This window comes from Peromyscus maniculatus, chromosome 15 (genome assembly GCF_049852395.1).
Source record: "Peromyscus maniculatus bairdii isolate BWxNUB_F1_BW_parent chromosome 15, HU_Pman_BW_mat_3.1, whole genome shotgun sequence".
NCBI classification, from domain to species: domain Eukaryota; kingdom Metazoa; phylum Chordata; class Mammalia; order Rodentia; family Cricetidae; genus Peromyscus; species Peromyscus maniculatus.
In genome coordinates this window covers 74,046,979-74,108,581 of record NC_134866.1, presented here as the reverse complement: position 1 = coordinate 74,108,581, position 61,603 = coordinate 74,046,979, and the positions used below count along the sequence as shown (strand labels likewise).

The 61,603-nt window shown below is 43.9% G+C and overlaps 2 protein-coding genes and 1 long non-coding RNA gene across 4 annotated transcripts; 1 reads left to right on the top strand and 2 right to left on the bottom strand.

Moving 5' to 3' along the window:
• Positions 1-15,084: 15,084 nt before the first annotated feature.
• Positions 15,085-22,385, bottom strand: LOC143268708 (uncharacterized). Its single transcript, XR_013044818.1, has 2 exons — positions 22,286-22,385; positions 15,085-21,048 (listed from the first exon to the last, which is right to left on the bottom strand). It is a non-coding gene; the product is annotated as an uncharacterized LOC143268708 (long non-coding RNA).
• A 6,805-nt stretch (positions 22,386-29,190) lies between these two features.
• Positions 29,191-35,262, bottom strand: LOC121822802 (uncharacterized). Its single transcript, XM_076552205.1, has 4 exons — positions 35,232-35,262; positions 34,352-34,931; positions 32,391-32,508; positions 29,191-29,304 (listed from the first exon to the last, which is right to left on the bottom strand). Exons 1-2 carry the CDS (start codon positions 35,260-35,262, stop codon positions 34,384-34,386), a joined length of 579 nt encoding a protein of 192 aa, XP_076408320.1. The 3' UTR covers positions 29,191-29,304; positions 32,391-32,508; positions 34,352-34,383.
• On the top strand, positions 34,687-61,334 carry Aggf1 (angiogenic factor with G-patch and FHA domains 1). 2 transcript variants are annotated; one of them, XM_006981757.4, is made up of 14 exons: positions 34,687-34,890; positions 38,116-38,218; positions 38,826-39,019; positions 39,760-39,924; positions 40,769-40,957; positions 44,712-45,033; positions 45,868-45,979; positions 46,311-46,362; positions 52,015-52,116; positions 53,424-53,589; positions 54,368-54,450; positions 57,344-57,471; positions 58,619-58,718; positions 60,266-61,334. In XM_006981757.4, exons 1-14 carry the CDS (start codon positions 34,687-34,689, stop codon positions 60,464-60,466), a joined length of 2,121 nt encoding a protein of 706 aa, XP_006981819.2. In that variant the 3' UTR covers positions 60,467-61,334. The 2 variants fall into 2 exon arrangements, with proteins under 2 accessions (XP_006981819.2, XP_076408198.1); XM_076552083.1 differs by lacking the exon at positions 34,687-34,890 and adding an exon at positions 35,044-35,263.
• Positions 61,335-61,603: the final 269 nt, after the last annotated feature.

Sequence of the window (61,603 nt, the reverse complement as noted above, 5' to 3'; positions counted from 1 at the left end):
AGAAGTGAAGTTGTTGTTTTGTTTGTTTGCTTTGTTTACTTTGGTTTAGTTTTAAGTCTTTTAAAAAAATTTCTTTTTAGGGGGAGGGATGCTGCAAGGGTAAGGGGAAGACATGGGGGACTGGGAGATGAGTGGAATTGGGGTGCATAATGCGAAATTCCCAAAGAATCAATAAATTATGTTTTTTGTTTGTTTGTTTGTTTTTTTAAAGCAAGAGAAAAGACATTCCACTCATCCTGCTTGGTGTTTCCTGGTTTCTTTCATTTATGAAGTTCTTCAGGATGTTTACAGTTCATTCTTTGCCTAGGTGCTGTGGCAGGTGTCTATGTGTCCCTGTTACTTGGGAGGCTGAAGCAGGAGGATCTTGAGCCAGAGACTTGGGCCCCACTGGGACAGCATAGCTAGACTCTGGTACTTTAAAAATAAAATAACATAATAGAGTAAAACATCCTGTAATAAAATTCATCCCCTGAACAAGTTCTCACAATCTCAATAGTTTGTTTCTTTTCAGTTTTTCTTTTCTCTTTCATCAAAGAACCATGGACAATGGAAAGCCAGGTTTCCATCATGCACTGTGGTTTCAGGAGGGTTGGTGGTAAGGTGCCAGCAGCTTCGAGTTATAAAGCACTGATAAGCCACAAGCCCTGTGGCAACCTATAAATTAATAGAAATGGGTTAATTTAAGATATAAGAACTAGATAGCAAGAAGCCTGCCATGGCCATACATGTTATAAGTAATATAAGTCTCTGTGTGTTTACTTGGGTCTGAGTGGCTGCGGGCTCTGGTGGGACTGGAGAAATCTCCAGCTACAAATGATGCCCAATGAAAGTGGGGCAAGAGTTTCTCCCTAAAACCTGAGAAAGAAGATTCCAAAACGGAGCTAAAAACAGCTTCCTAGTTGTCTCTCTCAAGTTAGCGGCAGCCTGTGTGCTTGAGCTATTATTCTATGTCGGGTTCATGGTTTGCAGGCTTGACCTACAGCATGGCAGGAATGAGGCATCTGCAAGCCGCACATTGCACTGCATGGTGGATTTAGCCTTTGCTAGTACAGACAAAAAGAAAATAAAGAAAGAAAGAAAAAGGTTTCTGGGCTATACGCTGCTTTGATAGAAGCATAGACCCACTACTTCTGAGAGTTGATGGTACACATGGCTTCCAGATCCACAGCTGGTAGTAAACTTACCACTGCCATGTTGGGAAGCTGAGGTGGGCAGAGAATGCTGCATTTTAAAGCAATAGATTCACAATAAGACAGATTCAGATGGGATAAATCTTTAAATGATTTACAATATGTGTAAAAATGTATGTATGCTGTGGGATGGTCTGTATGTCAAATTACTCTGATTGGACAATAAATAAAACACTGATTGGTCAGTGGCTAGGCAGGAAGTATAGGCGGGACTAACAGAGAGGAGAAAAGAAAGAACAGGAAGGCAGAAGGAGTCACTGCCAGTGACCGCCAAGACAAGCAGCATGTGAAGACACTGGTAAGCCACGAGTCATGTGGCAAGGTATAGATTTATGGAAATTGATTAATTTAAGCTATAAGAACAGTTAGCAAGAAGCCTGCCACGGCCATACAGTTTGTATGCAATATAAGTCTCTGTGTTTACTTGGTTGGGTCTGAACGGCTGTGGGACTGGCGGGTGACAAAGATTTGTCCTGACTGTGGGCAAGACAGGAAAACTCTAGCTACATATGTAGGCTTGAAAGAGAGAAAAAATAATATATGCAGTTATATAAAGAAATAGATAGTTTTAAAAAATGAAGTCTTTCAAGAGAAAGTAAAAGTAATATAAAAAATGAGCCACATAAAGATGGATATCACACAGAGAATCTGGATTGTGTTGTCTTTGGGATTTTTAACTACAGAAAGACATTTAATTGTAAAGATTACTCAGTTAAACCAATATGTATATTTTAAAGGTACCTTGACTTCAAAATTTGGACAAAGGAGGCTCTGCTTTTGTTTCCACAGAAAACAAGAGGCTATGGGTTTGTTCCAGATTAAGATACATCAGGTTTGACTAGACAAGACCCCCTGAAAGGTCTCCGATGACACCATAGCCCAAATGATCCAACATCCAGAACAGTTTCAAGGCAACTGACTCAGACACCCTCATGGACTACTCCATAATCCTAAAATTTTCTTTGTGTCCCCATAAGAATACAGTGCCCTTGCCGGACAGTGGTGGCGTACACCTTTAATTCCAACACTCGGGAGGCAGAGGCAGGTGGATCTCTGTGAGTTCAAGGCCAGCCTGGGCTACCAAGTGAGTTCCAGGAAAGGTGGAAAGCTACACAGAGAAACCCTGTCTCGAAAAACCGAAAAAAAAAAAAAAAAAAAAAAAAGAATACAGTGCCCTCATTCAGCAGGAAGTAGTAAGAGAAGCTACGCCCAAATTCCCAAATATACCAAGCTGGCTTTGGAGATGGAATTGGCTCATTCCTTCTCTAAACCCAAGCATATTTGCTAATTTTTCTGTCCCATATTAGAAGAGCCCTCTGATGTGAGACAGAAAAAAACCAATATTTTTATTTAAAGCAAGTTGATTATGAATGCAATCTCTTTCTAAAGAAGAAAAGAGGATAGTGTAGATATGGTGGGATGAAAGGGTAGATTAATAAACCTACTTTTAGAGAACAACTTGTTTAGAAATGTTTTACATTGATATGGATTTTAGTTTATTGATAGAAATTTAAAGTTAATTTTGTTATACTGTATGTACATTTCTACCCTTGTTTGAGGTATGTTTATGTAACTCATTTAGATTGTAATGGATAATTAAGAAATATGGATTAATAATTAGTCTTCTATGATAGTCAAACTTATAGTCATGTTAAGTTTTCTAGGAATACATAGATATAATTTAAGTAGGTAGGTAATCTTCAAACACTTCAAAGACCTACAAAATATAGCATTTAAAATGTTTTTAAAATTTAGACTTTCTGGACAGTGAGACATGTCTGCTCCTGGCAGCACCAATTTACTTCAGAGAGGAGGATGAACATAGAAGACACTCTATATGGAGTTTATCTTCTTCTTGGCAAAAATAGCCATTTGGGCAAGAAACTGTTCTTGCCTGGACTGCTTGACAAAATGTATCAACTGGACATGCAGGACCCATACATAGGAAGGTGACCACTGAACTTTGCTTGACAAAATGGTCTTTCAGGTTCCTCCTTTGCATAGGAAACTTCCAGATATTCTACAGGACACAGAGAGAAGTGACTGAGAGACTCTAGGCCTGTGGGCTGAAGACAGATGCCCCAACTTTACAGAGAAACTTTGGATGACTATCCAGGCTGCCAGCTGTCTCTGTCTACTCTTGCAAGACTCCCGAAAGTTGCTTGCATCCTTCTCCCATTTCTCAGGTAATATTATATCCTTCTGAAGGCTTTGATGTAGTTCAAAACTGGATAGTTATAATTTCCTTAGTTATGATCAAAGATAAATTAGATATGAAACCTTAGACTCACAAATATAGGATATATAGGATATCTTCTTTAATTTTGCCAAATAAAAATAGACTAGATATTATAAATAGACTAGATCTTATAACTGTAATTCTTGCTTAATTACTGTTTTATGTAATTTTACTATGTTAAACCCTTTCTTTTGAATAGACAGAAAAGGGGAGGTTGCAGTGGGATGTTCTATATGCTGTGAATGTGTTGCTCTGATTGATTGATAAATAAATGCTGATTGGCCAGTAGCCAGGCAGGAAGTATAGTAAAGGCAGGACAAGCAAAAAGGAGAATTCTGGGAACAGGAAGGCTGAGACAGGAGATGCTGCCAGCCCCCACTGCCATGAGAAGTTAGATATAAAGTACCAGTAAGCCACAAGCCACGTGGTAACTTATAGATTAATATAAATGGGTTAATTTAAGATATAAGAACTAAATAGCAAGAAGCCTGCCACAGCCATACAGTTAATAAGTTATATAAGTCTCTGTGTGTTTACTTGGGTCTGAGCGGCTGCAGGAGCAGGGTGGACATAGAAAAAACTCAGCAACATCAAGTAGCCCCAGGATGAGCTCCAGGCCCTGTCCATTCTGATATTGATCTTTATAAGACTACTGATGACATCATTCATGCCTCCTCCTGATGGACTCTCCAAACTGGGGCAGGCTCTCCCATCTTTCTAAAACAAACAAACAAACAAAACAAACACAAAAAAAAACCAAAACAAACTCTCTCAATTAGTTTGATAATCCCTGAAGTAGCTAGAACTACTGTAACATGAGTTAAAACAGAGGCAGGACCTCAGCCTTCCTGACAAATCCCTTCACTGCTCACTTTAATAGAGAACAAAGCATACCCCAATAGGTACATCATTAACTTAGATACTGAGGAGATGGTTCTGTTTGTGAAAATGAGCCTTTTTCTAGCCTCAAATTTGTCATTCTAGTCATGTGATGCTTCCAAAGGAGACACTGCAGAATAAAGCCAGGGATCCAGCTGTCTCTGCCCTCTTCCATATACCTTCTCTCTCCACTCACTCTCTCAAAACGCAAAAGCCATGGAAATCAAGAGTGGCAGGAGACGTAGTCATCTAGACCCTCAAACATCAATAACAATAAAGAATCTAGGAAGACACCAGGCAGTGGTGGTGCACGCCTTTAATCTCAGCACTCAGAAGGCAGAGCCAGGCAGATCTCTGAGTTCCAGGCCAGCCTGGTCTACAGAGCGAGATCCAGGATAGGCTCTAAAACTACACAAAGAAACCCTGTCTCAAAACCACACACACACACACACACACACACACACACACACACACACACACACACACACGTCTAAGAAGACAAGAACTCTGTTCCAAGCCCTGTCCTCTTAGCACTCACCTTTGTTTGGTGAGATAAGATACTGCCTGGGTCTTGGGGCTGGGCCCACAAAAATCATATCTTACTGTTTGCTTTACGATTTGTCAGAAGGCTGAAAGCAGGCTTGTTTACCCTCTTCCATGAAAGAAGAAAGTAAAAAATGAGATCAAACAGACAAGCTAACAACTGCATCTGTTTGAATGTGTTTTCAGATGCTACAGGAGAAGACCAAAAAAGAAGGCTTTGAAAAGAGATATGAAGGGCTAGTGAGATGTCGCAGCTGGTAAGGGTGCCTGCAGCTGGGTCTAATCCCTGGAGCCAATATAGTGGAAAGAATGATCCACTTCTGAAAGTGGTCCTGTGATCGCCATGCACACCATTCCCCAACACACAGACATGCAAGCATGCAAAAATATTAATGTACTTTGAGTTCATCATTCTGCATTCATAAATATGTACAAATAATTTGAGTAAAATTTTTTAAATCAAAAAAACATGTTGAAGGCAGATATGATACTCAACAGCAACCCAGTCATGACTAACAAATGAGGTTGTGAAATTGGCTTAGGGGTAGGGCACTTGGCTGGTGTACCTGAGGCATTAGGTTCCATACCCAGCCCCATGCTGAGGTGGGGGGGGGCGGGAAGGGGGGCAGGGGAAAAAACCAAAAGTATCATATGATGTAATTATTACAGAGGGTTTCTTTTCTCTCTGATCATCTAGAAGTGTCCCCACAGCAAAGGGGCTGCTCTTAGTTGTCCCCTGGAGCAGCTACGCTCCGTGTTTCTTGTGTTCCTACTCACATTTGAGTGTGTGACATTCCCCCAGGTATGCTCAGGCTGTAATAAATGAAAAGTCATTTCCGTGTGCGCAGAAATGAAACACTACAGTGATTTTCCACAGCCAAGCTATTAAACACAGATCACCACAGATGGGCAAGGTGAGCAGTTGTGTGTAACTCTGGATACAGCAGTGAGAATTCCGTGTCTTCCCCCCCTCCCACTCAAGGAAACATTAGATATTTATGTGATTGAGAGTTATTTTATTTGGGGAGTTGCCTTAAATATACTCAAATGCATTTTTGTAGCATTTCCAAGGTTAAGTTCTCTAGACCCCATGATGTGTATGTTGCTGTGACAAGTCCTATCGGCAGCTGATAGTCACATCCTGATCTAGACATAGGTCACTGGATACGAGGGGTCGGGGAGAGGCCATTTTTATTGGAAACAGAGATGGAGAAGAAATGGGTGATAAGGGAAGGAGGGGGCTGGAAGAAGGTGTAGAGTATGGAGTGCCAGGGCCTTCCTCCGTGTCAGCCGTGGTTTGGAAACAAGGGGGGCAGCTTGACCTTGTCCTCTACGTGGAGGAATCACAAGTCTCAGGTGTGGGGTGGAGAAGATGGCCGGCTCAGGAGTCAGCTTGTGAACACGAGAAGTCAGGATGGAGGCATTCATTCGACAGCCAGTCTGTGTCACTGAAACGTCTTTCCAAACCCCCTGGGAATAAGACAGGACTCACAATTTTAGTACCAAAGACCTTCACTCATTTTCGACTTCTACACTCAAAAAAAAAAATCTTTCAAAGCTGTCTATCTAGTAGTGAAAGCCAATGTCATAACTTTTAGCCATAGCATAACCAAATCATGCAGGTATGTCATCATACCTACAGTGCCAAGTGCCAAGGCACCAGTAGGGAGCAGGGGACACTCAAAAGGGGCTTTACTGGATGTTGAGTAAGGAACTGCACTGGCTGGTTTTGTGTGTCAACTTGACACAGCTAGAGTCATCAGAGGAAGGCGTCTCAGCTGAGGAAAAGCTTCCATGAGATCCAGCTGTAGGGCATTTTCTCAATTAGTGATCAATAGGGAAGGGCCAGCCCATGGTGGGTGGTGCCAACCCTGGGCTGCTGGTCCTGGGTTCTATAAGAAAGTGGGCTGAGCAAGTCACGGGAAGCAAGCCAGGAAGCAGCTCCCCTCCATGTCCTCTGCATCAGCTCCTGCCTCGAGGATCCTGCCCTGTCTGAGTTCCTGTCCTGACTTCAGTGATGAATAGCAATGCTGAAGTGTAAGCCAAATAAACCCTTTCCTCCCCAACTTGCCTTTGGTCATGGTGTTTTGCCCTCAGTAAGACAGCGAGCACTTATGGAATTGAGAGCAGAGTCAGGGGAAGAAGCAGGGCATGGTGGTTTGAATGGGAATGGTCCTCATAGTCTCCTATGTTGGAATACTTAGTTCCAAGCTGGTGGAACTGTTTGGAAAGGATCAGGAGGCATGACCTTGTTGGAGGAGGTGTGTCACAGGGGGCAGGCTTTGAGATCTCAAAGGACTCACGGGTCCCAGTGTGCTTTTTCTCTCTGCCTCCTGCTTGCAGACCCAGATGTGACCACTCAGCTGTTCCTGCTGCCTGGCCTTTGCTGTACAATCATGGACTCCAACCCTCTGAAACTGTAAACACTTTCTTTTATAAGTTGCCTTGGTCATGATGCTTTGTCGCAACAACAGAAAAGTAACTGAGACTGAAGTTGGTACCCAGGATCGGGACTATTGCTGTGACAGACCTGACCACACAATTTTCTTGGCAGACTGTAGAAGACTTTGGAACTTTAGGCTAGGAAGGTGGTTGAATGCTGTAAGCAGGCCTTCACGGGCCGCCATAGTAGGAGCTTGGAAGACAGTAGTGTTGAGGGCCATCCAGACTGTGGCGACCCACCTCAAGAGGTTTCAGAGAGAAAGAATATTAGCAACTGGGCTAGAGTCAAGCTTTTTGTTGTTGTTTTTTGGTTTTGGTGATATTTTGGCAGAGTGTGGCTTCTTTCTGTCCCCATCCTAAGAACTTGTATGATGCTAAATTGAAAACTAATGGACTAACTTCTTTGACAGAGGAGATTTTAAGATAGCCTGGTATTGACTCTGTCACATGGTTATTAGTAATCACTCCTATGCAGGTCTGTAATGATAAAGAACAAGAGGGGTAAAAAGAAATACAAAACAAAGTTTGAAGACAAACAGAACACCAGGAAATGTAATGTTAGAGTCAAGGCATGTCTTAAGGAGACAGGGAGATTAAGGAGAGGTTTGTTCTAAAATGGACTAGAGGGAGGAGCACCCTCAGGAGCTAAGCTTCCAACTTGTGAAAGAAAAAGGTCTAAAGAATTTTCTGCTCCTAGAAATCAACAGCAAAGTAAAATCACATTTGCAAATGTGATTCAAGGGTACTAGGTTCCTTCCCAAGAGGGCAGCTGAACTCTATGATGTTGTCCATGTGACTCTGGCTTTACAGCTACGAAGAATACATATTGTGGAATATTCCTTTACACTGTGTGAAGATGTGTCACTATAATTGGTTTAATAAAGAGCGGAATGGCAAATAGCTAGGCAGGAAGAGGTTAGGCGGGACTTCCGGGGACAGAGAGGTCTTAGGGAGGAAGAAAAGGTGGAGTCATCAGCCAGATGGGAAGGAAGCAAGGCATGTAGGAGGAGAGGTAAAAGTGATGAGCTATGTGGCAGCACATAAATGAATAGAAATAGTTAATTTAAGTTATAAAAGCTAGTTAGAAACAAGCCTAAGCTATAAGCTGAGCTTTTATAATTAACAATAAGTCTCCATTGTCATTTTTTGTGAGCTGGCTGCCCAAAGAAAAATCTGGCTACACCAGAAAAAGAGTTGGAGAATCTCCCTCCATGACTAAGGAGAGCCACTGAGGCCAAGCAATGTGTACTGGACAGTCCCTGCATGAAGGCCCTGGGAGAACAAGAAGCCCTGAGAGGCCATTGTGCGAAACAGTGCAGGTGAAGCCTGGGTTACACTGGAGGCCCCCGAGACATTGCGCATGCCAGAGCTGTGAGATAATCTGCCAAGGAAACCTGCACACAGAGAGGAAGCCGTCCAAGAGGAAGATGTACCTTGCAGGCAGCGAAACAGGAAGGGCAGAGTCCTCTAACTCCATTGACACTGGAAATGGAGCTACAGGGTCGGGAGTTTCCCCTGCTGAGTTTTGGTTTTGTTTTGGTCCAGTATCTCCTCACTGTGTTCCAATTCCTCCCTTTTGAAATGGTAATGTATATTCTGTGCCACTGTACATTGGAAGTATGTAATTTGCTTTTCAGTTTTTCAGGGTGTTACAATTAAGAGATTGCCTTGAGCCTCAGAAGAGACTTTGGACTTCTAAACAGTGTTGAGACTGGGAAAGACTGTGCGGCCTTTTGAAACTGTACTAAATGCATCTTGCATAGTGATATGGCCATGAGCCTATGGGGGACAGGGAGTAGAGTGTGGTGGTTTGAATGAGAATGGCCCCCAAAGGCTTTCAGGATTGAATACTTGGGAGGATTAGGAGACATGGCCTTGTTGGAGGATGTGTCACTTGGGGTGGGCTTTGAAGATCCAAAGAACTTGTACCATTCCCGGGGTGCTCTCTCTCTCTCTGCCTTCTGCTCGAGGATCCAGAGGGGAGCTCTCAGCTCTGCCTGCCATATTACCTTTGCTCCACCATCATGGGTTCCAGTCCTCTGGGACCATAAGCCAGTTAAACGTTTTTCTTTTATTAGTTGCTTTGGTCATAGTGTTTTGTCAAGCATTATAAAAGGAACTAGGAGGTACCAAAGTATATGGTGTGGTGTGAACTTTTCTGAGGACATGAACAAGTGTCTTCACCCAGATAAAGCACCACTGACAGACCAAGAAACAATTCTACCCCAAAGTCCAGGTTGGTGAACCAGTGAGCTTAATTGCAGTTCCTTGTAGGAGCATGGGCAACTTGTGGACAGCTCTACCACCAAAGAAAATGTCTCCCCTCCTCAGCAACCACTAACTGCCTATATGTCTTCCAGGAGAGGCAAGGGCCTCCTGTGTCTCCTACACTGTCTTCCGAGTCCTCCCTTCCTCCCCGACGAACATTAATGGACCTGTTCTTGGGTCAAGTAATCAAGCTTCTGCGTGTCCAAGAGGGCAATGGTCATGTCTTGACCGGAGAATACATTTCATAACAACTGGGCAGCCCTGGCTATGAGGAATCTTGGGGAGGGGAGTTGAGCCACGCTCCAACAAAGCTGAAGAGCATGGGAGACCAAGGCAGAGTCTTGGTCTGAGGGCAGAAAAATGCCACCCCATCCACAAACAGGGTAGAAAGCATGTGACAGCAGCTTGTGGGTGCTTTCCATCAATTCGTCCTAGTCATAAGCCAGAGGGGAAAGGGAAGAAGTAGAGAGGCCACCCCCTAGGCTGCTTTTCACCAACTCTAGTTAGACTTGTGTTTGATCACTTTACATTTCCCTCTGGTCTACTCATGCTCTCTTAATTTTCACAAAATTCTTCATTTTTCCTCTTTGTATTTTATTTTGGGAGGCATCTATAAAGTTTTAGTCTATCTATCTATCTATCTATCTATCTATCTATCTATCTATCTATCTATCTATCATCTATCTATTGAATCTATAAATCTTTTATTCAGCAAACTCTCAGACCTCACTTAGTGCATTGCTGCAGATGTTACAGTTTCAGGTCTAGAACATAATTTGGGAGCTGGAAAGATGACTCAGTATGGCTAAGAGGACATCTTGCAGAGGATTTGAGTTTGGTTCCCAACACTCATATCACATGGCTCACAGCAGCCTGAAACCCTAGATCCAGGGAGATCTGACACCTTTCACCTCCACAGACACCCAGACTCATATACCCACACACACAAACAGACATCTATAAACACATAATTTTAAAAATAAAAATTTGGGTAAATAATAGATATTTAGAACCCAATTAGGATCTTTCAAAAACACCTTCCGTAACATTACTTAAAACTTAAAACACAAAATAGCTATGTTCATGTATTCTGGAGATTCTAACTCTGGGTCAATCCTGAGACTTCTTGGATTGGCTGGGCCTACCCTTTATGGATCTAGTTTTCCTGTTTCTTTTCAGGCCTGGTACAATTGTAGGACTCACTTTGTTCTTTCCCATCTTGGGGAACATTATCCTTTGTGTCTCAACTCATTAGCCTTCCCCCTCACAATTTTTAGCAGTCTTGGTGCTTATTTCTTATAGTCACTACTTTATTAAGAGTTGTAAATGGCATTTGGTTATCATTTGCAGTATCATCTTCACTGGTTGGAATTGTTTCCTAGGGATATCTTTTGCACACCACCCTGTTTAGTCCTCACTGGTTCAGTTCATAAAGACAGCTCTTTTCAGTTGTTAGGGACTACTAGCAGTCCCTAAAGGTAATTGCTAAACTCCTTTTGTGAATTACTTCCATTATCTTTGTGAGCTCACAGCTATTAATGTGCTTGGTAAGCCTTGTTATATATGATATTACTTTTTAAAAAGATTTATTTATTATGTATACAGTGTTCTGGCATGTATGCCTACACACCAGAAGAGGGCATCAGATCTCATTACAGATGCCTGTGAGCCACCACGTGGTTGCTGGGAATTGAACTCGGGGCCTCTGGAAGAGCAGCCAGTGCTCTTAATCTCTGAGCCATCTCTCCAGCCCATATGATGTTATGTTTTATTTCAAGCTATTCAGTCTCTGACCAATAGGAGCCTTTCAGACTAGTTCCTATTCTAATCCATGCTGAGCTTGGAATATTAATGTTTGTCCAATGGAAACTCCTCTGGGTGTAAAAACTCATATCACACCTTAGTAGAAATTAGTTTATTAATAACTGTCATTTGAGGAGTTAGAAGTGTTTGGGCAGTAGTGGAAACATTCCATTGAGTCCAGGGGTGGACCTAGGAATCAGGAGCCTTCAAAGACAAACTCCACCGTGTCACTTGGGGTCAGAGCCATAAGATGCAATCTCAGTGCTGGCCAGCTTAGACCACGTATGCCCTCTACCTTTACTGGATTGTTCTGTTTCAGGTCGGCTGGCCCGAGGTCCTTTTCCTCTATCCAGTGGAAACAGTGTGCAGGCTGGCGAAGCTCCTCAGCGCTGGTCTGTGGGGCATCTGACTGCAGCAAGTGATGGCAGTAGTTAGCTCAGAGCGGCAGCAGGTGGAGCCCCTGGTGCAGGATTCAGGAGTGAGACCCTCTGCTCTTTAAATGTTATGTATGATTCTGCAGGCCTACGAAGTGACCATAGCCCAGCCTGCCCTACAGCAGCCTTATTATGGGTTCCCGTGCCTAGGGACGGAGCTCCTGTTCTGAAGACTTGACAGTTCTCAAGAGGTCATCTAGTGTCCAGAGCCCGTACTTACACCTCTCTGGCTCTTTGCCTCCTTCTGTCTTTCTTCAGCATCACTCTCCTCTCTCCCACGTTATCCCTACCTGCGCCGCTTGCTTTGTTCTGTCGGAGACGCCATCTTGCCTGCTAGGCTGCTGCGCCGTGGCTTCTTGCGTAGTTGCTGCTGCTGCTGCTGCTGCTGCTAGCAGTTGATATTGTGGCTCTGCCTCTTTTGAAGCAGTCAGTGCAGCCCTCTGCCTTACCGATTCTGCAGCTGGGCCTGCTGCCTCCGTACCCCATCAGGGCTGAGTGGCTATCTCTGGTCTATGGCAACACTTCTGCCCTGGCTGGGCTGAGCAGGCTTCTCTGCTCTCACTTCCACCTGCTGTCCCTGTGGTCTCTGCTGCCACCACTCTTGTTTCTGCTGCCACTGTTTCTTTTCCTTCTTTCTTTCTTTCTTTCTTTCTTTCTTTCTTTCTTTCTTTCTTTCTTTCTTTCTTTCTTTCTTTCTTTCTTTCTTTCCTTTCTTCCTTCCTTCCTTCCTTCCTTCCTTCCTTCCTTCCTTCCTTCCTTCCTTTCTTTCTTTCTTTTCTCTCTCTCTCTCTCTTTCTTTCTTTCCTTTCTCTTTCTTTCTTTCTTTCTTTCTTTCTTTCTTTCTTTCTTTCTTTCTTTCTTTCTTTCTTTCTTTCTTTCTTTCTTTCTTTCTTTCTTTTTTCATGTTACCAGCTCAGCCCAGCTTTTCTGAAACTGAGCAGGCAAAGCGGAGTCAAGAGATGACTCTGACTCTTACTGGGCTTGCTGTTGAAGACCAGAGGAGGCAGAAGAGGAGGGAATCTCCCGGCTGGCCCACTAGGCGGATGAACATCCCAGGAGAGGGAGTTTGCACCAACTTGGCTAACCTGCCATGCAGACGAGGGTCTGTATCTGTGGCAATCATCGCAGTGACCTTTTTTGCACCAATCACAATGGCCCCCATGCCAGGCTACCACCCAGGGAAATGATCCTCCTCTGGTCTGGGTGTGAAGAAAATAAATGCCTTAAGGAGCCTTTACAATAAGAACTAATTGTGGCCCTTGGCATTTGCTTTAACAGTGCTTAGTAGCATACTTTAATTGCATCGTATTTATTTTGTGCACCTCTGTGGGCATGCATGCAACACTGAGCCCATGTGGAGGTCGGAGGACAACTTGCAGGAGTCAGTTCTTTCCCTCTACCATGTGGGTTTCGGGGGTTAAACTCTGGTCATCAGGCTTGTTGGCCAGGGCCTTTACCCATGTTACTGTGCCATCTTACTGGCCCAAAGAGTGCTTATAATAATGCTCGCTTCCTGACCATATGCCACAGAGAAAGACTGGCCCCTTTCATCTAGCTCAATCCTTCCTGCATTATAAAACCTCTGGAGTAATTTGTGTTGGGATTTCTCATCAGAATCAAATGTGTTAAGGCTAAGCTTCGACGGTCACACTTGTGAAAGTCACTTATTCTGTTTTTTTCTTTTCGTGTGTGTGTGTGTGTGTGTGTGTGTGTGTGTGTGTGTGTGTGTGTGTAATGCAGGGCCTCAGGCATGTGGCCACTGAGCTCTGTCCTGGCTTATGAAAGCGTCACACATCTACACATTTACACTCTCTGAGACAGATGTCTCTGGGGGACTTTCTGGTTGTCACCAATAGCTCTCTACTGAAAGGCAGTGATAAAGAGCTTGGAAGCCACACCCTGAGCACATGACCACTTTGAGAACCAGGGAGTTCTGAGCCTTTTGGTTCCATGTCATGAGTGAATCCCACCCTGATTTACTTTGATGCGTAGGCTTTCCAATGTTATTGGAGATGATTTGTGTCTTATACCATCTCTGTATAAGAGGCCAAAGGATAGAGGAGCATAAATGTGATCTCTTGGCTTTCCTTGTGTTAACGGGAAAATGGTGTCTCTGACCTGGGCTTCCTCTGCTCTTCTGGCTGGTTATATTTTGCAGTGGATTCTAAGAGAAAAGCATTACTGCCGTTTGTGATGAGAACAGCAGGACAGCTTGGAGATGGCAGTCTGATGTGGCGTTTCCCCTGAATGCTCCCATCATCCAGGCTGAGTTACAGGCTGGTGACCGCATGGCACAGTAGCCTTTATGTGGAGTCGCTGGGAAGAAAATGAATCTAAAACATGATAGAATGGGGCCAGGACCTCCAAGCCTACAGAGCAGCTGTTCTCAACCTGTGGGTCACCATCCTATTGGCAAACTGCTACCTCTAAAAATATTTACATTATGGTCCGTAACTGTAGCAAAGTGACCGTTATGAAGTAGCCGCAAAATGACTTTATGGTTGGGGGTCACCACAACATGAGGAACTGTATTAAAGGCTCGCAGCACTAGATAGGTTGAGAACCACCTGCTCTAGAGAGTAGTAACCCTAGAAAAAGATGAGGGTAATGACTTGGTCACCTCCTCTCATCCCTCGTAGCCTTCTTCCTGCTACCACGAATAAAGTTTCCTGAGGCGGCAGCCTGGAAGTCAGGGTGGAAAGGCATTTGTGGATCTCTGTTGAACGTTGGCTGACACCCTGAGTTTAAAGGACGTGAATACTGTATGGCATGGCTGTCACGACTGCTGTTCTGGTCCAGTTGGTGGACTCCTTCTACCATGTGGCATCTAACTCAGGCCATCAGGGCTAGCAGCAGGCACCTTTACCAAATAAGCCATTCTGCTAGTCTTTTTTGTAGATGGTTTTTTGTTTTTGAGACAGGGTTTCTCTTTTGACAGGCCTAGAACCCCCTTGTAGACTGGGCTGGCCTCGAACTCACAGAGATCGGCCTGCCTCTGCCTCCCAAGTGCTGGGATTAAAGGCGTGCGCCACCACCGCCCGGCTATGCCAGTCTCTTTTATAGGAGCAATTGTATTCACTATTTTTCAGGGTGTGTTTCAGAACAGGGCCCTTCTGAGCATTCTCTGGCTTTTCCCCATGGCCTCACCATTAATATTAAATACTGATACCACGGGCTTTGCTAACTTCACTAGCTTGCAGCTGACCGGACCTGGCAGGTGACAAGAAGTCACTGTGGTCACACAGTCAGGAATTTCCTCAGACCATAAAAGCATTTTTTTTAAAAAAATTTCTCAGATTTCTTAAAGGTAATACTGGATTTCTGAAAGAAAAAAGCCTGCTGTATAGTCCGCTCTGAGGGTTTCCGTGTTGGTGTCCCAGAAGCATTTATGTTTGAGAAGCCTGCCACCTGCTGGACAAGTGTGTAGTAGCATGCCAGGTCACAAAGTTCACCAAACTTTCTCCTTGAGGATCTCACATGAACAATGCCTCATCTATTGTCCCAGCTTTGGGAAGCAGAATGAATAAGTTAGACCTTTTTGAAACGTTTTCTGTGACAGTCTCATATCTTTATAGCAGAGGAGTATTTTGTTAACTTAAAAATGTTTTAAGGGGGCTTGAGATGTATGTAGCCAAGAGTGTTTCCCTAGTAAGCACAGAGCCCTGGGTTCTAACCCAGCATCACATAAACCCTTATGGTGGCACATCCCTATTATCTCAGTACCCAGGAGGTGGCGGCATGAAGAGTCGAAGTTCAAATGCCGTGGAGGCAGGAGGATCAAAAGTCCAAAGTCATTCTTGGATCCTTTGTCACAGAAGGTTTGAGGCCAGCTTGAGACATATGAGACGCAGATTAAAAAACAAACAAACAACAACAACAAAAAACAAAAACAAAGAGACACTGGCAAAAGCAATAATGATAAATATTATATGCAGAGTTCTGCTCCGTACCGAACTCTGGAACTCCACTATTTGCAATACCCAAACACCACCACAGGCAGATTCTGTGGATCAAGACCCTCACGTTACAGAATGCGTTAAAAGAGGGGAGGGTACCTTACCCCTCCCCGACTCACCAACCACCCACACCTCGGAAGTCACAGCTCATGGCCACCTTTACCCCATCACCTGGCCACAGCTGACAAGATGAGAATTAGTAACCAAGCAGTGTTCGCGGGAGTGGATTAACTACATTCTTCTGGGAATTTTGAATCTGACCTGAAAGGCACAGGTGCAGGCTAGTGACCTGATTGGAGGTCACGTGGACCAGGAGACCCGGTGGAAAAGTTTTGGTTAAAGGCAAAAAGGATACTGAAAAAAAAAAAAAGGTCAAAGCCAGAAACTTACAGTCCAGGAATGTGTAAAGCAAATACTCCTCCCAAGTTTGACATGCATTATTTACCTGAAATTAGTTTCTGTCCTAATTAGCTAGAAGCCTGGTATGGGGCCGATAGGGGTGCCGTGGAAAAGACAGACAAACGTTTTCCCGGCATCGTTCACCATACACAACTGAGGTGCGGCCCGTGTCTGGCATTGTGGTGGGCGCTGAAGCGACAATTGCAGAATGGGGTCTTCAGAAGTGTCCCGAGCCAGGCACTCGCCCTTACTGTGTGCGAGATGACTTAGAGTGTCATGGAGAAAGAAGCTGTTCCCACCTGCGAGCATTAGAGTGACTTCTGGACATTTCATACAAGTAGAGCGTTGGTAAATCCATGCTGAGAGGAGTCTGGAAGAGAAGGGACGGGAGGCAGAGCCTGAGTTAAACCACAGACTGTCCTATTGGTGCTGGAGCTGGCTTTAGGCCTACTCCCGAGGGCTGTTTTTAAACGATGTCTGTATGGACCATTTCCCTTTATTCAGCCCCCTGTCTACACCCATTCCCAAGTCACACAGTGCACCTTCCTACTAGAAAAGGAGAAAAGGGAGAGGGTCTCCGGGTATAGAACCCCTGAGCTGCTAGGATACGTGGGCACAGTTCACCCATGTACACAGCTGGGCTGAGTGGAAGCTCTTTTGATAAGAATGGGGAGACTGAGGGACAAAGTGTGACGTCATTTCCTGCCTGTGACAGAGCTGGTGAGAGCCAGAACCGAGTGCAGGCTCATATTTTCAGATACAACCAGAATTGATTAGCAGAACGAATAACAGGGAAGGCACATGCATTGCTTTGCTTATTTACTTCTAGGGTTAAATACATTTTAACTATGTGACGTGTGGGAGTTTTCTGTGCACATGTGAAGGTGCCCGCGGAGGCCAGAAGAGGGCATTGGATTCTCTGGAGCTGGAGTTTTATGCAGTTGTAAACCACCCAAGATGGGTGCTGGGACCTGAACTCTGGCCTCAGCAGGCACCGTATGCACTCTCAACTGCTGAACTATTTGTTACTGTGCATAAGTGTAAGAGTCACAACACTTAACCTGGGGCTGGGGAGGGGGCATGAGCTGGGGATGCAGCTCATTTGGAAGAGGCTTGTGAAGCATGCACCAGACCTGGAGTTCAGACCTCAGTTTGCATAAGCCGGGGGTGGCGGAGCTGTAATGGCAGAATTCAAGAGATGGAGGTTGGAGAGAACCGGAAAGTCATTCAATGTTGTCCTTGGCTACATCAGCTCTGCCTCAAAACAAAAGAAGAAAAAAAAAAGCCACATAGGTGAGTTTAAACACCCTCTTACAGGGAGAGAAGGATATGGGGTGTGGCATATTTAAAGGGTAGATCTCTTTCAGGGAAGATGGATGGGCCCAAAGAACAGATATCATTCTGGAGAAAACCTCATCTGGGCTCTAGATGTCATGTTCTGTTTTCAGTTTTCCTCAATGTCACAGAAGTCCATTTCCCTGTAGTTAATGACATGTCAGTAGAAAACAGAAGCAATTCTGGTCCTCTTTGGGCAGCTGTGTTCAGAAAAATGAAGGGACATTGCAGAAAGTCTTTCCCAGTACTTTGGAAAAGGAAGGTCAGAGGACCCTTGACCCCAAGACACTTCTAAAACCTCTCAGCATGCCAAACTATAACCTTAAAGTCATTTCCTGATCTCCACAGTTTACAATGTGACTACTATTTTAATTATCCCATTTCCATGGCTTAAGATTTGTCCTCACATATACATCAAGCTCTGTCAAACTAACTTGAAGACCTTGATCATGAGCTTTCTGCTTGGGGGTCTGTTTTATTCAGCATGGGGCCCAGAGTTGGTATAAGGGACTGCCCATGGACACTCAGTATAGGGAATGGTATTGTTAGATAAAGGCCACACAAGACCATTGTTTTAGACTAAATCACTACACTGGGCTCCAACACACCTGGCTAAAAATTAAAACAGAGTCACCAATGCCAAAGTTCCACACCAGCAACTCAGAACAAAGATGCTTATTTGAATTTCCAAGGAATGAGCAGGACTGAGAGATAAGACTTGCTGGAGCAGGCCAGTTTTCATGGCCAAACAACATTGCCTGTCTTTAATTGGTATATGTGGTGCTCCATGTAAATGGTAATGTAAGCCGGATGTAGGGACATAGGTGTTATGCGGAGGATCATGAGTTAGACCCAGCTTAAGCAGCCAAGTGAGACCCAATGTCAAAAGCAAGCAAGGGCTAATACAAGGTTATTATTTTCTATTGTTCTCTGCAATGGAAATAACTTTGAATCTTTCAGCCTATCTTTGCTCTTTTGTAAGTTCCTCAGTCCTTGTTTGTAAAACTGACATCCTTCAATGTGCTATGAGAACTTACTGTGCTTTATGGAAGGAAATAGTGCTTGATTCTAAAATTGCAAAGAAAGCCCATTCATTAGGAGGTTAAACTAAATGATTACTGTTTTGCACCTCATATGCCCTTAGTTTCTATTTCTTACAGAGAAAAAACAAACAAACAAATCACTGATAACCACTAAAAAGACTGAGGCTGCTCCTTAGTCCTCTGGAAATACCAAACCTGTGAGGTCTTGAGGCAGGACAAAGACAGGGGAAATTATGAGCACATGAGAAAAAAAGGGGCCCCCAACTCTAAGGTCTAGTTAAAGCCTTTTGCCAGCTACCAATCAAGAATTCCAATACAATTAACAGTATTTGTTGTTTGAAGGCTTCCAAAACAGAGATGAAATTTCTTTTATATATATAGAAAGATTTTCAAATAAAAAATATCAAAGCATCAATAAGCCAGCTTGGGGCCTAAGTGCATATGACTTTGGGCAGTTCCTCACTCCTCTCTCAGATATGGTCAAGGAAATCTTCAAAGCAAAAATGCTAATTTTTGTTTAGTCAAAGTGACCTAACCTTGTCTTTTTAATTTTTATTTATTATTGGTGTATATATGTGTGTGAAGTATGTGTCTTTGTGTATGTGTGATGTATGTGTGCATTTGTGTGATCCGTGTGTGAGATGTGTGTGCACATGTGTGATGTGTATGTGTGTGTGACTGTGTGTGTCATGACACACATGTGGAGTTCAGAGGACAACGCTGTAGGGTCTCTTCTCTTTCCACATTTACATGAGTTCCAGGGATCCAGTTCTCCACTTAGCTTGGCTAGCTTGACTGGAAATGCTGTCGGCCCACTGAGCCACTTTGATGGCCCTTGAGTCTTATTTTATTAATTGTAATCCTGTCAGGTGCAGCTCAAAAACTATTATGCGAGCTAATTTAAATTGCTTAGTAACCTTTTGAAGGTCTGAACTTCAGAAATCACCCATATTCTATATACAATTAGTCGACTAAAGTGCCAGTCTCCTTTGAGAAGCCCACCTCCCCGCTCTCAGACATGTCTTGGTCTTGCCCTGGGTGCCTGTAACCCCTTCTTCTGAAATATATTAAGAAAGTCTCTTAAAAATTATTTTTAAATGTGGATGAGCTTTGCCTGTGTGCCTGCATTTGTACCATGTGTACAGCTGTGGCAGCTAAGAGGTGGCACTGGATGCCCTGGTACTGGAATTACAGATGTGGGTGAGAAGGAAGGGGATGCTGGGAACTTAGCTCTGCTTCTCTGCAAGGCCAGCAAGTGCTCCGGCAGCACTGAGCCATCTCTTTAACACTAGAGTCGTCTAACAAGCTCCAACTCTGCCTCAACCTGGATTGTCCTGAAATCCTTTTCTGCTGCAAAAGAGCCAGGCAAGGATCCAGCCTTACCTGAGTGCAGGCCCCCAAATAGAAGGGAATGAATTCCTCAGGCTGCTTCAGGGGGCATCAGGGCACTGTGTCTGTGCACCTCCCCCTGCTGGGTCTCGGTTTTTGTTTGTGTTTTCTGTTCAGAATTGCTACAGAAAAATCAGGTTAATTGTCATCTTTGTGAATTAACTTGTGAATGAGTTCCGGTTATGCTAACGTTGAGTAGTTTCCTATTATAGGAAATGCAATTGAATTTATTTCCTGCCCAGCCATCCTTTCCCCTACAATGTTCTTGTCTTCGGGCAAAGCTACTTCTGCAACAAACAGCCTTCGGGAAGTCTCAGGTTGGCCATCAGAGGGTGAGGTTGGAATCTGATGAAGCTTGCTGTGTTCGGCAGCAGGAAAGTGAGAGTCCCGGTTCCTGGGGTGAAACTTGGCGGTGGCATCGTGAAGTCTTGGTGACGGATGGATGCTCATGGTTCATTTGACTCCACCAACCATGCGTTTGCCTGTCATGCTGATGCAAATGTACATTCAGTAATACACTTAATTATTTCTCTTAGGTATATGGCTCTGTCCTGTCTCTAATCTAAATGACTGTAGCCACAATCCACTTCCCTTTGTTCTTTCCCCATGTATCACCCCTATCACCTACACCGGTCCTCCCCACAGCTCTCACAGAATGAATCTTCCAAAACTGAAGCTGTTATGTTTTCCTTGCTTGGAGAAGTTCAGCTTTTCTCTGTTGCCTGGTGAGCTTGCATTGGCCTCCAGGGCTCGGGAGGAAGCTTTCAAGCAATTGGGCCAAGTCTGTTTCCACTCTCCCCAAATCTCCACAATCTCAGCCAAAGTCTACTACCTTCCAACTTGCAAACTTTTGCTCCTGGAACAGGTGTGGGGGACTATGTATATGTTCTGTGTGCTTTTGGATGTGGCTTGTTTTTGTTTCTTTGTTTTTCTGAGACAGGGTTTCTCTGTGTAACAGCTCTGGCTGTCCTGGAACTCAATTTGTAGACCAGGCTGGCCTTGAACTTTCAGAGATCGGCCTGTCTCTGCCTCCAGAGTGCTGGGATTAAAGGCACGCATCATGGCCAACTGGCTGGGGACTGTTTTTGAATAGCCCATAAACTAAGATGATTTTCACCTGTTCAAAATCTGGAAGAGACAGAAACAGTGAAAGAAGAGGGAGATAAGGGGGGGGGGACCCAGTTGACCCTAACATACTATCTGGTCTTTTAGAAACAGAGAAAACCAAATTTATTCAAATACAATTTTATGATTCATAGAAGCCACCAGAAATGGAGACTGAAAGGCCCAGGAAAATCTGTCTATTCCTGGACTTACTTTCGGTGAACTATGGACAGCCACAGAAAAGAGTGGTTAGCCAAAGAGAGTCCATCCAGTACCAGCATCTACATTCTTGCAAGCTTTTCAACCCAGATTTAGGGCAAGACATTGGAAAAAACTTGTCTTAAACAAAGTAGAAAACAAGGACTAACACCCAAAGCTGTGCTCTAATTTCTACATACCTGCAGTGACTCACATGGAGAAATCATGTACTCATGGGAAGAAGGAGGGAGAGAGGGAGGGAGGAGGGAGGAAGGGAGAGAGGGGGGAGGGAGGAAGGAGGAGGGAGGGACAGGGAGGGAGGGAGGGAGAGAAGGGAAGGGAGGAGAAAAGATGACCAGTTTGAAGCCAGTTTAGGAGAAATCAGTACAATTAGATCACTGTGAAGATCTCTCATGTGCAATAAGTACAGCAAGACCAGCAGCCCCACCCACACAAACATGGAACTAAGATATGAGGTCCAAAGATACAAGGCAACTCGGTATTACTCGGCAAGAAGGAGCGTTCGTGTTAGTTTGGAGTTCTCATCTGTTTTAGGGATGGAGGACAGAAGCCAGGCAGGTAGGCGCTGTACCTCAGAGTTGACAACCTCAGCCCGAAAGCCTCTGTTATAGTTGAGTTTTTAAGAACCGTAACGTGCAGTTCCCAGCGTGGGCAGTAAGGAACGAAGGAAGCCGAGGCGGAGGCGGCTCACTGCTCCGGCTGGAGACACCGCATTCCAGCTGGCGAGTCTGTCCAGGGCCATTTCCCGCGGCATCAACCATGTATCTCTTCACTTTTTAACCTCATTGTCACACCCTCTTCACACTGAGCCCGTAGAGAACGGAAGGAATCGTAGAGACAAGTGGGGTCACACGTGGTGCCCCTCTTAGGCCCGACGAGAGAGACCGTTGCTCTCCCATTATCCAACCAGTGAGACCCCGAGGCTTTGGAGGAGCAGAGAAGGATTTATTCCTACTCCTCCATCCCAGCCAGCAGCAGCTCACCTACAGGGCTGATGCCTCTCTCAGGAGTCATGTGAGGGGACCCGGAGCCCAACACTCACTTGTGGGAGGCCTGGGGTCCTGAAGAGGAAGTCTGGCTGGCACCCGGCTCTGAGCTCAGTGATGAGCCAGTAGAGGAGGAAATGGAGCTGACATGCGTTCCCTGGGATCTGCCCATCCCACCCCCAACCTTCTTGTTGCTAGGCAGCCACACCCGAAATTTCTCCCCAGGAAAAGCACACTCAGGAAACGCTCTCATGCTGCAGCCTCTCACGTCTGCAGATCGCCAAAGGACTCTGAAGTGAGAGGAGCCACCCTGACTGTCCCACCAACAGCTCTCGACCCGGCCACCCTGCCTGTTACTTTTCTTTAAGGGACTGAAACTACTTGGCAGCCATGACTACACACGCAGTAGTTTCTCATACCTGTCTCTCTTCATCCGGGGATGCAAGGTCCAGGGCGGTTGTACAGTCTGTCCGCCATCCTTTGCAGGACTTGATGTCTGCCTTGCTGAGACGGAGAAGAAAGGGAAACAGTGATGCGTTTTCCCCAAGTCTACACTGGTACTGGCTAAGTAGCACAGGCCATGAAAGTACTAAGTCTCTGAGGCCAGCTTTTCTCATCTGCTAAGTGGAGAGTAGAATTATAATCCCAAACAAAAACCAAAATCAAGCATCAGGCAGCGGCAATTGTGCCTGACGCAAGCCGGCAACGTGTCAGGGGTCTAGTACGTCTTCAGCTCACCCCGTGACGCGGAGCTTGTCATCTAGAACCTTCTTACCATGTCAGTATTTCTTCAGTGTGCTCCAAAAAGGTTTGGACTTAAGGGTCTCTACAGCAATAATCTGTGAGCTGTGCTTTCTATCAAACTAAAAGTGAGGTTCCCTATGCTTAGATGTAATTAACGACCTCATCAAGTTCATGGCTGGAACTTAGTTTCTTTCTTTCTTTCTTTCTTTCTTTCTTTCTTTCTTTCTTTCTTTCTTTCTTTCTTTCTTTCTTTCTTTCTTTCTTTCTCTCTCTCTTTCCTTCTTTCCTTCTTTCCTTCTTTCCTTCCTTCCTTCCTTCCTTCCTTCCTTCCTTCTTTCTTTCTTTCTTTCTTTTTTTTTTTGACTCACAAAATCCTACTAGGACGGTCTCATTTCCAACATGCAGGGTCACCGGGGCTTCAGATCACACAGATGTGAAGGGCTAAGCAGAGTTAACATCTATGTTCCTGCTGCTTTATTGATATTTCTGTTGTGTTCATTTTCCTCCTTAAATTTTTTTTTTTATTCTTGTGAATTTCTTACAGGTACAATGAAACATGATTATGTCTACCCCTCACTCCCCTGACTCCAACTCATTCCCACATCCCCCTAACATCCATCTCTCCCAACTCTGTCATCTTTAAATTAAAAAAAAAATCACCCAATATTCAGAAAACTAAGACAGGAGGATTAAGAGTTTCCAGACCCTTAAAAAAATGGGTGCCAGGTCCAATGAGATGGCTCAGCGGGTAGGCGAGCTTGACTGAAAGCCTGATAACCTGAGCTTAATTCCCTGGACCCACACGGTGAAAGGGAGCACCAAGTTGTTCTCTGACCTTCATACTACACCATAATACAGGTATCCCAAGACCTGAACTAGATAAAGGAACGTCACAGGATTTTTAACGATTATAATTGAATGAAATGTATAGCCGAGGAAGGAAACTGCACATTACTGAAATTCTAGGCCTGTCCAAATATCCTTCTGGAAGGTGATTTGGGTACTGTGAGCACTTTCTAAGGATAAATAGTAATGCACACAGTGCGTCAGCACAGAAGGAGAACATGTCCACATGACATAGTTCTCAGAATAAATTACTATTTTTTTTACATTTTTTTTACACTGAAAATAGATTCTCATACAATATATCCTGATTCTAGTTTTCCCCCCTCTGTTCCTCCCAGTCCCTCCGCACTTCTCCTCTGGACCCACCCCTTTCTGTCTCTCATTAGAAAAGAACAGGCTTCTAAGAGTTAACAAGATATATGTTCTAGGTTTGGATACTACCCTTTATTATTTACAAGCTACCACGTCTCACATATTTGGTATACACACAAATCTAGATTAAAACCTTACCTGTGCATATGGTTCATTTGTTTAGCGCTAAGGATCATGCTTTAAAGGGACTAAAGATCATGTGTTAACGTCACAGGACCTGTGGAGACCCAGTGTGCTGATATCAACTAATATCGAAACTAGAGACAAGGGACGCTCCAGTTGTCAGCTGATCGCCCGATCTGGTGATTGCTAAGCGATTGTAAAAGAGCTATTCAGAGCAGAATTCTCTTCCTATTTGACTCTTAGTAATATAAACCACCAGCAGACAAACAAGCAAATAAACCTGGCCCAGAACCGTCTCCAAAAGAAAGAAAGAGCAATTCCAGGTCCCCCAGCTGCCACGGAGAACAACTAACGATGATGGTCCCTATGACTTCCACCCACAGTGACTAGGATGACTAGCATTAACCTGGAAGACCTATGACTCTCCTTAAAAATCATAGAAAATGGTCATCCAGGTCCTGGAAGGGTGAGTGAGGGAGAGCATAGGAATGAATGGAGAATGTTCCGGAAATCGACATTTGTACCTGCAGCCTTGGCCCACCTGGGCTTCATTCAGCCGAGGGAGCATGCTCTGAATTCTGTGAACTTCAGGTAGTGATGCTATTGTGCATCGAACCTGATGGAGACTGTCCTTCACCCACTTTCGAGCCCTGTTCTCAAACAGGTCCCAGCTTAGCCAGCTTTTAGCAAGAATCCGATGTCCACCTACAATCCTGCATCTTTAATATTGTCTCACCCTCAATGTCTGGTCATATATACCCCTGCCTTGCTCTCTCACCACCCCGGCCTGCTCTGCTTTCTCATTCCAGCCAGAGTCTCCCAACCCTGTTTTAGTGTTCTGTCACCAATACTCACAGGCTGCCTCTTAGCTATAAATCCATTCTCTTGTATTCAGTGCTCAGCTTGATCTCTTCCCTTCCTGCAGCCATCTTGACACTGTATATATGTGTATATATACATATATATATGTGTGTGTGGCATGTATATATATACACACACACACATACATATATGTACATATGTGCATATATACACCACACACACACATACACACACACACACACACACACATATATATATATACACAGACACAAACATATATACGTATTTTTGAGGCAGGGTCTTACTTTGTAGCCCTGGCTGGCTTGAAACTTGTTATGTAGACCAGGCTGGCCTCGAACTCACAGAGTTATGTGCATAAACTTGTTAGATCAGGCTGTCTCTGTTTCCTAAGGTCCAGGGTTAAGGGCTTGCATCATTCCAGGCCAACTCTATGTAAACTGACATTTTCACATATACCGATACTCCTGAAGAAATTTTCCCTTTGATGTTAATAAAAGTCATCATAGTTATTTACATGAAAAAATGGGCCCTCTCAGCCTATTCTAGACATCATTGATGTGTGCCTCACAGAACTAAGGGTTTATCCCTTGGGATAAAGCACCAAATTAAAGGGCATGCCACTTTCTTCCAATAGCTCCTTCCCATTCCTGAGCCTTGAGCAAAGGGAAGTGCCCTGTGCATAGATGCAGTAAAATTAGTATGTGGAAAAACACCAAGGTGTTCAGAGCAACCACAATACCCAGTCGTCATTCGATTTACACAATAAAATCTACCCAAACTGTGGAGTCTTTGCTTAGTGTTAATACCTACTCACAATGCCACAAGATGGAGACACTCTTCCGATAAAGGCCGTGCCCCAACGCACACTGTGCACCACATTATATTGCAACTGCCCCTTGGGAGAGCCCGAGCAACCTCAGGGCGGGCACCCTGGGCAGGAGACTGGGTGGCGAGTTTCTCACTCACTGAGCACAGGCCTGTGGCTCGGTTATCACTTGAAGGGCTGAGCTCAGACACAGGATATGGAGCAACAGTTCCTTAGATATCCAGTACTGTAACTACATTGTTACACTTAGAGTGGGTTTGAGGCCAGCCTGGGCTATTTGAGCTACTGTCTAAAAAGTACCATTTATTCATGACCTCCTATCAAATCTTCATAAACTAAGACTAAGTAGGAAATTATATATTTCAATAAACAGTGGGGTTATGAAACAAGAAGGTGAGCGTCACAGCAGACCAATGCTTCCTTTGAATATTTGCTTTGAGTTTTTGAGACCGAGTCCCACGTAGCTGACATTGGTCTCCAACTTGCTGTCTGAGGGTAATTCTGAACTCTGAACCCTCTGGCCTCTACTTCCTGGGATTAGAGGCATGTGGGACCATGTCTGGCTCTTCATTTTCACTTTTATCATAATATTGGAAGTTAAACTCTGTATCTCCACGTGTTAGGCAATTCTTCTACCACGGAGCCACATCCTTGGCCAGTTTTGAATAATTTTACTCTCCTTTCTTATCCTTATAAATATTTTAAATTATTATAATAGAGCTTTTAATATACATTGCTGCCCCTGAGGAAGAAAAGGGGGAGGGTGGAAGGAGACTCCCCTGGTGTCTGGGTGAATGTATTAGCAACCCACCTCCCAGTACAGGTATCAGATGCCTCCCCATCACAGGGGCCAGCCCAGGACCCAGCAATCCTCTTCCTGTCCCACTAAAGGTGACCCATGTCCTACTACCCAGATGCCCTTTGGGTTCCATGTTCTTTTCATTCCTCCCTTCGCTCATGATGCCTCAAGCCCCAAATGCAGGGCCTGACCCAGCCTAAGCAAGGGTTTTACAATTAAGCTACATCCCAATCTTCACTGTGGTTTCAGAGACAAGTGTTTTGCTACACTGACCAGGCAGGCCTTGAACTCCTAGGACTGAGATCCTCCAGTTCCTGCCTCCTGAGTAGCTCAGATGACAGGTGTGAGGTACCACTTTCAACTTGGTAATTTTTGAAACCCTTATACAATTGTAACACGAACTTATAAGTAGTTCAGGTGTGGGTAAACAAAGGGGGAGTCACCTGGTTTGGCCTTCATCACCTTTACTCTGGTGTATAATGGTACACTCATCCATTCTTTCCTTACACTTCCAGGAAAAGAAACGGGTAAATGGTCAATTGACCAAAGTAATGTGGAACCATTAATCACTACTATGGAAATGTTATGGTTCCCCAGACATCCTTATGTGACATCAAACAGGAAGCTTGGTAGAGGAGAGTTGGCTATCTACGGGATCCGATATAAATCACTACCGGTGACTATTCATTAAACTCCAAATTCATGACTCCCTAAGTGAAATTAGATATAAATCAGGCTGTGCTGGGTGGACAACATTCCTCGGTTGGGGAATACAGTTGTATCTCAGCTGTTTGGACTCCATCTGGTGAGACTCACAGGCCCCTGCCACGGCTCTCAATTAGGCTGAGCAGCTGTTAGCCATTGCCTCACCGAGAACCCCTCAAAACCCAGTGGATTTGAGCCATCACCTCTTATCACTCAATTCTCCGAAGCCTGGAGTGACATGGAGGTAGTAGGCTGATCACCATTGGCACCCCTAATGCTTCTGGAGTTTCCCAGGAGCCTCTGTCCTAACTGGGCTTAGCCGGTCATCTCAGTGGGTTCGGATCTGCTCCTTGTCACTCACCCGTCTCCTGAGCCCAGCAGACATGCCTGAGTCTGTTCTGTCCACAGTGATGGCAGGATACTCAGGCAGTCTTTCTCCAACCCCTTGAGACCCGACTTTGGGTCTGGTGTAGCACATCACCTCATTCTAGGGCTTCACAGGTGGAAGGAGGATATTCTCCCTGGTTAGTGGGGGGAAAATCACAGAATCATGTGGAAAAGAACATGGATACAGGACAAAACCAAACTGGAGCCATTCAGAAGACCTCTAAATGGTAATAGGTAATTATACACATCAGCTTCACTGGGCTGTGGGATTCCCAGGCATCTCCTGAAATATGAGTTTTGGGGTGTGTCTGAGGATGCGTCCACAAGTGGTCAGCATCTGGTTTAGTTATCTGAGTGAAGCAGTCAGTACCTCTAGGCCCTCCAATGCCAGAGAGCATCTGTAGCACGAATCTTAAAAGTTCTTATTAATAAGAACAAACCTGGAGCCAGGTACTGGGGTGAACGCTGGAAGATCAGAGAAGCAGAACAAGCCACAGCTTCCTTACCTTGCAATTCCTCAGCTGATCTTGTTTCCTCAGACTGGAAACCTCTGTGTCCTCATCCAAATGGACCTCAGCTGAACTGCTTCTCAAAAGCCTGAAAGCTTAACCAGGTTCTAGTTCCTGGTTTTCATGCCTTTTATACCTTTCTGTTTCCTGCCATCACTTCCTGGGATTAAAGGCTCTTGTTACCATGCCTGGCTGTTTCCAGTGTGGCCTTGAACTTACAGAGATCCAGACAGATCTCCACCTTTGGAATGCTAGGATTAAAGGCGTGTGTGCCACCATTTTCTGGCCTCTATATCTAGTGGCTGTTCTGTTCTCTGACCCCAAATAAGTTTATTAGGGTGCACAATATTTGGGGGAACACAATATCACCACAAGCATCAGCCAACCCACCGCCTACTGCAGCTGGAGCACCAGTCTCCTGAGTCCAAATTATCCATTCTAAGGCAGCCATTCTCAACCTGTGGTTTTTGACCCCTTTGGCAGGGGGCACATATCAGATATTCTGCACACCAGATATTTATATTATCGTTCATAACAGTAGCAAAATTAGTTATGAAGTAGCAACGAAATAATTTTATGGTCGCGGGTCACCACAACATGAGGAACTGCATTAAAGGGTCACAGCTTTAGGAAGGTTGGGAACCACTTAGAATCTAAAGCCTTCAGCCTCCTGTTGGATCTACTATACAAGCTCTGAGGCTCAGGACCACTGTTGGATTCCCGCATCTCCGCCTTGCCCACAGCACGTGGCCATACTTCTTGGCCTCCATACTGACAAGAGACCATTACTTAAAATCAATCTCACTTACACTTTTCTCCTTTCCTCTTTCTCTTCTCTCCTCCGCCTCTTTCTCCTGGTCCTCTCCTTCCTCCTCTTCTGTTCTTTCTTTTTGTTGGTTCTATTACTTTGGAGAATCCTGACTGGGGAAAAGAGATGATACATATCAACAGGTGGGATACATTAAAAACAGCTCAACTTTTAAAAATCAAAGTAAAAAAGAGAAAACTGAGAGGAAAAGAGAAGTTAGAAAGTAAAGAATAGAGAAAAGGAGGAAATAGAGCAGTCAGATTGATGATACAAGTGAGAAGACCCTGGAGCAGCCCCGGAAGTAGACGTTAATTATGAAAAGTATCCTGTAAGAAAGTCAGAGAAATAATGTTCCTAATCTTTGGAGGCAATCTCACTATGTAGCCCGGGGCCTCAAATTCTCCATCCTTCTGTCTCAGCCTCCCAGGACTGAGATTACAGGCAAGCACCATCATAGCTGCCTGCTTTTCTCATTTGAAAATTGGATTTTTTTAAAAAGTTAAAAGAGATCTTATGTGTATGTATGTGGATCTACCTGTCCGCATGTGCATGTCTACATGCACACAGCACCCTTGAAGGTCGGGTGAGGACATCTGACCCCCTGGGACCGGGGTCTCAGACTTTTGCAAGTGTCTATTACCAATACTTGGAACTGAAGCCAGGTCCTCTGCAAGAGCACCAAGGGGTCTTAACTACCCAGCCATCTCTCCAGACCCCAAAGTATGGTTTTTAAATAAAAAGCATTCACTTAAAGAAACGGGTTCAAAAACAAACAAACTTTTCCTGACAAAGAAGAAGAAGAAGAAGAAGAAGAAGAAGAAGAAGAAGAAGAAGAAGAAGAAGAAGAAGAAGAAGAAGAAGAAGAAGAAGCTCCATGAGACGGGCCCGTTCCTGTGCGGCTCCACAGTCCTCAGTAGCTACACTCTGCCCAGTTTACTCTCACCACAGCACTGTGGGAGGGGCTGTGCCTAGCCCGCGTCCTCCTGCCCGATCTGATTCTGCCTCTTGACTTCCAGAGTGTTCCCTTCCTTCTGAACAGCTGAGCAAGTGTCCTGCAATCCACACATGATCAATAAACCAAAACGAAGTTCCGTTCCCGGTCATGCAGTAGGCTCTGCCCCAGTAGTCCGGACCTCCTGGATCCGCGCTGGAGACCCACCCACCACTTAGCTTTTATCCATTTCATGTGTATGAGTGTTTGCCTGAGTGTATGTAGGCGAATCATGTGCGAGCTTGATGCCTGCTGAGGCCGGAATTGGATCCCCCAGAACTGAAGCAATACATTGCAAATTACAAGCATTATGGGTATTAGGAACTGAACCCGCATTCTCTGCAAGAGCAGCAAGCATCATGACCTCTGAGCCATCTCTTCAGTATCGACACAATATTTTTAATACCTTGAGACTTTTGCTGTTTTCATGTCTCCCTGTTACAGAGCTAGCAGGGGTGACCTGATCCAGGATGGGGTATTTTGGAGGACAGTTGACATGAACATTCTTGAGTCTGCGACAAGGAAGGGTCTTCTCCATCCTACAGTCTACTTTGAACATGCTTAAGTGGCACAGGACAAGTTGCCACTATAATATATATTACCAGTGCCGTGGAAAGTTAATTACTGCTGCCATTGAAGAGATTTGAAAGGCTGGGTGGTGGTGGATTAAGGTCCTTTAATCCCAGAACTTGGGAGGTAGAGGCAGGAGGATCTCTGTGAGTTCGAGGCCAGCCTGGTTTACAAATCAAGTTCCACAGCCAGAGCTGTTACACAGAGAAACCCTGTCTCAACAAACAAACAAACAACACACACACACACACACACACATATATATATATACACACACACACACACACACACACAGAGAGAGAGAGAGAGAGAGAGAGAGAGAGAGAGAGAGAGAGAGAGAGAGAGAGAGAGAGAGAGAGAGATTTGAAAAGACATCCATCAGGGGCAGAATCCTTCAGAAACTGCAGGCTGATCACATTTCCTCAGCTGCCCACAGGCTGAGCCAACGGAGGGGGAGGTGTCCACCTCTCCTGTGCTCATGGCTCTTGCCATGTGGTAACAGCCCTGTCTGGGAAACTCTGGAGCAGGGGGGATCCGAACGTGTTCACAGACCCACACGTGACGACACCAGGTGAAGCCGTGGGAAGCTTTGGGTCCCTCTCTGCAGAGAGAGGCTTTTGTCAGAAGGAGTACATGGAAGACTGTAACTTTGCCAAAGGAGGAATTTTCAGAAGTGCATGTGCCATGAAAGCCAGCCACCACGGGAGAGCTATCCTCGTGGGTGTGGAGTGTGTCAGAGTGGATGGGAAGTTCCCTCTAATGCCCCAGAATGTAAGGTTGTGAAAATGGTATGTTCCTGCTCCTGCTGTATGCTCCAAGACCTCCCCTAATCCTGGTAGGCCGTTCAGCACCTGTCTGACTATATAGACACAGCCTGTCCCTTTATTCACATTCCCTGCAAGGATATTGCTCCAGGGAAGACACTGTTGTTAAGATTCTGGGTCATACAGAAGCAACACCACAGTGGTAAAGAGTTCCCTATTATACATCCCTCCATCCCATACCAACTAGTTGATGAATTTGTCTGAAATTTGCTGTTTCTCTTAATTGAAACTATGTAATTCTTTTTTTTTATTTTTTAAAAAAGATTCTTCTACTTATTTTACGTGTATGTGTATTTTCTTGGGTGTATGAATGTACACCATGTGTGTTCAGATGCCCAGAGAGGAAAAAAGAGGGTCTTGGATCCCCTGGACCTGGAGTTACAGGTGGTTGTGAGTCACTCATCCTGGGTGTTTGGAACTGAACTTACATCCACTAAAAGAGCAACAGACACTCTTAACTGCTTAGCCATCTCTCCAGTAACCTAAGATTTTATTTCCTCTCTCTCTCTCTCTCTCTCTCTCTCTCTCTCTCTCTCTCTCTCTCTCTCTCTCTCTCTCTTTCTCTCTCTCTCCACCTCTCTCCCCCTCTGTGTGTGTCTGTGTGTGTTTGGCACTGGGTTTCAAACCCAGGGCCTCACTTATATATTAACAAGCTTTACCACTGAGCTAAACCCCAATCCCAACTCTGTGTCTTGCTGTTGTTGCTGCCATTCTTTGAAACAGCATTTTGCTGTGCTGCCCAGGCTGGACAAGAACTTGGGAGCCTCCTGCCTCAGCTTCTCTTGCTTGCAGCCTTGGTAGGCCAGGGACTTACTCTGTCTCAGGCTTGTGTCAATCCATCTGCCTCCATCTTTTGAGGACTTGAATTACAGGCATGTGCTACCACGTGACTCTTTGTACTTTTGAGTAAAGATTTTACTCAACCTTTGTATCTGGACATTGGAAGGAATAACACAAAAGGAAAATAAATGTTCCCCTCTAGTTTTTAAATTTTTTCATTGTATATCTTCATTGTACATGATACTATGTTGCATAAAAACATTTTTGTACAGTTTTTACATTAAATATATTCTTTCCCTTACCATCACCTCACTTCTCCCCCTCTCATTGGTCCCTTCAGTTTCTCTTCTATTTGCTTTCCTTCCTTCCTTCCTCCCTCCCTCCCTCCCTTCCTCCCTCCCTCCCTCCCTCCCTTTCCTTCCTTCCTTCCTTCCTTCCTTCCTTCCTTCCTTCCTTCCTTCCTTCCTTCCTTCCTTCCTTCCTTCCTTTCTTTCATTTTTAGTGTTTGGTTTTTCAAGATAGAGTTTCTCTGTGTACCAGCCCTGGCTGTCCCAGAATTCACTTTGTAGACCAGGCTGGCCTCGAACTCACAGAGATCCGCCTGCCTCTGCCTCCCGAGTGCTGGGATCAAAGGCGTGTGCCACCACTGCCCAGCTTGCTTCTACTTTATTGTCATAGAAGATGGATAATTACCTTTATATCTTTATATTTTATTAATATATCTACATAATAATACCATGTCATAGATAGATAAATGGTTTTATGAATCTATATCAAACCTAGGAACCATATGTAAGAGAAAACACATGATATTTGCTTTTCTGGAACTGGCTTAATTCCCTTACTATGATTATCTCCAGTTGTATCCAGTATCCTGCAAATAACATAACTTTATTCTTCTTTATTGTTGAACATTTGCATTTTATATATATGCCATATTTTCTTTATTTCCTAATGTGAGACCCAAACCAGAACAGTATACCTTGCAAGTTAAGTGTTCTGTTTGCAGTTAAGACAGTTAAGAATAACTTCTGGTTTGTCCTGTGTTAAGTTCTTGCAAGTTGAAGTTTCTATTTGTAATTAAGTTCCTGCTTCTTCGCTCTGATGTTAACTGCCTGCAACCCCATCCACATCCTTACCCTTGTTCCTTCCTTACATTGTATCTTTCCCCTGTGAACACCTTCTCTCTCCAGTAAAAGGGACATCAAGAGGCCAGCAGCGGCTGCTCTCTCAAATCCTGACTTAGGGTGAGACAGCCGACTGGCCACTCCCAGATGCACCCCAAAATACAGCTTGCTTTAATTCGACAATTAAAGAAAAAACGTGTGGATTTGGTCTTTTCCCCTCACGATTCTCAGGTTTAACACCAATACTGTAGTTTGTCAACTTGCCTGCTTCTGTGATTTCGCTATAGCAATCAGTGCAACAAGTTTCTCTGTCATTTTTTGACTTGGGAGTCAGGAGTGGTATAGCTGGGTCACATAGTGACTATGTATAAAAATAAGTATTTTTATTCATATTTTTTTTTTAAAAAAGGCATCCTATACAACCAAAGCAATTACATGGGAATAGACTAATAATACTCAAATGGGAAAGATTGCACATGTCAGAAGCAGACTTTAGATAGATACAGGAACCAGACACATAATAATGGTGGTCCTGCAAAAAAGCTAGGGCACGGTCTTAACAAAACTATGCCATGTGTGAATCCCTCTAGTCCCGGTAGAGAACGAAATGTCCAAAGTTCACACTGTAAGGAAAATAGGAAACTTCGGCTTTGGATTGGGAAACATTCCACGAATCTGACTCAAAATCCTAGACTACAAAACAAAGGAAACACAAGAAGTAAAGCTACAGACTGCTGTTTGGCTACATAAACGCTAATTACTCGTAGACTGCAATTCCCAGCCCCTCGGGAAGCGGGGACTGCGCACGTGCGCCACCGGACCCTTCTAGCTTCCCGTCGCTTCCTTCTTCCGCCTTGGCCCCACCCACCTCCGGCTCAGCGCTTCCGGCCCAGCCCGGAACTAGAGCGCTTCCGCCCGGTTCTCCCGTCCCGGTAGTGCTCCGGTCTGCCGGCTTCTCCGAGCCTGGCCCCGGGCAGGGTGTCCGAGCTCACAGCCGGGCGGGCTCAGCTTCGCCCCCTCGCTTGTAGTCCCGGTCGCCGACTTCGGGGCGACATGGCCGGGGCCCGTCGCGCCAGGCCGGGCGTGAGAGCGCCTCTCGCAGCCCGCGCCTTCCCGTGGCCCCTGGGCCGGCGATCCCCGGTGTCGGCGTGAGCAGCCCCCCGCCATCGGCGCCCGCGGGGCCCCGCGCTCACGGACGGCCGCATGGCCTCCGCGGAGCCCTCGCCGCCCGCGTCGCCGCCCGCCTCTCCCGAGCCGGAGCTGGCGCAGCTGAGGCGGAAGGTGGAGAAGTTGGAGCGCGAGCTGCGGAGCTGCAAGCGGCACGTGCGCGAGGTGGAGAAGCTGCTGCGGCACACCGAGCGGCTGTACCAGAGCGCCGAGAGCAATAACCAGGAACTCCGCACGCAGGTGCGCGGTCCGCCTCCGCCCCGAGGCCCGCCAGTGCCTCCCTGGCCGGAGTCTTTGAAATCAATAAAGCCTAGAGCTGTTAACACCCCCCCTTCCCCAATGCCTTTGGAGCCGGCTGAACAGTGCAAGCCAGTTGGTGTGGACAACTGTCTCGGGGCAGGCGCGGATGAACTCCAGCACCGGCTACATGGTCTTGATTTCCTGTCCCACTGGCAACGGGCGCGTTTATTTATTTTTCTTCTAGGTCAGGTTTGAGTTGTTTTGGTTCAGACCAAGGCTCACTTGGGCCTTGAACGCGCAGTAGTGTAAAGAAGGATGGCTTTGAAGTTCAACTTTTGAACCTTCTGCCTCCACTTCCCAAGTGGCTGGCATGGTGAGCTTACCCACCCCGGTTTGGGATTTTCGACACGGAATTTCACTCCGTAGTCAGCCTGGCTTAGATCCGAGTTTCACTCTTTAGTCAGTCAGTCTGGCTTAGATCTCAAATATGTAGACCAAGATTGACCCAGATTCATGGCTGTCCGGTCTCATCCTCGGAGGCTGGGATTTCAGGCACGAAACAACATCCACCCCAGCCATTTGAGTTTGCTTAAGGCTGAACTTAGGGTCCCTTCTCATATCTTGAGCACCCCAGTTGCTTATAAAATCTGGTTGATAATAGCATGCAGCTGAGAAGTTTAAAAGCAAGAACACAATTAAATTTTTCACACTATTGAAGATACTCCATGTGTAGGGTGATCAGAGTTATCCTCTTGGGGTCACTTGTAGAGAGGTAAACCTGTCTTTCTTACAGATACTAGGAGTGTGTTTCATTTTCATAATACATAGTAAGGATAAATACTTGACAGTGTTGCTTAAAAAAAATTACACATTTTTAACTTGACCGTTGAATAGTTGCATATTATCCTAACAAGTTAGTTCCAGATACTTAATTTCAGTTTAATGTTTATTAAAACTATATCTCCAGGCTAGATACTGAAATGTCATCAAACTTTGCCATACTTTATGTGGTGTGTGTGTGTGTGTGTGTGTTTGGTATATTCCTACCTATGTGCACATGGAAGCCAGAGAGAGACAACAGGTGTCCTTTTCTACCTTATTCCTTCGAGACAGGGTCTCTTCCTTTACCAGGACCTGACTCTTTTTTTTTTTTTTTTTTTTGCTAGTCTGGCAGCACACAATCCTCCGGGATCCTACTGGTTCTACCACCCACAGTTCTGGGTCTTGGAGACCCAGATGTCTTGGAGAACAAACCAGCTTATTCTGTGATACCGGGAAACAAACTCAGGACTTTGGGTTTAACAAGTGCTCCTAACCACTAAGCCACTATCTCTCCAGTCCCCGATACACTGTTCGTAAAGGAGCTCAGAAAATAACTGCTGGCTTGAAATGACTTCTGTACCCATTGTTTAGAGTTACGTTTGTAGCCTAGAAATTTTAGGCTCTTTTGGGCAGTGTAGAGAGACTGTCTCGAGAAAGAGGAGAGAGAGAAAGAGAGAAAGAAAAAGAGACAGAGAAACAGAGTGGAAGTCATTAGAGTGCTTGTAAGCAGAAGACCCTGGCTTGGATTCCCAACACCTCCCTCCCCCAGTTAAATAATAATAGTAGTAATAATAATAGCTTAAAAGTAGAGAAAGTCTTTCGTCTTGCTGATAGTTATAACTACCTACTAGTCAGCACTCCCTACTAGGAGGGTGGAGTGTGGTTATCTGTCATCCCAAATCTTTGAATAAGTTTTCTTTGGAGCAGTAAATAGAGGATGACCTGATAGAAAGCCATACTATGTGCTGGTTTGGGGATTCACAAGCCTTTTGCAAGTTACTTTGTCTCTTAAGCTATTTCATGTGTAACATTGACACCAGGACAACTAATTTGTAAGGTTGTGTAAGTAAGATGTTCCTCAAAGTTTCTATAAATGTGGTAGACACTAAGTATTCCAGTTGACAGCAGCAATGGTTCAGTCAGCACCAGGGCAAGCAAGGCTGTGGTCTCCAGGGTAAGGAGTGAATGAGGGATGAATCTGAGAACCAGAGCCTCTTAACACTTCGCTACTTTGTTTTCTCGGCCTGGTTCCAGTCCTGGTAGTAGGAGCAGACCTCACAATTCATAGAGTGCCTAGGTAAACCTGTATGTAACTACTCTCATGGCCTTTTCTGGGTTTCAGCTTACTGACCATTAAATATTTAGAAGCATTTTCATTGTTTTCTTTCGTAAAATACAGATGGGGATCCTGTCAGACTGAGGTGAGGTACCTGGATTGAGGCAGTTCTCATCCACTCGTGGGCACGTCCACCCAGTTGCCCTGGCCTGCATAACATCTTTCAATGGTGCTTCAGTGCACAGCACACAGAGGAACGATGCCACCTCTGTCGTGTTCTCTGGTCCATTCTGCTGTAGTTATTCAGTGATAAGAGCAGAGAGGAAAAAGTACATGCCACCTAAAAATAGCATTGCTGTATTTAAGTAAATAACTCCTAGTTAGAGTGTGGTGGTCGAGAATTCAGTTCAGGTGGACACGTGTCATTTTAAAGCAAGAGCTGTCAGCCTTTGAGACTATGAGAATAACCCTTTTGTTTTGTTTTCGTCCACGCTGGGGTAGAACTTGCCTGTATTTGAGCTGTATGTAGTTAGACTTTACTTTCTACAGTACCGGAGACTGAGCCTAGGACCTCACGATCACTGGGCAAGTGTCCACTACTGAGCTCTATCGCTAGATTTTTTTGGGGGCTAATTTGAATGGTTTGCCTTGTTTTTTGTTTTGTTTTTTTAGACAGGCTGGTCTCACCTGTGTGGTTTCGTTGATCACCTGCTGGAACGAAAGGTGTGCACACCATACCCAGCTGTGATTTGGGAGTTTTCCTAAGAGTATGAAAACATCCCTGAGCGGGTCGCAGTGGCATGCACAGGTTGTCTCTCTGGGAGGTCGAAGCAAGATTATTTGAGCCTGCAAGTTCACTATTAGCCTGCTGTGCAAAATAAAGAGATCTTTGTTAAAAAGGAAGGAGAAAAGAGGGGTGATGGAGATGAGAAAAGCCAAAAGCGAAGCCTTAGCTTGTGGATAGTTAGTTGTAGGGTTTCTGAAAAGGAACTAGCTGCCTTGGGCACAGGGCTAAAAGTTCTACCAAGGAAAATGCCTCGCAGTGTTATGAGAATGATAGAGAGTGTTATGTGTATTATTGGATTGCTTTATGGTTTATTTTTCCTAAAGCTTTTGTTTCCTTTCAGGTAGAAGAACTCAGTAAAATACTGCATTGTGGGAGAAATGAAGATAATACAAAGTCTGATGTAGAAGTACAGACAGAGGACCACGCTCCGTGGTCCATTTCAGGTATTCAGTGTCTAGTGGGCATGCACGAGTCCCCTCAGAGCATTCATACTTGCTCAAGCAGTGTTTCTTTACAAATAAAAGACAAAATACATTAATATGAAGAGTCTAATAATACTGATTTCTCTCTACATCACTTGGTTACTTTTCTTTCTGTCAATGTAGGGTGGCAAAATAGAAATGTATTATTTCTGTAATTTTGTTAATGTTTGTATATGTTTTCAATGCTATACTAAGTATTTTGTTCTTGTTGCTTGAGTTAGGTTCTCAGTTTGGAGATAGAGTTAGCCTGGAACTTGCTTGGTAGCCCAGGTTGGCTTCATTTGTATCAACTTTCTACCTCCAGGCTCTCTAATACTGGGAAAACCCCCTTTACCCCCCACCTTACTGATCATACTTAATAGTTTTGTCAGTCAGTAAGCCACCTTCTTTTTTTGTTTTTTCTTATTTTTTTTAAAAAAAATCTGGTCTTGGCCTTGTGGCCAGATTTAATGGATGCTGTTTTGCGTGTGATACTCAGGGTTTCAATGTGTGCTACTTTGTGTTTGCTACAATTAACAGTTAAACTTCTTCCATACATCCATCAGCTGTGTCTTTCTTTTTGCTACAGATTATTATTATCAGACATACTATAATGATGATAGTCTTCCCCGTAAAGAGACGGAACTGTCTGCACAGCAGAGCCAGTGTGTTCAAGCTCCTACTAAAGATGAGGCACAAGTAGACAGTGATCGTTATGCTGGTACTGATGTAGCAGAATGTGTTAAACATACACAAGAAGACCACTTCACCTCTGACTCACAGGTAATAAAAGGCTAGCTGTGAAACCTGAGGCCCAGGAATTTATCCTTAAATTGCCATTATAGACAAAGACAGGAATCCTTAATGCACACTACAATGCACATAGAAGTTATAAATAGTTATATTTATGATTATGCAAAGAGTGTCAGTTTTGTTTTGTCTTTTGAAATAAAGTTTTTCTTTGTTGCTCAGGTTGGCCTTGAACCCCTGAGCTCAAGTTGTCCTGCCTCACCCTCCTGGGTATTGGTTTGTGTCTGTACATTCAGCTACCATTACAAAAAACAGAACTGGGAATGTATTTATAGTTGTGACTGCTTTTGTGTTTATGATTGCATGAACTAAAGGACTACTTGTCAGTCTATTTTAACTCAGTCCATGAACCCTGGAGCTCAGGAAGATAACCCAGGAGGTTAACGTGCTTGTTAATGCAAGCCTGGCAGCCTGAGTTCAGTTCTTAACCCTGGAACCTCCTTAAAGGCAGAAGGAGAGAACCAAGTCCACATGGTTTTCTCTGACCTCCCAGAACAGCAAAATCAACAAAAAGAAAAAACTCAGAGTCAAGGTTAAATTGAAAAACACTTGAAAATGTTTTTGAAAATGGTTCAGGTTGTAACTTATGGCCATATGTTTCCATTACAAACGGGAAACAAACTGAAACAGCCTTCTGAGTCCTGGCCCTTTCAGGTTTGCTAGCGTCTAGCTGAGCGACAGTTGTGTCACTTGGCGTGATTTTGTCTCCACAGGAGAGTGCGTCCGCGTTAGCAGCCGAGGGCACGGCCTTGGAAGGGGCCTCGCTAGCTGAAAGCTTGAGAGCGGCCGCCGAAGCTGCTGTGTCGCAGACCGGCTTCACTTACGACGAGAACACAGGGTTGTATTTTGACCACAGCACTGGCTTCTATTATGATTCCGTAAGTATCTTTTTATACTTTTAATACCGCGCTGTTGCAGTTTTAGCTGCCCGAGAGCAGAAGTTAAGTCCAGGCTGAGGTAAAACAGTAAGAATTGGCACTCACAAATTATGGTTGAGGGCTGATGAGTGAGCTTCCATCCTGAAATTCATTCTTCCCACGGTCTTGTCTGTTAATGATGGTGTCTGTTGTCGTTTTTAAAAAAGTTGGTTGACTATCAATGGAGCCATCCTTCATTTCAGATATTTCTGTTTTTCAGTGTTTCATTCTCCTTGCTCATTTTCCTCCATGTTCTGAACTTGCGCCTCCAAGTTTCTAATAAGCAATAGAAAATTAATGAAGGTCATTGTTTACCAGTTGCTTACACTTTAGCCGCCCGCCCCAAATTTCTTTAGTTTTATTATTAAACATTGAAAGTCAGGATTTTCTCGTAGTGTTAGAGGTTTGGGTGTTCGGCACCAGGACACTGATTTCGTTTGCCCCTCTCTGGTCTGTGCCTTGGTGTTCATGCCTTCAAAACAGCTTCTTCCACTTTTTCTTAATGTGGTCAGTTGAACCATACGAAATCGCTATTTCTTATAAAGCAAAACACCATAAGCAATGGCAGTCACTTGATGCAATTAAGATTAATTTTTTTCTCACCAGGAAAACAGAACAGACCTTAAATGATAAAATATTTTTGAATATCTAAGGGTATTTTTTTTCTAATTCACTATCTTCTGAAAATACTATAGTTACTAAAACAAACATATTCACTGTATTGGAATATATTTGACATTTTTGTTTATTTTTCTGCTTTGTTTCATTATACATGAATAAAACTTATGTTTCTTGACTTTGAAAGGAAAACCAACTATACTATGATCCTTCCACTGGGATTTATTACTACTGTGATGTGGAAAGTGGTCGATACCAATTTCATTCTCGAGTAGATTTACAGCCTTACCAGGCCTCTAGCACAAAACCAAGCAAAGATAAAAAATTGAAGAAGAGAAGAAAGGAGCCAGGTTTTTGTACAGCAAATGATGAAAAGGTAATGCTTTCTTAATTTTTAATTTTACAGTGTTTTAGTATCGTTAATTAAGCCAAAAATTTTATGAATGTAAACATCATTCTGAAGAAAAAAAAATCATTCTGTATCTTTGTATTTTAAATATATCCATTAAGGTATGAGAGTCTAAAAACTAAGGAAGATTTAAATGAAACAAATTTTTTTTCACAAACTCAGTCACTAGAGGTAGGTATTTTGTAAGTTTGAAGGCGATAGATTTACGATATATAAAATAGTTTACATTGTTTAGCTCAGAATAACATCCAGAAACTGATTCGTTAAGTTGCTTATTGTACGGTTTCTCATTCACAAAAGAAAAACAATTTGCGTATTGGTACAGATTCAATATTCTTTTTTTGTTTGTTTGTTTGTTTTTTTGTTTTTCGAGACAGGGTTTCTCTGTGTAGTTTTGCGCCTTTCCTAGAACTCACTCTATAGACCAGACTGGCCTTGAACTCACAGAGATCCGCCTGCCTCTGCCTCCCGAGTGCTGGGATTAAAGGCGTGCGCCACCACCGCCCGGCCAGATTCAATATTCTTAATCAAGTAATTTCTCACCTATTAAACTGCAAACTTAAAAATGCATTCTTGGTAAATATGGAATGAGGTACATATTAGGGTTGAAAGAGTTTTTTGTTTTGTTTTAAATGATTTATTGTTTCTGTATTTAAATATACATTGTGTGTGTGTGTGTGTGTGTGTGTGTGTGTGTGTGTGTGTGTGTGTGTGGGCATGCCTGTGTACATAGAGGCCCGCAGAAGGGACCAGGTTCTCTGGAGCTGGAGTTGTGGTTGGTGTGTGAGTGGATGTAGGTGCTGGGAAGACCAGTTGTGTCCACTGCAAGCACTCGTAACGGCCGAACCATCTGTTGTTTACACTGAATTTTGTTTTTGGGAAGAGGTTGACTTTATCAATAACCACAAAGATGGTTTATTTTCATTAGGTAGAGAACATATTTCTAGTAATTTATATTTCAAAAGTCAAAACAAAAGACAATTTCTTTGCATAATTAACACAGCCATATGTATAAGAAGTGGGGGTGGGAGGGAAGGGCCTGGTATGTACCTTACTTAGTATTGGAGAGCTTAGGTTACATGTGCAAGGCCCTGGGCTTAATCCCTGGCATTTCAGAAATCATGTCAGGTGTGGAAAAAATTCAAGTCTAATGGAGTGAGACTTTGGTTAATTCAGAACATGATAACATAGCCCGGCGGTGGTGGTGCACGCCTTTAATCTCAGCACTCGGCAGAGGCAGGTGGATCTCTGAGTTCGAGGCCAGCCTGGGCTACAGAGTATGTTCCAGGAAAGACGCAAAGCTACACAGAGAAACCCTGTCTTGAAAAAATAAAAACAAAACAAAACAAAAGACCATGTGAAGGGAAATAAATTTATATATGAAGACTGAAGGGAATTTTAAACTCTCTTAGGCTACCATGGAGATTAGCACGTTATTCCAGCTCTTCTCTTGTTTCTGCTCTAAATGGCTGAGGTTGGCGGTGTGTGACAACAAGCGTGTTGGCTGTGCTGACATTGTTTGAATTGTGTGCTCTGGAAGTTTATCTCATGGTTTTTCTTAACTTAACCAAAGAAATGTACTTACAATAATAAATTCTATCAACACTTGGAATTAAGATTCTGTTGGGCTTATTATCTGTCCTCGATGTGCTTTCTCTCTGGAATAGAAAAGTGTGTTAGTGAACGACTAAGAACCACTTTGGGATCTCCATTCTAGTGACTTGTTCCCATTGCTAGAGTCTAAACTTTGAAGGGCAGGCTTGGAAAAGCCCTCTCTCTAGCAGGAAGAAGATTGTGAGAGGTAGCTGTAAAGCATCCCGATTACTGCCCTTCCTTTTTAAGAGACTCTCCGGCCTTACAGATGAGGATGTGTGGAAGGAAGGCAACAGGGCTGGGTATTGGGAGAATATTTTTATGTATGCTATGTATACACACACACACACACACAGAGAGAGAGAGAGAGAGAGAGAGAGAGAGAGAGAGAGAGAGAGAGAGAGAGAGAGAGAGAGAGAGAGAGAGATATGTGTTTCATTGTCCACATATAAGTGCCCTTTCTAAGACCTTATACCAGGAAATCCCTTATCAAAAGCACCTCCAACAGTTTCATTAATTTTCTCTCTTATATTTTCCAAGAAGTGATGATGATGATGATGATTGGAAGCTTGGAACATGCTTTTTTAGCGTGTAGACATAGTTAAGGAGATACTTTTGATCTAATTTACATGGCCCGTGAAGCTCCTCATAGCTCTTGAGCCCCTTGCCCTTGTGTCTGCCTTGGTGAGTTTGTATTGCTGAGAGTGTATATAGTTAATCACACTGCAGGTATTCAGCCTGTCCAAACTCTGTTCATACTGCTATTCCAAACATGCTGTGCTGTTTTATTAAGTTACATGTGAACTCACTTCGTTACATGCGGCATGGCAGAAAGAGGAATGGAGTGTCACATCCCAAAGGGAAAAGAAAGCAATTACTCTGTGCCTCTTCTCAGTTTAAATAATATATTGTCTGCTGTACAGAACGGGGCCTGTAGTTAGAGACGGTGTTACTTGTCATGTGTACTGGGAATTGAACCCAGGACCTTGTGTGTATAAGTCACACATCTCACTGCTGAGCTATATCCCTACACTGTGTATTATATTCTTTGAAAGTCACTATGAGGGCTGGAGAGATGGCTCAGCCGTTAAAGGCTTGGCTCACAACCAAAAATATAAGAGTTCGGTTCCCAGCACCCACGGCTGTCTCTCCAGCCACAAAAAAAAAAAAAAAAAAAAAGTCACTATGAGAATAAACTGTATTATGACCACAAACAAAAATCACGTAATGCACATGTTCATTGGCTTGATTTAGTCATTCATTCTATATAGTTTCAAATGTGCTTAATAAAAATACATACTTTTAATTTGTTAATTAAAAATAGTTTGTTCATTTTTCAAAAAGCATGCCAAAATTAGTAATAAAAGGTTTATGGTAGACAGGTTGAACTTTTAGAATTAAAGGCATATGAATAACTCATTTGTATTTTAAACTTTGTGCATTTTCAGTGCAGCTAGCTCTAAAATGTTTGGTTTTGGCAAAACTTGTTTTGATAATATTGATTATTTAAAGTCATGTGTGCTGCAAATTGAACCCAAGATATGTTGTTTATTAAAATATTTCTGTGTTTTATGTATGTTGTCTTATTTAAAAACCCAGAACTTCAGAGTTGACACACTCTGTAGTTTTCACACTGCTCACAAGGGAGCCTCTAGCTGCTTGTGACTGTGGATGAAGTGAAGGTCCTAGAGAGGAGGACGTTCTGTATGTACAAGATTCTGAAGTCTTATTACAAAAATGAATATACATCTTTTTACTTTTAAAAATATGACTATTACAAAATTTAAAGTATAAATAGGAGTGACGTTATAATTTTAATTATGCAGCTTTCTTATAGGCTATCACACAAGCCACATTATTGGTGGGGGGCCTGGGCCGGGAATATTGGGCCCTGAGAGTAAATGGAGGGCTGTGGAGCATCTAGCACTTGGATATTGGTCGCATGTGATGCTTTGCTGGGGATCAATAAGGAATGCCATGTTCTAAGAGTAATGGTGTCGTGAAGCAGGATCAGTAGGCACGTCCTGTTCTGCTGCTGTCCTGCATCCTCCCTGAATCAGTGGGATTTTATACAGTGCTGTATGTGGTGATGTTGTCACTCACTTATTTTCTGCCTTCCTCTGTCTAGGATTTGAGTTCAGAAGACCAGAAAGTCTGCAGCGTTGAATATATAAACTGCAGTGAGGAAGACAGTGGTGCCAATCTGAAAAAGAAGGCCAGAGTAGACACTCCCCACAGAAGCAGTCCCTTAAGACCCCCTCTTGCAGTTAGCGGAAACACTGCCGAGCCTCCTGGTGATGACAATTCAGCCTCATCTAAGGATGAGAGAGTTAGAGAGAGTGAGAGCGAGCCGGAAGAAGGTGAAATTACAGACTCTCAGAGCGAGAATAGTTATGATGAAGATAGTCCCAGTGAGAACGAGGAGTCCTCGGGAGAATCGGAGGATGAAGGTACGTAAGTAAACAGTGCACTCTGGTCACCCAAGAGCCGAGTAGGAGAGCCGACAGGCAGGCACACCGGTAATTTCCCTGACACTGGAGATTGTGAGAACTCTCCGTGACAGTTCTTAGAAGGCAGGTCCTGAGACGACGATGATCACCACGTGCCCTTCAGAAAACTTCCATTAGACAGAAAACTAACCTCTCTCAATTCTAATGTATGTTAAGGTTGTGCTGTTTATTATTGTTTGCTTTTGCAATTGAACAGGAAAAAGTAATTGCCATTAAAAGCATGGCTCATGAAGTCACTTGCATAGGTATTAGGGTCATTCTCACATTTTAACTTGATATGGAGATGCAAACACTACTTTATAATTATAGTAAATGAATTAAATTTGTTCTCTAATAATAGTCATAATAATAAAGCATATATATACATATATACACACACACACACACACACAGCAGAATTTAAGAAGTTTTTTGTTTGTTGCTATACTGGGTATTGAACCCAGGACCTGAACATGTGCTGGGCCATAATCTACTATGAGTTCTGACCAGTGAAATTTTAGTTATCTGTGTGAAAATGAATTTTCTTCTTCTTCTTTTTTTTTTTTTTTTTTTTGTGTGTGTGTGTGTGTGTGTGTGTGTGTGTGAGATAGATTTTCTCTGTGTAGCCGTGGCTTTCCTGGAACTTGCTCTGTAAACCAGGCTGGCCTCAAACTCAGATCCACCTATCTCTGCCTCCCTAGTGCTAGGGTTAAAGGTATACACAACCAACCTCCTAACAAAAAATCAATTTTCATAGCGCTTAAATTAATGTTTGCCCACCTCTTGTCTTGGTAGATGAGGAAAAGATTTGGCCCCCCTGTATTCGGGTGATTGTTATTAGATCTCCAGTGTTACAGACGGGCTCACTGTTCATCATCACAGCTGTCAACCCAGCCACCATTGGGAGGTAAGGATGCTTCATAATGTTGTGTATTTCAAAAAGGTGGATGAGCAGTATTGTCTTTCGAGCATTGTTCTGTGTGCTCTGGAAACAAAAAAGATAAAAGCAACATCTTCATCATAAGAAAGCACAGTTACACTAGGAAACTGATGTGAACAAATCCTGTGTGGAAGCGTGCAAACTTCAGTGTGTCAGTGAGGGCTGTCCCCAGCAGGAACAGTGCTGGGTGAGACCTCCATTTAAACATCGTGTAAAGACATACCTCGACCTGTCGATGTCACTGCTGTGTTTCTCCGTGTTCCCTGAATCACTAAAGTCACTTTGCCTTCTGCTGCAGAGAAAAGGATATGGAGCATACTCTCCGAATCCCTGAAGTTGGTGTCAGTAAGGTAAGACCTTTCCTCTCAGTGGTAGCCCTAGAGGGGAAAAGCCGTGTGTGTGTGTGTGTGTGTGTGTGTGTGTGTGTGTGTGTGTGTGTGTGTGTGTGTGTGTGTGTGTCTGTCTTTAGCTTGTATTCCAGTGCTTGGTAAGCTAAGTTTGGGAACAGGCTTGTACATAAGAGTTCTGAATCAGCCTGGGCTACATAACAAAATCTTACATAAAGAAACAAAACAAAAAAGGAACCCAAAATCATTTTAGTAGAAACCTTGACTTCTATTTAATGAGAAGGTTAATAGTGTAGTAATACTCATGAAGGCAGTACCTATTTGTTTCTTGCAACGTTTGAGAAAAAGATTCTTTATCACAGTTTGAAAATTATGGGGCTTTTGTGTTTGGTCTCTTGTAGCCCAGGCCAGCCTCAAACTCACTAAGTAGCAGAGTCTAGCCTTAAACTCCAGATCCTCCTACATCTGCCTCCTAGGTACTATATAGGCAGGGGTCCCCATGCCTGGCCAGGATTTTTGTTGTGTTTTGTTTTGTGGCAAGGTCTTCCTGCCCTTGTTCCTAGGCTGCCCAGGTCATCTGGCCTCAGCCTCCTGAATTAGTGGGAACACAGGTGTGTATCACCACACCTGGCTAATTATGTCTGAAGCAGGAGTTACAAAACATGGATTTAATTTAACATAATAAATAGTAAATAGTAAAATAGTAACTAGTTAGCACATTAAAAAAGAAATCCAACCCCCATTCCAAGCAGTTGGTTTGAATTCAGATGTTTTACCACCCATGGATAATCTAGCCTTTTCTACCTCAGGACTCCGTTTCCTCTTTTCTCAGACTTTCTGTGGCTTCATGTTGTAACAACAAAAAGTTGGGTTTTGCAACAAACAATTGCAGCTTTAAAACAGAGGGGAAGGGTTGGCTTCTGGGGTTCTTCATGCTGTGTGTTTCTAGTTCCATTTTTACTGTCTTTCTGGAAAGAAATGTAGAAAATTGAAACCACAGCTTTGTGAATAGTAGGCAGGCATCTACCCCTACATCTCCCAACTTTATTTTTACTTAATAGAGTAATACGAACCTTACAGAGACTTCCTATGAGTTCTGTGTAATAAAAATGGAATTTATGCTGGGTGATGGTGATGCACGCCTTTAGTCCCAGCGTTCAGGAGGCAAAGGCAGGCAAATCTCTATGAGTTCGAGGCCAGCCAGGTCTTTATAGTGCCGTCCAGGAGAGCCAAGGCTACAAAGAGAAACCCTGTCTTAAAAATCTTGCACAAAAGAATGGAATTTATTTCCTGTTATTATTTGGAAAGGCTTCCCCTGCATACTCATTTAGAAGCAGGAAACCCTCCTCATCTACCCTGTTGATTTACTTTGTGTCTCCAAAGAAAGTCCACCCTGTGACTTTGGTAAAGAATCCCTTTCCCACCTCTCAGCTAGGCAGAAATGCAGATAGCTGTGTGCTTGGTTTCTTGCTTTTGTTTGTGTTAAAGTGATATTCTCTAGTAGGTAGATAATCTAGGAAATATGAGGCTAATAGCACATACTACTTATTCCCAAGTAGATGAAATCTGTATATTCATTCTAAAAACTTTCAATTTACCATGAAAGAAAACAGAAACAAATACTTGAGCATTGAACAGAAGGCTTTATGAGTTTGAAGAAAAATAGTAAAATTCACACATCGGTCATTTTGACTCAGTTTGAAGCTTATGAGTTAAACAAATTAAAAAGGCAGGCAATGATGGCCATCACAAAACTAGGGCAGGATGTATTTACATCTGTACAGATGTATTTCTTCCAACCCCATTTGACGTCAGTAGAGCAGTGAGTCAAAGATACAGTCTGTTCACCTTGGGGAGAATGTCATGGCTGACGTGAAAAGCCATCTACTCTTTAGAGCAGTATACACAATACAAAGGGAAAGCCGACTAATGACTTCCCCCCAAGTACCTGCCTTGAGGGGATTCCTATCGGTCCAGAACAGATGCTACAAGTGGCTGTGGATGCTAATCTGAGGGATAGCAAATGAATCTAAGCACACGGAGTTCTTTAGTCCATTCACTTTATTCTTCTAAGTCAATTCCTTCTACAGTTTCTTTCCTGCTCTCTTACTTAGCTCCTCTGGGTCCCTCCTGCTCTCAGTTCCTTCTGCTGTTCTCTCATCATTCTACTTAGTTCTTTCCTTCTCCATCCTCATCTTTGTTCTTCTCCATCCATCCTCCCAGTGCTCTCAGAGAACCAGTATGTATACCCACACAGTAGTTCTTTGGCAAAGCCATGCGAGGCTTAAAGTTTTCAGGGTTTCAGAGAGAGGTGATCAGGACCCACACATAAAGCAATAATTGTCAGCTTCCAATTACAACCCTAAAGGGGAGTTCTCTGGTAGGGTCAACTAAAGGCTAAGATCAATTAGGGAATTTATGTGCTCAAACTATAGTCTAGAAATGGCTGGATAGAATGTTAGGGGTCAGCAAGTCACAAGAAAGTCAACTGTCTTTGGTGCCGCTTTTCCTGCTCCTCCCGGCTGCAGCTGCTTTCTGATAGGGAGGGGGACATATGCTAGGTGGCTAAGCAACCTATGTCAGAGCATGTAGTATTTGGTTAGTAAAAGCGCTTTCACTCAGAGTAATTGCTGAGGAGAAAATCTAGGAATAGCACCTACCTGAAGAGGAATAAAAACAATTTGCACAAGAAAGCAGATTGACACCTATCACCTGTCTGGCCTTGTAGGCAATCTCCTTGGGTCAGTGGGAAGTAATTGCCTTAACTCAGTAACTAGCAAATGACTAAAACATCATCCCAGGAATGTGAGCAGTAAGTCTCTTAAGTTAGGGTCTTGGGTAAATAACCCGGGGTGAAGGTAAGGAGTTGAGGATTTAATTGTTAGTGGTTATTTTCTCTTATCTGTAAGTGAGATGAGCTAATGTTTATCTATGTGCAGTTTTGTCCTTGGAAAAAAAGGTATCTTTGCTAAAATAATTTTGGCCAGATGTACGCTAATGAAAAATAAACACAGCTGGGGACAGTTGTCCAATTACCCCAAATGTATAGGGAAAGTCGTGCCCAAGATTGAGATGCAATCATGAGATCACATGTACACATAACATGGAGATGCATGGTAAATGGGGAGGAGAATCATGGCTGTTACTGCACAAGAAGTTTACAAGAGACAGCCAGTTCATTCAAGAGGCAGTAATTCCATAACACCTTGTGTGATGGTTTCCTCTAACAGAACCCTTAGTTCTGATAGGTTGACCTTCTGAGCACTAGTTGTCACCTGCTGTATACTCTCATGGTCTTTTGCTACCAGCGGCTCTCAATAGCTAACATTGAGTTTTTATTCACATTTATTAAAAATGATTCCTATTGGAAGCACAGTTTAGAAGAGTTTTTTGGAATAAGATCTGGCAGTGTGAAAACACTTGAAACATTGAACACTTTTATAAAGTTACCCTAGAGAGTCTTAATGGCACAGGCGGAGGAACTCAGGTGGCTAGTAAATTCTAGTCCCGAAGGTTCTCGGGCCTGGAGAGGCGGCTCAGCAGTTAGGAGCACAAGCTGTCAGAGGACTCGAGCACCTGTATCCGGTGACTCACCGCACCTGTGCCTCTAGCCCTAGGGGATATGAGCCCTCCGACATGGGGCACCTGCCCAGACCCACACACAGGCCTGTGCACATACGCATAATTAGAAATATTAAAGGAGCTTTTTAGAAAAAGATTTTCAGTAGAAGTCGGAGAAACTCAAAATCAGTGGCAAAACTTTATTACACATTTGTAGAGTCATAGAAATTTTAAATTCTGACAAGAACCAGATTTTGTTAAGGATATATACATGTGTGTGTGTTTATTTATTATTTGTTTTGTTTTGTTTTTTGAGATAAGGTTTCTCTGTGTACCTCTGGCTGTCCTGGAACTCACTCTGTAGACTAGGCTGACCTCAAGTTCAGAGATCTACCTGCCTCCGCCTCCCAAGTGCTGGAATTAAAGGTGTGCACCACCACAGTAGGAATATAATTGATACATCTATTTTAGAAAGCAGTGTGGCAGTATTTATTTAGTTTAAGATTAGAAATTCGCCTAGAGGGGCCAGCTGAAGGCAGGATGGCTCATTAAGTTAACGTGCTTGCTGCAAGCCTGACAGCCTGAGTTGGATCCTAGAAACCATGGTGGCAGGAGAGAACCAACGCCACAAGTGGTCCTAGGACTCTACACATGCACCCTGGCATGCCCATGCCCTGAAATGCCCAGTGTACACCAGGGCACCCCATAAACACACATATATACAAAACAAATAAATGAAAAATTAATTTAAATATATTTGCTTATAGTGATTTGACAGTTCTGTATCTTTCTCTGAGAAATAGCTGGATTGTGTGCAGATACTGTACACACAGAAAGGCTCATAGCAGGTTTTTTAGTTTTAGAAAATATATGTGTTTTTCTTGAATGTTTGTCTGTATACTGTAATCGGAGTTTTCTTTGGGCCGCCAGTTCATAAATATTGACACAGAGACTTATCAATTATGAAATCTCAGCCTTAGCTCAGGTTTGTCTCACTAGCTCTTTATAACTTCAGTTAATCTGTTTTTATCAACCTACATTTTACCACGTGGCTTTTTACCTTTCTTCCATTCTGTGTGTCCAGTTCCATGTCTCGTTGGCGTCTCCTCTGCGCCTTGATTATCTCCTCCTACTTCCTCTCTGCCGAAAAGTCCTGCCTATGCCTCCTGCCTAGTATTGGCCATTCAGCTCTTTATTAAACCAGTCACAGCAATAGATCTTCACACAGTGCACAAATGTCCCACAACAGTGTGTCGCTTAGGTGCCGGGAACACACAAATGCCAGAAGAAGGTGATGGATTTCCCGGGACTGGAGTGACAAGTGGTGTAAGCCTCGCTGTAGATGAACTGCCTCATGGTGGCTGGGAATCAAACTCTGGTCCTCTGGAAAAGTAGCCAGTGCTCTTAACCCCTGAGCCACCTCTCCAGCCTGACCACAGCAATATTCTTAAAGATAGTAACACCCTAGAGACTAGATACCCAGTTGTAGAAGCTCTGGTGTGGGCTTATTCATGTAAGAGACTGACAGAGTCCCGTTGTGCCCACTCCTTGGACAAGCTGCATGTGTAATGGTAAGCCATGAAGCAGAGCTGCAGGATAAAGGACTGAAGTGCAGTCCTATGTCCTGACGATCTGGAGAACTTGCTTCCTTGAGAAGTTGAGTGTTTCAGTTTGTATTGAGAATTACAATGATTTTAAATAGATAGGGCTTATGTTTGGGGGGGGGAGTTCAAATTGTATGTATGGTATAGTCTTACCCGCATTTTAAAAAATTAAATTCCAAATGAAAAATTGTAAAAAATAGGGGCAGGATATGTACACATTTTTCATCATAGCCAAAGGTGGAAGTATAGCCTCCATATTTTTACTAGAGACTGTAATAATTTGTATTCAGAGAAAAGCATTAAGGAAAGTACAAGTGAAATGATCAGAGACTGGCCCACACCACTGCATGATTGATAGTGAGTCAGCTCTGCTGAGAGCGGGCAGTGCTGTGTAATTGATGAGAGGCTGACCCACACCACTGCATGACAGTGAGTCAGCTCTGCTGAGAGCGGGCAGTGCTGTGTAATTGATTGGTTGCTTTTCTTTAAGTTTCACGCAGAAATTTATTTTGACCATGACCTGCAAAGCTACGTCCTTGTGGATCAGGGCAGCCAGAACGGTACCGTTGTCAACGGGAAGCAGATTCTTCAGGTGAGTGACTGTGTACTGATCACCTGTGTAGGGCTTGGGTCCTGGTCGTTATAGATAGCATTTGGTTCAGATCAGAGTTAAAACCCAAATGTGTGACTTGGGTGGAAATTTCCAGAAAGAGGTAGAAAAAATATTTAGTAGATGTCGGTCTGTTGGGTTTTAGCTTCTAATTATGTCTCTGTTGCTGTTTAGGTATGAATGTATCATAAAGCTTATTTAGATTAAATATTGTTTTAAAAATATTTGTGTGTGTACGTACACACCTGTGGAGGTCATAGGACAGCTTCCTGGAGTCATTTCTCCCAGCTGAGTCATCCACTGGCCAGGACTGAATATTCATAGAAGCAGCTTGGGTAACCCTCTTCCCGGTGTGCTACTGTGAATGTAGCTCAGGTTCCTCCTGCTTGTCAAGCAGATGCTCTTCCTCCGATGGACCATTCAGCATCCTGACTTGCCTTCTGTGCCCTTTTCTTGTCTTAATAAAAATAATGCTCACCTGGGAATTTGCTGAAAACCAAATACCCTGATAAAGCAACTCCAGGAAGGAATTGAACCGCCTGCCAATCCCGGGCAGGAAGGCAGGGCTGTGAACAGGTGGTCGTGTTCTGTCAGACTTCAGGAAGTATGTACGCCATGGTGTGTCCAGAGGTCACCCTGAACTGTATACGCCATGATGTACCCAGAGGTGATAAGCAGCTCTAGATAAGAAAGGCTGAAATGTGGCTCAGTGGTTAAGAGTGCTCACTGCAATCATGAGGACCTGAGTTGTGATTCCAGTGCCCATGTAACAAGTTACACACCCACCTGAGCTCTGGCTCTGAGCAGTCTTAACCCCTCTTCACACACACACACACACTCACACACACACACACACACACACACATGTGCGCACATACACACGCGCGCGCGCGCACATGCATACACAGACAAAATTTTTCTTAAAGAAGAAAGGCAGTTGCCTCTTAACATGTAACTCTCTTCTGATTATATGTTTTGCTAATAGATTAAAATCCAGAGTGGGCTGGTGGGTAAGAAAATTGGTGAGTTTTGATAAGATCAAAATTATAAGTAGCTTTTGGGGAATACTATAAAGGACTGTGGGATTGATCCCAGAGTTTGGTTCAGGGTAAGTACATATCCTACCACTGAGTTACTGTCATGTTTTTCACAGTCCACCAAGTTGTAGAAGTGTGCATGTGTCTCCATTTCTGAGGTTTTCTCATTATCATCAGATATCTCTTACCGTAGACACAATGTAACCAGGTGACTACTTTGTATTTCTGTTTCATTAAAAATGTCCTCTTTAGCCCAAAACTAAAAGTGACCCTTACGTCCTTGAACACGGTGATGAGGTGAGGATCGGGGAGACTGTGTTGTCTTTTCACATCCACCCTGGCAGCGAGACCTGCGATGGCTGTGAACCGGGGCAGGTCAGAGCTCACCTGCGCCTCGACAAGAAAGACGAGCCTTTCGGTACGTGAACCACCGAGTAGAACACTTCCATTCACTGATGTTTAAAATGCACCATGGCCTTCCCTCCCCACCACTGAGCCCCGCCCACCCTTCCTGTCACTGCCCTGTGGGCGAGATAGATGAATGCCCCAGCTTGTGTCTAGTGATGTGGTGCTGTAGAGAAGGTGCTCTTCCGTGAGTAGTACACGTGTGGGCTGCCTCCACTCCAAGTCCTTTCAGAAATCGTAGTTCTTAATTGGCTTTCAAAGAATGGGTTTCCAGAAGGGGTTTTCATACATCCTTAGTTTGGCTAGCCCACATCCCAACCCCTTCCTCTTCTCCCATCCACACTTAAACATTGAACCCTTCTTTCTTCCGAGACAGGGTTTCTCTGTGTAGCTTTGGTGACTGTCCTGGAACTCACTCTGTAGCCCAGGCTAGCCTTGAACTCACAGAGATCCTCCTGCCTCTGCCCTCCGAGTGCTGTAACCCTTCTTTCACATCATGTGTGCTCCACTTTGCTCTCCCAGCTCTCCTGGGGGAGTGAATATGTGACATTTTGTCCTTTTCTCTGGTCCTGGGTTAGGTATCTCAGCATAATATTTTCTGCTTGCTGATGAATGGATAATGATAATGTGATATACACAATGGAACTTTATTCTATTAATGAAAAATAAGATTATGAAATTTCAGGAAAAATGGTTTGAACTGGAAAATACCCTGAGTAAAACTAGTATTTTTTAGTAAGTATTAATTTTCTATGAGGTCTGTCATATTCAAACTCAGTTTTTCCTTTTAGTTGCTCCAGCGTTAAGTAAGGAGGAGAAAGAGTTGGAAAGGAGGAAAGCGCTAAGGAAAATACGGGTGAAGTACGGTCTGCAGGTAACGACGTTGATTGTTACTCCATTGTTCAGTGTGCTGAGCACATTTTATATGGTTAATGCTATTTTCCATGACTCCTTATATAATGTCTGTAGTTGCGGTGTTTATAACGTAACTGCTGAAGTTGGAGTTGGAAAAGTAGTAGGTGACGTTGAAGTAGACCGTTGTGGGTTCCAGAGACCTTCACTAAAATACTGAAGGGGCAGAGGGTGCTGTAAGCGCTGCGGCGTAGCTGTGTGGGCCGAGAGTGAGTCCGGAAGGAGGCCGTGTGCGCATGCAGAAAGCTTGATCTGAGAACGATGGGATGGGGTGGAGAAAGGATGCCTGCCGCTAGGGTGATGGATGGATGGATGGCCCCATGCAGAGGACAGAAACCACAGCATGAACGACAGGAACAAAAGAGTGTCGGTCCATGTTGTATGCCTTGTAAACATGTTTGCAAGATAGTTCACTGGGTAGAGGCACTTGCTGCCAAGGCTGAGGTCCTAAGTCTGGTTCCTGGGACCCACATGGTAGAAGGAAAGGACTGACTCTCACCAATTGTCCTCTGACCTCCATGGGGGTGGACTGGCACATGTGTGCACACATGGATACACACAAAATTATGTGTGACATATGATTATGACAGACTAATGTAAACGTAACAACATCTTTAAAATGTGAAACAAACGAACTTAAAGTGTGTAGGAACTTGCCCCTGTCAGCACTAGTTATTGAATTCAGGGCCTCGAGCATGCTAGCAAGGGTTCTTCTGGCACTGACCTATGTCCCTAACCCCAGGAAATCTTTCTTACAAAGAAAAGATTAAGGTTAGGTTGCTGGGCATGATGGCATACCCCTTTAATCCCAGCACTCAGGAGGCAGAGGCAGGCAGATCTCCACGAGTTCAAGGACAGCCAGGTCTACAGAGTGAGTTCCAGGCCAGTCAGGGTTACATAGCAAGATCTTGTCTCCAAAATAAATAAATAGATGAGAAAATAAGATGAGGTAGATAAAGGAAGATAGTTCACTTGGTAAAATGCTTGCCCAGAAAGCATGTGGGCCTGAGTTCAGATCCCCAGCACCCACCTGAAGGCCAGGATGGCAGTGCATGTTGTACCACACTGCAGAGGTGGGGTAGGAGGACCCTGGAGCTGCTCTCCAGTCAGTCTGTTTGAGTCAGTTGACCCCTCCAAACCTAAGGTGGAGAACACTTGAGGAGGACAACTGATAGTCTGTACCTCTGACTCCACGTGCACATTCATATGCAGGTTTAAACAGACTTCTGAGGTGTCTAACACCAAAATCACAACCCATGGGGATAAAGAATATGAAGATAAACCATAGGCCAGGAAACACTGGCAAGTCACATACTTGATGAGAAACTTCCACCTGGAATTTACAGAACACTGAAAATGAGAGAACAGCTTAGTTTAAAAACAGGCTCCTAGGTAGCAGCACATACTCAGTCCTATCTACTTGGAGATTTTTATGAAGAGATGACTTAAATTCATTCAGGGCCAGCCTTGTGCTACTGTGTGTAATAATTATCTTTCTGTTGCTGTGATAAAATATTAGGGCCAAAAGCAACTTAAGACAAGGTTTAGTTTAGCTTGAAATTCCAGAGAGATAGACTTAATGTTGGGAAAGGCGTCAGGACCAAGAAGCTGGTCACAAGGGACGCAGAGAAGGAGAGCAAGAAATGGAACAAAGTTATAAACTGAAAGCCCTTCCCAGGGGCATACTTCCTCCAGCAAGGCTCTGTATTTCTAAAGGTTCCATAGCCTCCCAGACAGCGCCACCAACTGCGGACCAGCGTTAAATACATGAGCTTATGGGGAACATTGATCATTCAGACAACTACCCCGTGTTTAAAAAAAAAAAAAGGGACTAGATTTTAGCAGACACTTCCCAAAGAAGATACAGTCGGAAAGTAAAGACACAAAAACGTTCAGTAAGGAATATCGGAATGTGAGTGATTACTACAGTGAGGTACCAGTGAGCATCTACAGAACAGTGTGAAAATTGTAAACTGACGGCACAAATCATTCACAGGATTATACGGAAACTGACGCTCATATATGGCTGGTAGGAGTGTTGAATGGTGCAGTCACTCTGGGAAAACAATGTAGTAACTTCTTAAAAGTTAAAAGGGCTGTAGGTGTGTCTATCATTCCAATTTACGGGATTTGCCTGAGAAGTGCAAGCATGGTTTTCTACAAAGGTTGGTAAGCAAATGTTTGTAACTTGTCTTTTAGTAACACTTTCAAACTGAGAGATTCCAATGTCTTTTAAATATGGATGAACAAACCTTGCTGTGGTCTTATAGTGGAGTACCATTAATTAATTAAAAGCAAGAACCATTGACACTGCTGTGACCTGGGGCCACTGGCACACCCCTGTGCACCTTTACCACGAGCCTGCCATGCCGTGGAGGTTCTTTGGAATCCTTAGAGAAGGGGGAAATAGGTGTTTTCCTCTCAGTCCCAGGGGTTCGGGTCTTGTCATTATGTGTGCATCCCTGATGTGTATGGGCATGCATGCCACAGCGCCTCGCGGAGGTCAGAGGGCAGCTCTGTGAATCTGGGGCTCGTCCATTTTGATGTGGGTTCTGGGGCTCAGGTCTCAGGCCTGCATGGCAAGTGCCTTTCCCTGTTGAGAAAGCCATGAACACTAGTTCATCCGACATGAGAAAGGCCAGGACAGTTAGGGAAAATGCACTGGATTTCCGCAGACGACCTCCCTGTGCTGTTGTGTATTTTGTGACGGAGCGAAGATGGCCTGTCTGATAACGGGCGGCCCATACAGCCACTTGTTTTCATTCGTGACTGCGGAGGCCCCAGGGAGCCATGGTTACTAAACTGTATTTTCATTTGCTTTCGTTTTTCTCAATCGATGGCTTGTGGTTGTTAAGAATACAGAATATGAAGATGAAAAAGCGTTGAAGAATCCAAAATATAAAGACAGAGCTGGAAAACGCAGAGAGCAGGTTGGAAGCGAAGGGACTTTCCAGAGAGATGATGCCCCTGCGTCTGTCCACTCGTGAGTGTTGACTGACACTGAGATAAGATTTCTTGTTGAGTTTTCTTACCTAGTAGTTCTTTCCTCATGGTAAAGTGGCTTTGTTAATCAACATGAAAAATGTGATTTTGAGGCCTATAAAATGACCACACTTTGTATTAAATTGGCTACATTTTTTTTTCATTCCAGGTTGAGTCAGATTGAATCTTCCATGCAGAAATGAAAATGATAAAATTGTGATTTTTTTTTCCCTTGTTCCCACACTCTTTTAGCACTAGTGCCAGGTTTAGTTTTATACTTAGAGTTGCTGGTAACTTCCTTCACAGTGTGCAGAAGGCCTGTCCTACTGTGCACGGAGTCAGGTGAGGGTGAACTGTAGATGTAGCAGGCGGCAGACTAGACACATCAGAGAGAGAACGTTCCTTGTGCTGGACGGTAGGCAGATTGCATTAGATTTAAATTAGAAATAAAGAACAAGCGCCTCGGTCTGCTGCCTTGGCATATCATAAAAGAAGCTAAAGTAGCAGCACACAGTGAGAAAGTCATAAAATACAAAATCAAAACTCTCACATTAGAAAATCCATCACACAGAGTGCGGGTGGGGAGCACAGGGTTCCATTTCCCCTTTTTATTGGTTCATCCATATATATAGAAAGTCATAGTTATCTGTGCTAACTGTTCAAGCTTGTGAGAGTGCACGTTTCATGGACAAGAAGTGTCAGTAACCTTTGACCTGTCTTACCTCTGCCCTGTTCTTCCCGAAGTCAGTCACCGTCCTGACAGCGATCGCTTCATTGATTCTGAAATGTTAAGTGAATGGGCAGTACAGTATTCCTACGGTGCCTGTAGTCTTTTGTCCGGTGTGGCTCAGTTTGATGCTGCTTGTTTTCATTGCCGGAGAACGTGCTTTGTGAATGGCCTCAGTTGGTCTGTGTGGACATCGAGTGCCTTATCCTTTGTTGCCGTTAGGTTTGCTTGCTTGTATGTAGGTTATTAGGTGCATTTCTGTTAGGTAGTATCTCCAGAGGAGAGTTTGTGTCCTCCACGTTAGGAGGTATTGTCAGTTTTTTAAAGGCGCTGTACTGGTTATTTTTAATGCATGAGTTTATTGTACATATGACCTTGAAAGTCTTTATAAATCAGTTATCATCTTAATTTTCCTCTACAGTGAAATTACAGATAGCAACAAAGGCCGGAAGATGCTGGAGAAGATGGGCTGGAAAAAGGGAGAGGGCCTGGGAAAGGATGGTGGAGGAATGAGGACGCCGGTAAGACCTGTGTTTTCTCTCATTCATAAATTCTTTGACTAGACAGTGTGGTAATAGCCAGGCATTGCCAGGCGCCGGGGCTGCAGTAGTCACCCGAAACAGACCCGGTTTAGGCCTTTGTGTGTCCTCACTTAACACGTGTGGGTTTGGGAAACACTTTGTGCTTCGGGAAAGCCTTGTCTAGAACTTTTTTCTTAAATCCAGACTATTAAAGTGTTATTTCCTGAATCAAAGGTTCTCTTGTGCTTTTTAGTTGTATGGGTTTTTAAGTTGTTTGCTTTACCATGTTGAGTATTAAACCCAGGGCCTTGAACATGTTAGGCAAGCACCCTTACCAAGCTACCGTCAGTCCTTTTAACGTTTTTAAATGACATTCTTACTAGTCTGGTACTGAACATTGCAGGAACAGTCGGTGTTAGTTTACACATCGGCAGATTCTGCATTAGCTGGAGAGACTATTATGCTTCAGAGCCCCCGAGTTCTGTGTGTACAGTACAGAGAACAACGTGTAGAAAACAATGCATCAGTTAACTTCCATAGTCCCAGAGTCGATGGGAGACAGCGGGCGGTCATCTTTAACACTCTCTCCATAAAGTGACCTTTGTAGTTCATGATATCTACCGAAACAGATGGACCACAGCATGAATTTGTGCTGGTTTTCTCATTTTCACTGGAGCATGATAGAAAGAATAGTTCTGTAATTAGACTCTGAATATGTACGAGCCTTATCACTGAGTCTTTGGACATGTTTGAAGTTACATGTGTAAGGTGAGGATGATAAGAACCATTTTCAAGGGTGTCCTGTAGATAAAGCTCTGAGCTTTACCTAAGGCACCGGTCTCTGGTAGCTTCCTAACATGAGAGACCTTCATCTCCTGATGGGGGGGTAAACAGCAGTCGGATTCTCGTCATGGCTCTGTGTGCACAGCCCTGGACAGGGAGCCCGCCCTCGCTCGGTGCATGCCAGGCAGACCCTGCAGTGTCCAGTGACCCCCGGGCCTCCCCTGACCATCTTAGCGCTTAGTCCTCTTGTACAGTTCCTTGAGTGAGGCTAGGGCAGGGCTTTCAACGGCCCACGGGCTTTACTTGGGGTCAGAGTGGACCATTCAGGTGTGTCCCTCCTGTGTCTGGACTGAGCAGTCTAGCTATGAATGCAGCCTAAACAAAACATAAACTTACATAAAACTGAACGGGGCTCTTTTGTTGTTCATTTTTGGGGTGACTGTTCCAGAGAACAAACTTTGTAGATAAGAATATTCATCACAGTTAAAAAGGACAAGCATAAAGGTTTGATCACAGCTGTTTAAGGAACAGGTGTTTAATAGTTGTATTTAGCTCTGACAAGATAATGCAAACAAAATGTGCTTAAGCTGCATGGGAAATAGGACATGTATTCCTGAATGTGTTTATGTATTTGACGTGTTCTCTTTGTGTGAGCCTTTAATAAGTCAAAGGATTACAGGCAGACGTCTACACAGCCGCGGCACACAGCAGGTTTTGGTGTGTTTTGGTCCTAAAACGAGTCCTCTGTTCAACTCCCATAACAGATCCAGCTTCAGCTCCGACGGACACATGCAGGCTTGGGGACAGGGAAACCATCCTCTATCGATGATCTTCACTTTCTCCAGAATAAGAGCAAGAAAAACTGGGACAAAGCGAGAGAGAGGTTTGCAGAAAACTTCTCAGAAACTAAACCTCTGAAAGATGCAGCGGGGGCCACGCCGTGGGTGAAGGGGTCTGCAGAATGAAGGTCGGTCACAGGAAAAACTGGAGCTTTGTAAAAAGAAGACTTTGGAAACTGTTGTTGTAGAAACTTGGGTTCTCAAAAAGTCAGTAACAGGAGGGAACTCTTCAGATGGTCCTCTTGATCCACACACGTGTGAGGACGTGTGCTTTACAGCTTGTAGAGAGCATTTTAACTCGGGCAGGAGCGGAATGAACTCATGCAGGAAGTGGACTGAAGTTCACGGAGCACAGGCAGAGCTTGTCAGACCGTTGCTGTTTAATACTGTCATGTACCACACCTGTAGAGGGCAATAGCCATGCGAGCAGAATTCAGACAACCACTAATGACGTGAGTGGACGTTTGTCCTGTCTCTATGTGTCACTGTTAGAAGATGCGCAGACAGGAAATAGACGTTTATAAAACAATTCTGTGTGGATACTTGTTTACACCTTTTAGAACCTAGGTTTTTTGTTTTTTTAAGTTGAGAAACCCTGAGTAGTGGAGCATAATTTTATCCTTAAAATAACTGCAGTAAATTGAACAACTGATGAGCAGGTGACATGCTATAGAAAATTAGTCTCAAACTGTTTTCTTCTGTGAAGAATGTTGATTTGTACTATATATTCAGCATTTGCCTTTGGGTTTTTCCTAGCTGATGAAACATTTGATATAGACAACTGGGTGCATATTGGCATATTCAATGTGCTAGCATTTTTAGTTTTGATAAATACCATTGCGGGCAATGGGGTTGTGCCAGAGAAACCTGACAACCAGTGCAGATGGGTTACTTAGCCAAGGCTTCAAACACAAACATTTGCTGGAAACATCTTCAAATGCAATAAAAAAACATTTTAAAAGACTTGATTTCTTGAATAAATGATTTAAACATATTAGTCTCCTTTGTATTTGCAACCAAACAGAATTGTCCCCTTTGCATTGGCAAACCAATGACAGAAGGCAAAGCCTCCGGGGGCGGCTGTCTTATTTACCACCCTACACTGTTCAAAAGCCTTTGGGCAGTGGCGGCGCACGCCTTTAATCCCAGCACTCGGGAGGCAGAGCCAGGCGGATCTCTGTGAGTTCGAGGCCAGCCTGGGCTACAGAGTGAGTTCCAGGACAGGCGCAAAGCTACACAGGGAAAACCTGTCTTGGGGGGAAA

Coding starts and splice junctions, on each gene's coding strand:
- Aggf1 (XM_006981757.4), top strand. CDS start 34,687: ATGGCCTCCGCGGAGCCCTCGCCGCCCGCGTCGCCGCCCGCCTCTCCC. Junction 39,020..39,759: donor ACTTCACCTCTGACTCACAG/GTAATAAAAGGC, acceptor TTGTCTCCACAG/GAGAGTGCGTCCGCGTTAGC. Junction 58,719..60,265: donor GTGGAGGAATGAGGACGCCG/GTAAGACCTGTG, acceptor CTCCCATAACAG/ATCCAGCTTCAGCTCCGACG.
- LOC121822802 (XM_076552205.1), bottom strand. CDS start 35,262: ATGCCAGCCACTTGGGAAGTGGAGGCAGAAG. Junction 34,932..35,231: donor TTGGGAAGTGGAGGCAGAAG/GTTCAAAAGTTG, acceptor GACTCCGGCCAG/GGAGGCACTGGCGGGCCTCG.